General features: G+C 39.7%; 1 protein-coding gene and 1 long non-coding RNA gene across 3 annotated transcripts; one reads left to right on the top strand and one right to left on the bottom strand.

The window, feature by feature from the left end:
- Positions 1-33,505: 33,505 nt before the first annotated feature.
- Positions 33,506-37,673, top strand: LOC131019460 (ubiquitin carboxyl-terminal hydrolase 4-like). Of its 2 annotated transcripts, none has more exons than XM_057948012.1 (6): positions 33,506-34,006; positions 34,761-34,877; positions 35,492-35,590; positions 36,373-36,537; positions 36,757-36,938; positions 37,020-37,673. In XM_057948012.1, exons 1-6 carry the CDS (start codon positions 33,866-33,868, stop codon positions 37,426-37,428), a joined length of 1,113 nt encoding a protein of 370 aa, XP_057803995.1. In that variant the 5' UTR covers positions 33,506-33,865; the 3' UTR covers positions 37,429-37,673. The 2 variants fall into 2 exon arrangements, with proteins under 2 accessions (XP_057803995.1, XP_057803994.1); XM_057948011.1 differs by having other exon boundaries at positions 33,534-34,006; positions 34,761-34,886.
- A 31,591-nt stretch (positions 37,674-69,264) lies between these two features.
- On the bottom strand, positions 69,265-71,801 carry LOC131019464 (uncharacterized). The gene is made up of 3 exons (XR_009100264.1): positions 71,606-71,801; positions 70,119-70,194; positions 69,265-69,525 (listed from the first exon to the last, which is right to left on the bottom strand). It is a non-coding gene; the product is annotated as an uncharacterized LOC131019464 (long non-coding RNA).
- Positions 71,802-72,089: the final 288 nt, after the last annotated feature.

Here is a 72,089-nt window from a genome sequence, read left to right as displayed (position 1 = left end):
TCCTTTTTAGGCAATGGTCCCACCATCCACTTTTAAATTTTATCCTTACAAGCACTCTTTATTTACAGAAAACCCACCCCAAATTCAATCTCAACCACACATCTCATAAAGTGATAGGACCATTTCTCCACTACATCAACACCATCACCAATTTTATTAAATCTCGTGCCCAGCCAAAGTGCCATGCTTTTGGCGGACGGAGGGAGTAGTTTTTTTAATATCTATTTTTTTTTCCAGATTTTACCCATGCGCGGATTTTGTCTTGGAATGCCTTTGTCACAATCTTAGTGCGCCACATAAACAAAATATGTGGTGTGGATTGATACTACATACTATCTAAGGCCTAGGTACTACATGATCTCACTCATATATATATAATTTGCATGTATTTATGTAACATGTTAATGTTATTTGTCGTATAAAAAACTAATATCGAGTCGGATTATCACAACTCAATTTTTACTTGGTCGTCAAGTAGTTGTATCTTCTAAAGCTTAACTGACATGTGTGTCCCCCATGTGTGGGCCTAATTATGGACCTTTTCATATAGAGATTGCATAAGTTGCTTGATTGAGTAGACACGTTAAATTGAATAACTTTAATTATTTAGATTTGTAAGAATTTTGTCTTTTTAAAACATAATTTATTTTTTCAGTAGTTAATAAAACTAAAGTAACCTACTACTGGGTCCTTGAGGGTTGAAAGGACAAGTGTATGGGGGGGGGGGAAATACACTTGTAGGCTATTTTTCAAATATTTACTTAAAACAAACACCTTTGTACTAAAAGGCAGTTTTACTGCTTTGAAAATGTGCGGTTCAGTTGACAAGAGATGGCGACTGATACTGAAACAAAGGTTCAATGGATGACTTCAGTTAATTGAGCTTCAGTCCAAGTAAAGTTTCAGTCGTAAGTAAAACATAGTAGAGTTACTTATTTAACTGACTATCGAAAGATTGATCAGTTAAACCTATAACTCTAGCAGCGGAATATTAAACTTAGTGAAGTAGCCTTGAAAGACTCTTTTCAGTTAGTTAATATGAGAGAAACAGAGATATGTGCAAGTAGTGAATATAAAGGCAAGTAAGAACACAAAGGATTTTTACGTGGGTCGGAAAACAACATTCCTACATCCACGATCAGAGAATAATCTGACAATCACTTGCTTGTTCTTACGGGTGCACAACAAACCTGACTGCAATGTTTACGGGTGCAAAGCAAACCTGAACAACTGAAACAATCGTTCCAGCACCAACACACTGGGTTGAATTTATCTTTCTCCTCTTAGTACGATAACACACACTAAGAACTCTGAGTCAGAACACTGGTCTGAACTCACTCTAACTTCAAATGCTTAACTCTAAACAAAGGGGTTTGAACTTATCTTCCAACTAGGATTACTTGAGAACAAGCTCTCGCGTAATCAACTTCTAGGCTTAGGATATGTATAAGATATATGCCTAGAAAGCTAAGAGAGTTTTGGTGATCAGAAATTCCGATGACTTAAGTTTTGATGACTCTCTTCTTCGATTCAATCTTTTTGTGAAGGTTAATTATGAGTAGCAATTTCTGCAGAGCTTTGGCTATGTAATTGAATCGGTGAAGATTTGTTGTTGATCCTCAGCACTATTTATAGGTGGAGTTCCGTTGGAGAGAATGTCTTCGAAATTCCTGTCGTTGTGAGATGTTGTCACTTCATGGGCTGAGGTGGCAATCTTCGCAAGCTCATTCATACTTGAATTTGAATCGGAGTAGTCTTGGAGCTTGTTACTTCTGCAGCTTTACACGAAAAGTGGAAATTTGGTCCTTGCAAGGACGGTCGTCAAATCCTCTGCATTCAATGCTCCATACATGGCATTTAATGCTGCGTGTCTGATACTCCTTGGTTCAGTCGAGAGTAGAAAGGTTGTAAGTACTTTCATTTTGCTTCAGTTCTACGATGACATGAATCCTTTGAGTAGCTTCTGATTGGTACTCGTATTCAATCTTCAGTCAGGGAATGTCTCATGATGCTTCAGTAAGAATGACTTCAGTTGCGCGGTCTTTGTCTATCAGTCAGCAAGCCAGAAACCTATTCTTAGCATTTTGAACTCTAAACTTGAGTTCAACAAAAAATACTAAAGCTATAAAAAGGATCTAAGGGATTTTGGTATCATCAAAACAAGGGCAAGGATATTTCATTCATTTCCCTATACCTATGCCAAAAGCTAAACTCATCGTCAATGGGGGTAAATATCAGTTTTTGTCCATCGTTTGAGCGTTTTTTTTAAATATCCCACCCTAAGCATAATGACAAAACAATACCCATCGTTTTATTTTTTTCTTATTTATGGCCCGCAAAAATAATCCGGCAATCGATATTTGATGTGTTCCCATCAAGTGCCATGTCAGTAGTACATGCGTAATAAAAAATAAAAGAAAAAAACTCATATGTTGGGAACCTTGTAGAATATCCCAACCCTTGTTTTGATGATACCAAAATTCATAGGACTTATATGTAATAGACTAGAATCGTTTAGAACTCAAGTGTTAGAGTTCGTTTCTAGTTTAGTTGCGGTGTCGAAGACTGAAGACTGAAGACTGAAGAACGAAGACTGAAGACTGAAGACTGCAGATACCAACTGAAGTATCAGTTGAAGAATCAGCTGAAGACTGATTATTTAATGCGCGCAAAGGACTGATACTAAAGTCAAGTATCAGTTGAACATTCCTCCTAGGACTGATCTTCCAAAGTTCAGAGGAAGCCACGTACGCACAAGTACAGCCGCATTAAATGCAGAGATCTCAGAATATCTTATCTCTGCAGAGGTCATTCCTATCTGGTGGTTACTTTTCAGAGATGTCACATCTCCTGTCCATCAAAGAGAGCCGTTTCCACACAGACAAGGAACCTCGAAGATTGAAGCCTCAGCCCAAATTCGAATTGCTCTCCAACGGAAGAAATCTTGAGGACGATTTACGCCAACGGATCTATTCAAGAGTTCTCCTACAAATAGCGCTCGAGGATCACTTCAACCTTCACCGATTCAACGACATAAGCTGAAGCTCTGCCAAAATTGCTACTCAGCCTAAAGCTTAACCGCCCCAAAGCTTGAATCGAAGAAGAGAATTCCAAAGCCAAAATCAGTCACTGCTGATTACATACATTCTCTTAGACCCTAGGCATATATCTGTTTACCCAGAAGCCAAAGGTCAAACTTGCTTCAAAGAACTTGTTCTTTGTAAGTATAGTTGGCACTCGTTCAAATTTCCTCGCCATAAGAGTGTTTGAGTGGTTCGGAGTTCAGGAAGGTACTCTGAACTCTGAGTGAAAAGTCTGAGCACGAGGTGTGCTTAGTAGGGAAATCCTACGCGAGGTATGTGGGTGTTGAAGAAGGGTTTTCTTCAGTTTACGGTTGTGGCACCAGGCAAGCACACGGGTACGGTTTGCAGTGCACCAGTGAAGCACTTGCGGAGTGGATTGTTGGTCTGATCAACCAACCGTGGATGTAGGAAAGGGTTTTTCCGAACTACGTAAAAGTCTTTGTGTTATTTACAGCTTTCAGTTTTACATTCTTACTTGTGCTATTTCAATTGATAAAACTGAACACTGAATAACAGCAAAGAGAAACCTTAATCCAACAACCTGCTCCACCGAGGCTATTACGAAACTAAGTTTAATTTTCGCTGCGTATGATATCAATCTGACTGAACTATCCTCTGACAGTAAGGAAGAGTGATATCATCTAGTAACTTAACTGATAACTCATTACTGAAGCCCTTACTTGGATCAGTTAAGTTCCAGTAACTTAACTGATAACTCATTACTGAAGAGCTTTCAGTATCAGTCGTCAACCCTATTGGTCAAAACTGATTTCAGTAAAACAGGAGTCCTTGTTTGCGTGCAAAGTTTCATTTTGATCTCTGACTGAGATCCCTCTAATTGAGGTCAGTAGATTAAGTCAAAAATAGCCTATAGGTGTATCCCCCCCCATACACCTATTCGAGACCCTCAGGACCTAACAATTGGTATCAGAGCAGGTTGTTCGCAAGAACTATCTGCATCTGACTAGGTTCTATTTGAACTAGATCCTTTTGAGGGTATCGTTGTTTTTGATCAAAAATCTTTTCTCAAGTTTACTCTTGAGATTGCTTGCTCTGTGTTCGTTTCTTGTTTCCTGTGTGCTTCTCCCTGCTTTCTCTAACAATGTACAGGAACAAGAAATATTCCTCCAGCGATTATGTTCATACATATTTTCGAGGAATCAGTGGACTTGAGATGGGATCATTCGATTCTGATGAAGAAGAAAGGTTCATCTTTCCAGAAGAAAACCAGAGTCCAACCCACTCACAATCAGAAGCAACGAGCAGATATTATCAAACACGACTAGAGTATCAACACCTAAGAACGAGATTTGAAAATCTTCTTAGGGAGCACAAACAGATCATCAAAGAGACTGATCTAGTACAAGATGCTCGAAGGATCGTCATGCGCCACTTCATCACAGATGAAGATGAAGCAGATAAAAGAGATGTACAGGAGCGCAGACTGATCAACAGACTGAAACTTCTTCAGTCACAGAAACAAGAACTTCTACAACGTCTCAAGAAAACAGAGACAGAATTCAAATTGACGTCAGAAGTTTTTGAAAGAGTGATCCGTGAGGAATCACTTTAGCACAGAAGAAAGATGGAACGTGAAAGGAGCATGCAGCAACAGCCAACGGACTTGAAATCAAAGGAGAATCAGTCATAAAACTCAGGGGAAACCTACACTTCAAGCAACGTTGTAACTAGTGATAATCACTGTGTAAGCTTCTCTCAACAATATCACTTGTATCTATGACTGTTTTTTTTTTTCATTATTACTCTTCGGCTGTATTGTGCTTAGTCTGACGTGTCTCTTTAATTTCTCTCGTTATTTTATGTATTAGACACGTGCACACTTATTTTAAAACGGTTGTCACACGATCACACGATCCCGCCCTTTTTACTAACAAGCGGAGTGATCCACGTGTCACGACTCTATTTGCACGGATTTCAAACGTTTATTGAAACCGCTTTATGCACGAACTCTCACACCTTCTTCAAAAACGTTTCATCTTCGACTAAAAGATTTACTCAATCTCAGAGAAATCTTTGTGTGCAAAATTCCTTGAGAGTACCTTTTTCTGCAAGACTAACAGTAAGAATCCACAGTTTTACCTCTGTGAGAATCAGCCATCAGACTTTTGCAGAAAACCTCTTAAAGATCCAAATGGGAAAATCAGCATCACAACAAGTTGTTTGTTACGAATCTGTTGTCACATTGGAGTCACTCCAACAGTTTGCTGATTTCAACAAGATCAACGAGATATTAGAACGACATGGATGGATGAAGTTCGTTCAATGTTCGCCTGAGTTTCTTCTCGACGAGTCGATCATTCGAGAATTCTGCGACAACATCAAAACAGATGAATTGACTGGTGAACTCAAAACAGAGATTTCTGTTTTCACGAATGAAGGCTTCTCAGAATCAACAAAGATGTCCATCAACATATCTCAAGAGGCTAGGGAAATGTTCAATCTCCCGACTGATGGACCAGCCCCATTCTTCACCGATGATGAAGCCACAGAGCATATGAGAGAGGCGCTGATGAACAATACATCTGCCGACCGCGCCATCACCAATGTTCTGAGTATTTCAAGAATTTATCCTCATCTCAAACCCATTGACAAAATAATCAAGAAATGCTGGTTTGGCACTCTTGGATCCCCAGGTCATCTCTCTAGACCACACAAATTAGTGTTGATCGCCCTGATGCAGAAAGGCCCATTCAACTGGGAGAAGGCCTACATTCAGATTCTCGCTGAAGAGAAGAAGGAATCCCACTCCACCAGGCATCTGCGTCAAGGAACCAGAGTTTCTGCACTCATTCTTCATAGTGCTAAGGAGACACCTTGTTTCTAGAAGAACACTACTGATAAACACTCATTTTGCATAGTTTTTATGGTTTATATTCTGTAGTTTAAGTCGATTTTACACCCGTTTCATTATTGTTTAGAGTTTATTGACTATTATTTCGTGATTTCACGGTTGGGTGTAGTTTTGACTGTTTGGATGCAGAATTGAGTGATATTGGAGCATGGAGTGTAAGGAACATGTTGAAGAGAAGAGTTTTGAGAGAATCGAGCCCAAAAATCGAGAAAAGACGAAGATTCTGGAGTCGGGACGGAAAAGGAGCAACTCGGCGGTCAAAGGGCGTTGACCGCCGAATTTTGGTGATTTAAAGGGTGAAAACGGCGACCAAGACGGCGATCGCCGACCAGGTCGCCGAATTCCCTGGATGGATTTTGGCCTTCGGTGGAAAAAACGGCGGTCGCCGTTTTCGTGTGTTAAATGGCCGAATTTCGGCGATCAATTCGGCGACCGTCGAACGGGTCGCCGAATTGGTGGCGTGTTTTATTTCCTTCCGCGTTTTTACAATTTTTCAAGTTTTTTTCGATTTAGGACTTGGTTTTTCACCCTAAGACTATAAATAGGTCCTCTTTTGACCTATCTAGGGTTCCCAGCTTTAGTTTTTCAGTTTCCAACATTCATATTTCAGTTTTATAGCTTTAGAATATTTTAGCTTTCCAGTTTTCAAGGCTTGGATCAAGATTGAAGATTCAAATCGCTACAATCGTTTTAATTCGGTTTTTATACAATTTGTTTTTACAATTGCGTTCAATTTAATTATGTTTATGTTTGATTTTATTATGTCTGGCTAGTCTTTTAATATGAACCTAGGGTTTGTACATAGCTGATTGATTATGTGTTTTTGATTTATTGATATCAATTTGCCCTCCAACTTGTAATTCATGATTCCTGGTGCCTGTTCTCTTGTGAATTATCTGATCAATGATTTACATGTCTAGCTGTTCAGTTTGAGTCTTGAATGCGATAATTGTTCAGCCGATTCAGGAATGCATGATATAGTGTTAGCCTTGAGTCTTGAATGCGATAGGTGAAGCTATAGGAAGCTATTCTTTATGTGCTATTTGGAGTTAATTTATTCCTTGGAGTCTTGAATGCGAAAAGGGATTTATTAATCTACGTTCATAGGTGGTCGTTAGAGACGCTTGTGAATAATATAGTGATCTTTCATCAGGGTTGGATTAAAATTGGTAATTGAATCAATAGGTTGAATACATGTAGTTGATTAGTGAAAGTACATCCCTAGGGTCAGAGTTTTCCATATATTTGAGTTAAGTAATCGTTATTTATATGTTCTTTAGTTTTAATTTAGTTAATCTTAGTTCATAATTCACCTTCAATTTCGTTTCACTTGCATACTGTGAGAGTCTGTGTAGGAGATAGATATAGTAATTTCGATTTATAGTCTCTGTGGATACGATACTCTGCTTGCTGTTTTCGTACTACAATTACACTGTTTAGTTGCAGTTATTGTTGCTATAAAAATAGTGATCAACTTTTTGGCGCTGTTGCCGGGGACTGTTTAGATTTTGCTTTAATATTTCCAATAGGACTTAATAGTACTGCAAGTTTTATTTGATTTTATTTTTCTTTTCTAACTTTTATAAGTTGTGTTTCTGTAGGTTGCATATGAACACAAGATCTCACGGGAATCCTCTCGTTGAGTTTGACCCTGAAATCAACAAGACCCTGCGCAATCTAAAGAAGCAGAACGATCAATTTAAGGCAGATACGATGGCTACTCCTGAGCAAATCCAAATTCGAGCTCTGCAAGAGCAGTTGAAAAAGCTGCTTGATGCACAGGAGACGAGAGATGCTCAGAAACAACCAGCAATCAATGAAGCGTTCATTCCACAGTATGTGTACCAGGAGCCCCCACGAGTGAACGTCAACAACTTTGAGCTGAAAACGGGTTTGATCACGATGGTCCAACAGAGCCAATATGGTGGACAGGCGATCGAAGACCCTAATGCGCACCTGGCGCATTTCCTAGAGCTGTGTAGCACAGTGAAGATGAATGGTGTCCCTGATGACATTATCCGTCTTCGTCTTTTTCCCTTTTCACTGCGGGATAAGGCGAAGTCGTGGTATCATACGCTGCAGCTGGGAAATAATATCGTGTGGGAAGATTTAGCTCATGCGTTCCTACGCAAGTTCCATCCACCTGGCCTTACATTGAAGTTGAAGATGGACATCGTGCAGTTTCAACAGTACGATGGAGAAAAGCTAGCGGAAACCTGGGAGCGATATCAGGAGAAGCTCAGAAAGTGCCGAGGCCATGGATTCGATGAGGGCACACTTGTGATAATGTTCTACAATGCCTGCGGGGAGCGTACAAGGATGCACATGGATACAGCTGCAGGTGGCTCTCTACTTCAGAAGAGCAGTTCTGATGCATGGAACATTATTGACAGTATGGCTTCCACAAGCTACCAATGGCCATCTGAGCGAATACAATTGAAGAAGGTTGCAGCTGCTTCCAGTTCTGATCCTATTGCAGCAATGGTTACTCAACAAGCAGCGATGGCTACGCAGCAGACAGCAATGGCTACACAGCTGGCAGAGTTGACTACAAAACTTGGTGAGTTGAATGTTGGACGTCCTGAGCAAGCTGTGATAGATCCGTCAGTTATGGAAGATGTCAATTATGTGAATGGCAGAAATTATGGAAATTTCCAACGAGACAGCCAGGAATGTATGGCAGAAATCAACAATTTCAGCAGGGTCCTCAGCAATTCCAGCCAGGAGCACGCCCACATCCTAACCTTTCTTACGACAATCCGAACAATGCTTTGCAGCCTCCACCTGGATTTTCTGTGTCTAGCGGAGGAGTTATCAATGAGCAAAAGAAAGATTCGATGGAAGATATGATGAAGCAGGTTTTGGAAAAGATAGGTGGTTTGGAAACGAATGTAGGTGCGTGGAAGACCAACATGGAGAACCAAGTGAGTCAAATAGGAAATCATGTTTCATCACTGTCCAAACAAGTGCAGATTTTGGAGACTCAAGTTGGTCAAATTGCCAACCAAGCAGCTGCGCAGCACACACCAGGAAAGTTTCCTAGCAACACTGAGATCAATCCTAAAAATCAGTGTAATGCGATTCATCTAAGGAGCGGGACTAAGTATCAGAATCATCCAGAGCTGCAGGATGGAAAGGAAAAAGGTGTAGAGATCATTGAGGAGGATGATGTGGAGACGATTGTTTGCGATTCGCCGCCTACTTCTAAGGCATCGAGTTCTGCTGCTGTGAAGGAGCCCAATCCTACTCCTACGTTTCCCAGGCCAGAGTACAAGCCTGTAGCGCCTTTCCCGCGTCGCCTGGCAAAGCCAAAGATGGATGAAAAGTTAGCCAAGTTTATGGAGGTATTCTCAAAGCTTCACATCAATATTCCTTTACTTGACGCTTTGAGAGATATGCCAGGCTATGCCAAGTTCCTCAAGGATGCAGTCTCCAACAAGAAGAAGTTGGGGAAATATGAGACGATTAATCTTTCCGAGGAATGCAGTGCTGTGCTACAAAGAAAGCTATCATTGAAGCAGAAGGATCCTGGCAGCTTTACTATAGCTTGTGTGATTGGAGGGCAGAATTTCTCACGTGTTCTGTGTGATTTAGGGGCAAGCATCAATTTGATGCCTCTATCTATTTTCAATCGGTTGGAGATTGGAGAAATCAAGCCTACATCTATTGCTTTGCAGATGGCAGATCGTTCCCTTACTTATCCCATGAGAGTTGTGGAGGATGTCCTAGTGCAGGTGGAGCAGTTTATTTTTCCTGCAGATTTCGTAGTATTGGACATGCCGGAGGACAAGAATACTCCATTGATCTTGGGGCGTCCGTTTCTAGCTACGGGCCGTGCGTTGATAGATGTTCAGGAGGGAGATCTGACTTTCCATGTCAATGATGAAAAGATGACGTTGTCTATCTATGATGCGATGAAGAAGCCAGCTGAGCCACAAGTTGAGGATTGCAACCTAATTGATACTATGGTGGACTTTCCTGCAGCTGTAGATGATCCTTTGGAGGAGTGCATCACACGGTCCTTATATCCTTATTCCGATCTTGATGATGCGTGTGATGAGATCTTAGATTATATTGCAGAGCTGGAGGCCGTAGAGAGCCATCCCATCGATCCTGTGCCTTACATGGATATTCACAAACCTGTTGATGGGGGAAGCAAGTCCACGGAAAAAGGAGCTGAGTTTCCTGCGCCAGCTGCAGCTGCACCCAAACTTGAGCTGAAACCGCTTCCTGAGCACTTGAGGTACCAATTTTTGGGTGAGAATGAAACGTTTCCTGTTATTGTGTCTGCTTATTTATCTCCGTTGGAGTTGGAGAAGTTGATGCGAGTGTTGAGGAAATACAAGTTTGCTATAGGATGGTCTATTTCTAACATCAAAGGAATTAGTCCTTCTATTTGCATGCATCGTATTTTATTAGAGCAGGAATACAAGCCTAAGGTGCAACCGCAGCGACGTTTGAATCCGGCGATGCAAGAAGTTGTGAGAAAGGAGGTGCTCAAGTGGTTGGATGCAGGAATCATATATGCCATCTCTGATAGTGAGTGGGTGAGCCCAACTCAAGTTGTCTCTAAGAAGGGAGGCATGACTGTGGTTAAGGATGAGAGAGATGAGCTTATAGCTACGAGGCTAGTCACAGGATGGCGCATGTGCATTGACTATCGAGCTTTGAATGCAGCCACACGTAAGGATCACTTTCCTTTGCCATTTATTGATCAGATGCTTGACCGCTTGGCAGGATATGAGTACTATTGTTTCTTGGATGGGTACTCGGGCTACAATCAAATTATGATAGCCCCGGAGGATCAGCATAAGACCGCTTTTACTTGTCCCTATGGCGTTTTTGCTTTTAGGAGGATATCTTTTGGTCTCTGCAATGCTCCTGCCACTTTTCAACGCTGCATGATGGCGATTTTCCATGGGTTGATTGAAAACATTATGGAGGTATTCATGGATGACTTTTTCTGTTTTTGGTTCCTCCTTTGATAATTGTTTGGACAATCTTGCTCAAATGTTGCAGCGTTGTGAGGAGACGGCACTAGTACGAAATTGGGAAAAATGCCACTTCATGGTTCGAGAATGCATTGTTTTGGGGCATAAGGTTTCTACCCAAGGTTTGGAGGTGGATCGTGCGAAGATCGTGGCTATAGAGAAGTTGCCTCCTCCTACATCTGTGAAATCGGTGCGGAGCTTTCTTGGGCATGCAGGATTTTATAGGCGCTTCATCAAAGACTTCTCCAAGCTGTCCAAGCCACTTTGTGCTTTGCTAGAGAAGGATGTGAAGTTTGTCTTCACCGATGAGTGCCTCGTCTCCTTTGAGAAGTTGAAAGCTGCATTGACCACTACGCCAGTTTTGATCACACCGGATTGGAGTGCCCCGTTTGAGTTGATGTGCGATGCTAGCGATTGGGCCGTGGGAGCTGTGTTTGGGCAAAAGAGAGATAATTAAGTTGTTCAAGGTAATTTACTACACTAGTAAAACCTTGGATTCTGCGCAGATGAACTACACTACCACGGAGTAGGGCTGGCAAATCGTGCGTGTCGGATCGTTATCGGGTCGACCTGATATCGACCCGACCTGTTAAGGCCAAACCTGAACACGACCTGTTAAGGAATTGCTCGACACGAACCCGAACCCGACACGATTTACTCAAACCCGAACACGACACGAACCCGACACGAACCCGATAGCAACACGATTTAAATCGGGTTGACACGATACGATAACGACACGATATGCTTATAACCTGAATTTGACCTGATTAAACACGAACACAATAATTACACGAATTTGACCTGATTAAAACAACACAATAATAATACAATAATATGTGAATTACATATCAAATTAACCACTGAACAGATTCATGGTTTGAAAAAACAATGAAATTTAAAAGCTCACATAATAAGTCCCATTCATCAACATAAATCATAGGTTGAGTCCAACAAAATAAAAGTCTAGCAACATAAAAATATCGCCATCTAGTGAAGTGTTTCAAGTTCAACAAAATAAAAGTCTAACAACATAAAAATATCGCCATCTAGTGAAGTGTTTCAAGTTCAACAAAATAAAAGTCTAACAACATAAAAATATCGCCATCTAGTGCCCGTTCTTGGAGTCCAATCCACAAATAGTTCTTCATATCAAGACATACTCATCCTGAAAATTTCAAGATGAAAATATAAGAACATATCAGGCTGAAATCAAGTCAATCCAATTAGGAAAAGGCATAAGTTTTATAATTTGTAGACTCAATATAATCTTATCTCAATAATGGATCAATTTGCTCAAACTAACCATCAACAACAATAGTGGAGATCGAGGAGGATTCCGTTTGAGGTTCATCATCGCCATGTAGAAAGTCTTCGGCTAACTCACATGTTGGTACTTCGCTTTTGAAGGCTTTGAAGAAAAAAAAATATGAATTGGTATATATATCAATAATTTAAAATGTCAACATTAATAACACAAAGAAGTTATACCTTTTTCTCCAAACAACCAATCTCTAGTGCAAATAATTGCCTCCACTGTGCTTGCTTTAAGTGAGCTACGATATTGATCAAGTACTCTTCCACCAACACTAAAAACAGCTTCGGAAGCCACCGTAGTTATGGGAATGCTCAAAATATCACGAGCCATGCGAGCTACTTGTGGATACTTGTATTGATTCCCTTTCCAAAAGCCAAGAACATCAAGATTGGATTTGGCATCCAATCTTGCTTCTTGCATATACAACTCTAATTGTGACTTTTGTTCGCTTAATCCAAACTCATCCAAAGCACTAAACTCCTGTAGTTAAAATACAAATGAAAATTTTAATTAACAAGTAAGAAATTTGAATAATATTAATAACATAAGTAAATATAATTTAGTAATTTACCTCAACCACCGCTTTAGATTCTTCGTTTGTGAATTCACAGGTTGAATCATTTAATGTCGAACCCCCACTTCTAGTAAAAGTATTTTCATCACCATCATCATCATTGCTAGACATAATTACCTATAACAACAAAGAACAAATAACTATTAGTACATAAGATTTAAATGAGCAATAAAAGACAATCAAAAATTGAGATCACAAGAACAGCAGCAAAGGGAAAGTGTAACACAGCCTCATTTTCGAAACTAAATCATCTTTTTCCAAATGTAGATTATGTCTACAATTTATTTCCATTAACAGTTTAACACCATCTTATTTCCATTAACAGTTTAACGTGGTCTCTACCAAACAAAACAATAGGAAATAATCTGAATTACTCTTTTCTCATAGAAATCTGAAATCTACGAGTCCTAAATTCTTCACAATCCAAAGTCTTCTCAATCTCGAAAATAAATATCCAGATCATGAGAGAGAGAGAATCAGAGTCGGAAGACTCGGAACCAGCGAAACACATAAAACTCAGCAAAGCATAGTTCCTAATACAAGAGGAGAATCTCTGCAAACCATTAACACAAATTTTGCAAGTGAAACACATAAAACTAAAGGGTTTATCACATCAAGATCCATTAGTGCCTTCTCCCATGCCTCCTGCTCTTACCCTTCTTCCGACGACTCCTCTCCTCCGAATCAGAGTCGGAACCAGAATCCGACTATGAGGACTCAGACGACGAGAAGTAACTCCGATGCCTCCTCTTCCTCTGCTTCTTCTTCTTGCTCCTCCTCTCCTCCGCGCCGACTGGAACTTTGGGAGAGAGGCGGCGAAGAGGGAGCCGTGAGATTCGACAGTGGGATGGGGCGGCGACTCGAAGAAGGGCTGCGCCGGGCCGTCGTCGTCGATGTGGCTGTGACTTGAGAGTCGACGTCGAGTGCGGGCGGCGGGGCGGGGCAGTGCGGCGGCGGGCGGCGGAGTTGGAACTTGGAAGAATGGAAATTGGAAGGGAGTCAAGGGACGAAACGGGTGTGCGGCGGGGAAATTGGAAGGGATGAATGATATGAAACCCTACTAACCTAAAGTAAACTAAGAAAATAAAAATTTAAAATTTAAAATAAATGTTTAATAAAAATAATAATATTATTATCGGGTTACCTGAACCGAACCCGACCCAACCCGAACCCGACACGAAATTATCAGATCCTTATCAGGTCGACCCGATAAGGACCCGAACCTTATCGTGCGTGTTTCTAACCCATTAATTTCGGGCGGTTTCGTGTCGGGTTATCGTGTCGTGTCGAAAATTGCCAGCCCTACCACGGAGAAGGAGCTGCTAGCTGTGGTGTATGCTTTTGATAAGTTCCGTTCTTATTTGATTGGAACTCATTCAATTGTCTACACTGATCATGCCGCCATCCGCTACTTGTTCACAAAGAAGGACTCCAAGCCCCGCTTGATTCGTTGGATCTTATTACTGCAAGAGTTTGATATGGAGATCCGAGATCGCAAGGGATGTGAGAATGTGGTAGCTGACCACTTGTCTCGATTGGAGAATCCGATTGAGGGGGATGATCCGAACATGGCCATCAATGAGTCTTTTCCCGATGAGCAGATTTGGGCGGTGCTATTTAAGGATCCATGGTATGCCGATTATAGCAACTACTTGGTTATTGGAGCTCTTCCCGAGGGGTTGTCGCACTATCAAAAGAAGAAGTTCCTCCATGATGTCAAGTTCTATTATTGGGAGGATCCTTACCTATACCGGAGGTGCGCCGATGGCTTTATTCGGCGATGTGTTAGAGAGCATGAATGGCTGAAGATCATTGAGGAGTGTCATAGCTCACCTAGTGGAGGCCACTTTGCTGCCAACCGCACTGCCATGAAGGTAAATCATAGTGGATTCTATTGGCCTTCAATTTTTGCAGATTGCCATGCTTTCGTGAAGTCTTGTGATCGATGCCAACGCATGGGCAACATTACCAAGCGGGATGAAATGCCACAGAACATCATTGTTGAGGTAGAGCTATTTGATGTTTGGGGAATTGACTTCATGGGTCCTTTCCCTCCTTCATGTGGTTTTTCCTATATATTGCTTGCGGTTGAGTATGTGTCTAGATGGGTGGAGGCAATCCCGACTGTCACCAATGATTCAAAGGTAGTCATTAAATTCTTGCAAAAGAATATTTTGACTCGATTCGGAGCACCGAGAGCGTTGCTTAGTGATGGGGGTTCGCACTTCAACAACAAGCTGCTAGCAAGCATTTTGGCGAAGTATGGAGTAAAGCACAAGGTGACGACTCCATATCATCCTCAAGCTAACGGGCAGGCAGAGTTGGCAAATCGAGAAATCAAGCAGATTTTGGAGAAGAGTGTCGCCAACAAGAAAGATTGGGCCAAACACTTGGATGATGCTCTTTGGGCGTATCGCACCGCCTACAAGACTCCAATTGGTATGTCTCCCTATCAACTTGTTTTTGGCAAATCCTGTCATTTACCTGTTGAAATAGAGCACAAGGCATATTGGGCGACGAGGAGAATCAATTTGGAGTTCAAGGAGGCCGGTCATACAAGAAGAGATTTGTTGACAGAATTGGATGAGTGGAGGAATGAAGCGTATGAGAGTTCCCGTATCTACAAGGAAAGGGCGAAGAAGTTCCATGATTTGAGCATTCGCACAAAGGAATTCAAGCCGGGACATGAGGTACTCTTGTATGATTCTAAGCTTCGACTTTTTCCTGGCAAGCTGTTGTCTAGATGGAGAGGTCCATATGTGGTTCACTAGAGCAATTGGAATGGGACTTATGAGTTGCTTGCATCGAATGGGTCCACTTTCACTGTTAATGGACATCGCCTCAAACCGTACTTCAAAGCTGAGATGGACCACGACGTGGAAGTGGTCAATTTCATTGATCCATGATTAGAGGTATCGTCAAGCTATAGACGTTAATTTTAGCACTTGTTGGGAGGTAACCCAATTTTACTTGCTTTGTTAGTTTTTGCTTGTTTTTCTTTGTTTTCGTTTGTCGTTTCTTTCTTCTCGTTTTTACTTAGTTTCTTTTTGTTAGTTTATGTTCGTTTTTATGTTTTTCCTAGTGTGTTTCGTTTTTGCAGTAAAAAAAATGGAAAAATCGAAAAACGGCGACTCGACTGGAAATTCGGCGACCCAGCCCCGATTTCGGCGACCAAAACGGCGATCGCCGTCCAGGTCGCCGATTTCCCTGGATGAAATTTACACATGGTTCCGAAATTCGGCGATCGCCGAATTCATGACTGTTTTTACCGAAAAACGGCGACCAACTCGGCGATCACCGAGTTGGTCGCCGAACTGCCCAGGTATCTTTTAAGTCACGATTTTTCCCCCTTTCTCCCACTTTTCACCTAAAACACACACTCAGCACACATAGTAATAAGAATTTCGAAATTTCTTCATCCAATTACTCCCAAACGGCTTTGAATCTTCACAATTCCTTCCATACATCCACAACCCACATCATTATCTTCCATTCCATCCGATTACTTCCGGTTTTCATCCACCAAATCGGGAGATTCACGAATTTGGGGTTTTTGCTCAAGAACACTTGAATTTTCGAAAATCACTCCTAAATCCTCAAGGTATGTGCTTCTAACTCTCAATCTAGTGTTATTCCTATGCTACTACTATGTTTCTTTGGTTTGATTGTGAAATTTTTGATGGGTTAGTAGAGCTAGGGTTTATGCTAGAACTTTTTATGAGCTTAATTGTTTAGGGAGTTTGAATCAATTGCTTTGTGTTGGTGTTTGAACTTATTGATAGATCATTGTTGGTGTTGATGAGTGATGGAATCCACAAGAGCATGCTAGTTCTAGAATTGTTAAGTCTCAAGGGGATGTTGTCTTTGCTTTGATTTTGATTGGTCTTTATTTGAAGATTATATGTGATGTTGATTGTGGCATTGATAATATTCATGAGGCTTTGTATCTTTTGAAAGACTTAGCATGATGTGGGGGATTATGATAGACACAAGAAGTTGATTTTTGTCAAGAGAGATGGAAAAGGGGTGCTAGTTGGCTTGTTTTGAAATCTTGTGGATGTTTACATGGTTTCTAACTAGCAATTAATACAGGTACTGTAATGACCCGCATTTTTATTTTTATTTAAAATGGTATCGCGATAATTAATATCGCATCTTTCAGTAAATGAAACCCAGCTGCCAGTTATATATGAATCCAGTTTATGGTCCTGATTTTTTTTATCAGAGACGGAGTTATTATTTAGCTTTATACTTTTATAACGTATGAGAAAAACGTGACGAGAATTATTGAGCCATTCAATAATTTATTATCCAGTTTAATAACTGACTTAGCAAAGTCAAGTTATTAATTTATATGCGATAGAAATATTATTTCTATTATTTACTTGGAAGTCGTGATCTAATTCCGAATCATAAGAACGAGTTAAATTAGATATTTAATTCGTAGAGAGCTATAACGAAGCGTCGTTATTTAGTAGAAACCAATATTAGTTTTACAAATACTTGATTAATTAATATTAATCAAGCTAGATGATTTTTTTTTTATTAGTAACTTCAATACTTTACAATCATCATTATTTTTATTTCTCACTCCCTAATGTTTCCTACACTATACACGCACACTCCACCAACTATCAGCCACCAACCTTTGCACTCTACCAACTCCACCACCCTTTTTCTCCACCAAACTTTCCACTTACTTCCCCACCACACGCAATAATGCAATACTCACTCAGCTCATTCACAGAGTACCAAAGAACAATCCCAGCTTGTTCCTGCCAAGTTCTCAAGGTAAGCTTGCCTTAATGTTCCCATCTTTCTTCCATTTGCAACCTGCATTTATTGAAAGAAACAAGTTTGATCTTTCAGTTCAGTAGTTCCAGTTCATATAACTCAGCAACAACAGCCAACCAACAGTTAGACATCAAGGTATTATACTAAGCTCAGCTTATTCAAATCCAGTGCATGCATCATACCATCAATCACATGTTTGAATAAAGATACAGAGTATACAGATGAGAGTATGCATAAAGAGACTTAGCAATCACAGGAAGTTAGTTTATATACATGTTCTTCATGAGACAAATGCATTAAGAACTCTTATCAAACAGATGCAATCACATGCCTAGTATTGATATCTCGCATTTAGTAATATAGGAGCCAAGAAAGTTGAGTTATGAACTGCCAAAAACTAGAAGTTCTTCTTCACAGTAGAGTATTACTGAACTTAGCATTTGGGGGAAAAATGGGGAGTCTTTGGGTCGAACCTGTTCCATTAAACGAAGAAGGAAAGTGGCGAACTCTCGTCGTCTTGCCGGCATCGGAAAGAAGGGCTGACTCGCCGGATTCGAGACAATGGCGTGACAGCAGCGGCGACTCGCCAGGAATTCAAGGCTCCATGGGATTCTGCGAATGAACCGAAGGAACAGAGAAGACGACGCTGAATTCGAGGCCTACCAGAGCCGACGGCCACTGCACGGCCGGAGCAGAAGGTGAGCGAAGCCGACCGACTCCAGGCCGGAGCAGCACTAGAACGGCGACCAGCCATCAGATTCGTACGAAGAAACAGCGGCAACGATGAATTCCAGATTTTAGGGCTCGATTTTGGGGCTCTGGGGGGAGGAGAGAGAACGGCGCTGGGGTTAGACTCGTCGCCGGTTGAAGCCAACCGAAGCAGATGACAGCTGAACGCCCGGAGGAGGCGCAGCCGGCCAGATTTAGCCGGAGAAGGTGAAGCCTATCAGAGTTTTGAGGATGCCGAGCGTAAGCTTTGAGGAAGAGGGATGAGCGGCTCCTTGAGTTGGGATTAGAGAGAGACAGCAGCAGAAGCTCGGCCGGCGCGGCCTCGCCGGAGCGGTTCGCGGCGGAGCTCGCGTAGAGCGCGAGAGAGAGAGAGAGAGGTCGTGAGCGGCTGTTTGAGATGAAAGAGAGAGAAAGATGAGAATCACGTTTGAGAGTGAAGACCGAGAGTTGGGTGTAGAAGGAAGAGAATTGGGCCTTTTCTTGGGCCATTATTTTATTTTGGAATGGGCTCCTCTTTTGTTTGATATTGGGCTTTCTATTTTAATTGTTGGGCTCTTCTTTTATTTATTTTGGACTTCACAATTTTAATGACTTGGGCCTCACTATTAAATTCAATTGGGCTTTAGTCATTATATTTAAGTTGGGCCTAATTTATTTTATTCTACAATTGGGCCTTCGATTTTTAATTCTTTTGGAGCTTGATTAATTTAAAGAGTTGGGCTGATGCATATTTTATGATGGGCTATTATTCTAGTCCCATTTATATTTCGTTGGGCCAGTTTAATTCATCATTTTGGCCGATTAAATTGCCTTTTTGGGCTAAGATTAATTCTTTTCAGTCCACATTAATTATTATTTGGACCCCTATTTTAATTGTTTTGGGTCGAAGACTTTTTAAGTTGGGCTTTAATTCTTTTAAAGCTTGAGCTGAAGTTACTCCTTTGAGCTAAGCCTAGCAGTATCAATTTTTGATGGAGCCCAATTATTTATCAGTAATGAGCCGCCCAGTTTATTAATTAATGTTTTTGGACTTCCGACTTTAAAGCAAGCCATTATTGTTTATTTCATTTAAGCCACTGGTTTATTTAATTAATTGGCTACTCTCTTTTGAGCCTATTAATTATTTGAGGTTACGCTAGTAATGATGCTTCTATCAAAAAGCCCGATAATTTCTACAAGGTCACACCTCGTTCAAAGTCGAGTTAGTCCTTTTTCAATCAAGTACAAATGCGAGGTTTATTTCACGACTAGAATATTCCGATGAGGAATGAAGAATCACAGTTTTATTCGACCGCGCTAGACGAGAATTAGCTAAATCTATTAACGAGGATTAATAGTAGAATTCCCGATTATCGCTCAGAGTATTAGTTCATGCATACCAGATTCATGCATAGTTAAATTACGCTTTCTCATTAATTAAGAATTTTCCTCGAGGCAATGTCTTATTTTATATTCTCGTTATTAAGGTCAAGCGCGAGAGTAAGAACTACACAAGGAGTTAGAGTACCTTAGCAAAACTTTGCTATCAGGTGGGCAATTTCTTACGCGTAAATAAAATGTTATGCAAGTGTTATGCTTTAAAATGCAAACTGGATCTTCAAGTGTGGTATGCTTTATTACGCTTAAATAAATTAAGCTTTATTATGCTGCACGCTAAATGATTTATGCTATGCTGTTTATACTATTTACGCCTATGTAATTTACGCTTGATTACGCTTATTTACGCTTGAATGCTTTACGCTGATAAGATTATGCTTATGTTTGATGCTTGCGTCTGTTGGGGGAGGCCTCCCTCAACTGTACGATGCCGTGTCCGTTGAGGAGGGCCTTCCTCACGGCGCGATGCCCGTGTCCGCTGAGAGAGGCCTCTCTCGCGGCGCGATGCCAGTATGCCAGTGTTACAGTGTCTATTGGGGGAGGCCTCCCTCAATAGTACGATGCCGTGACCGCTGAGGGAGGCTCCCCTTCACGGTGCGATGCCCGTGTTCGTTGGGGAAGGCCTTCTCCACGACACGATGTTTGTTAATGAAGATTGATGATGAAGAATGCCCTTATGCTATTTATGAATTTGGAAATGTTTAATGAGCAAAGGATATGAAAGAAACTCATGCCTCTTATGCGATATTGTGAAATTGTTAATGATGTTATGTTATATGCTTGGCAACTGCCCACTAAGTACTCTTGTACTTAGCCTTTCGATGTTTATGTTTGTGCAGGTTGAGCTGTGATGGGCGATGAAGTGTTGTTGCTGAGTGGAGCTTTTGTCGAACTTAAAGTAGGCTCAGAAAGGATACATGTCTTCATACATGTATCTCAGTTATGCATTCCGCTGTAAACACTTATTATTTCAGTGACGCCTTCCGTTGCAAACTCTGATAATGTTTTAGCCAAGCCCCTAACGATGCCTTTTTCCTTTTTAAGGAATATTTCACGCGTATTCAAGCTCTTTGAGTATTCTTTTATGCGCCCCTTTCTAATCCCGCTTCTTAATTTCCCTTCCCCAGTCATGGTTTTCCCGGATTAATTATCCTTAATTAAGGCCGGTCGTGACAGGTACCATGGCCCCAAAGAAGCGTAGAACCGCCGGCGCCTCAAGCTCCCGCCAACCGGACGAATACACACGGGAGGACCCCGAGTTTCATTGGGTAGTCCTGATATCCGACGATGATAGGGTCCGGTTTAAGAAGCTTGCTAAGAAGGGGATTGAAATCACACGGTATGCCGATCATGACCTTCTCCGGGAGATGGGCATTTATGACGACGTGAAAGACTTGTTCTACCATGTGGGGTGGGTCCACATCTTTAACGGTGGATGGCCCACCTATGAACGAGCAACACTGGAGATTCTGAGCTCGTTGGATCAGTCGGCCTTCAAGGAAAACAGACCGAGAACCATCTCTTTCCAGCTCAACAATATTTGGGAGGGAGATATCGCGGTGACCGAGATCACCACGGCACTCAACTGCAGAGTAGGGGGCTACACCGTGCACTCTATTGGTGCCGAGTTCAATGATGGAGCTTTCTGGAGAGAAATAGCCCTGTCGAGCGCTGGGTCATTTGTGTCGGGGACGTCGAATGCGACAGACATAAGAAATCCTGTCCTCAGAATGGTACACCGCATCTTAGCTTATACGGTGTTGGCAAGGAAGGACAACACTCATGTGACGAGGCAGGAGCTGTTCATCATGTGGGGGATGCTCACACGCACCCCAATGGATTTGACTTACATCCTCCTCAAGCAGTTGTTTAAGGCATCCAGCGCGACCAGAGGAGTGATTACAATTGGAGGGATGCTCACACCACTTGCCCGACGTATTTGTCCCGCCGTTGCTCAATGGGATGCGTTGGCAGGTGATATGCTACTCAACGGTCGCCGAATGGTCCACATGCGATTCTTGACGAGCGCCCAGCCCCCATTCAAGTTGGTGCAAAGTGATGGAGACCACTTCCCCCTGCCGAACCGGCCTCTCACCCGTGTGACCGGGCGATTCGAGACACAGAACTGGCTCATGAACACTGACGCCCATTTGAGGGTTATTGCAGGACAGCGGGTTGATGAGCAGGTCCTTCAGCAGGAGCAGGTGCATGAGGAGGAAGAGGAGCAGGAGGAGCCCGCGGTAGAAGCAGTAGGAGAACAATGGGGACCGGGAGCCCATTTTGATGTGACTGACCTCACCGACAGGATGCAGCGGTTGCAGGCCGTCGCCGAGCAACAGGAGGCGCAGCTCACGGTGATGCGCACTGACGTCACAGCGGTTCGCCTGCAGCAGCAAGCGATGGACGCATATCAGCGCGAGCAGTTTGCTCATTATGGCGCTTTTGAGACATACGCCCGGGAGGAGTTCAACCGGCAGGCGACCTTTGAGGCGTGGCAGCGGGCTGAGATGGCGAGACAGCAGCAAGAATATGCGAGGCAGATGGCTATGCAGGAGGAACTCCTACGACAGTTTCAGGAGTTCCAGAGGCGACAGGGAGGACCGCCATCTTGAGGATTTGTAAGTATGCGCACCATAACTTTTATCTATTTTTCCCTCCAAACTTATTTTCGAGCATACGCTCCTTAATAAGTTTGGGGGAGGGGGATGGAGATTAGTTATGGTTTGCATTTTTAGCCTAGCATATTTTTGATCTTTTTGATGTTTTTTAGGAGATTTGTTTCTTAGTCTGTTAATTCGTGGGCCTGTAACTAAAATTGATATATTCTCTCACATACACTCCATAGTTTCTTTGCTATTTGAATGTTTGTTGCTCCATTTAGTTGATTGGTAAGGTGCTTATGACGATTTCTGCGAAAAAGAAGGTAATTCCCAATTTTTCTTGATATGTTGACATGATTTGAACCGATGTGTGTGATTGATGAGTAGATTTTGCCTTGACTTTTGACGTTGAACAAGCTAGTGAGGAATTGAGCCTTAACTGCCCATATTTGCAGTTTGTTCTTTGTTTTTGAGTGTTGTCATGCATGTAGTGCGCTTCTAGAACTTGCCATGAGTCTTGGTCGAGGTTGCTTGTTGTGTTCAAGAGTTTGAGATGATCTTAGGCCATTTTTCGTGATCCATGTTATATCCCAAACAATGTCATGAAAATATTATTCCCTTGTTAACCGTGTTTGAGCCTTTTTAAGCTTTGATTCATTAACCGGATGATAGGGGGTGATGGAGTATATGGGGATCGTCGTGTGATATTGACTATGGGTTGATTGAAATAAGGGTGAAACATGATTGTAGTCATTCTTATAAGCTCTAGAAAAGAAAAAGAAAAAAAAAGAGAAAAATAAAGAAATTTTGATGAAAGTTGATTGAGAAAGTCGAGTGATAATTGAAAAATTCATGGATAGTCGACTTTGTTGTTATGAGAAAAACGAGAGCATAAAAGAATGTCTAGTTTGATTTATGATGATTATATCCCTTGGTTTGTGATGATTATGGAGATGTTGTTAGGTGGAAGATGAAATTTATTCCATGCTTGAATGGTGAAGTCATAAGGTTGGTGAGAGCAATTTAATTTGAGTCACTTAGCCAAATTTCCCTACCTAATCCAATGTCCCTACATTAGAACCCAAAATTAAGACCTATTTGATCTTACCCTTGACACACTTTTAGCGATGGAGATTTTGAGACAATTGGCAAGCATATGGTAAGTAATCTGCATTTCATGAGTTTCGATGAGTGATACACGTCCTTTTTCCATCAATTGAGAGTTGAGCGAAACACTTTTATCTTGAGAGTCAATTGTTGGAATGTCAAGGTTGAATTTGCCATTGATTATGCTTGTTGGTGATATTTGTGTTCATGTGTTGAGAATTTGAGGAAATTCGAAAGGTTTTATTTTTCTGAGGCATCGATGATCCAATCATCTTACCCATTCGTGTTTATTGTTTGGTTCTTCTCGTTGTTCGAGGACGAGCAACATCTTAAGTTTGGGGGAGTTGATAAACACTCATTTTGCATAGTTTTTATGGTTTATATTCTGTAGTTTAAGTCGATTTTACACCCGTTTCATTATTGTTTAGAGTTTATTGACTATTATTTCGTGATTTCACGGTTGGGTGTAGTTTTGACTGTTTGGATGCAGAATTGAGTGATATTGGAGCATGGAGTGTAAGGAACATGTCGAAGAGAAGAGTTTTGAGAGAATCGAGCCCAAAAATCGAGAAAAGACGAAGATTCTGGAGTCGGGACAGAAAAGGAGCAACTCAGCGGTCAAAGGGCGTTGACCGCCGAATTTTGGTGATTTAAAGGGTGAAAATGGCGACCAAGACGGCGATCGCCGGCCAGGTCGCCGAATTCCCTGGATGGATTTTGGCCTTCGGTGGAAAAAACGGCGGTCGCCGTTTTCGTGTGTTAAATGGCCGGATTTCGGCGATCAATTCGGCGACCGCCGAACGGGTCGCCGAATTGGTGGCGTGTTTTATTTCCTTCCGCGTTTTTACGATTTTTCAAGTTCTTTTCGGTTTAGGACTTGGTTTTTCACCCTAAGACTATAAATAGGTCCTCTTTTGACCTATCTAGGGTTCCCAGCTTTAGTTTTTCAGTTTCCAACATTCATATTTCAGTTTTATAGCTTTAGAATATTTTAGCTTTCCAGTTTTCAAAGCTTGGATCAAGATTGAAGATTCAAGTCGCTACAATCGTTTTAATTCGGTTTTTATACAATTTGTTTTTACAATTGCGTTCAATTTAATTATGTTTATGTTTGATTTTATTATGTCTGGCTAGTCTTTTAATCTGAACCTAGGGTTTGTACATAGCTGATTGATTATGTGTTTTTGATTTATTGATATCAATTTGCCCTCCAACTTGTAATTCATGATTCCTGGTGCCTGTTCTCTTGTGAATTATCTGATCAATGATTTACATGTCTAGCTGTTCAGTTTGAGTCTTGAATGCGATAATTGTTCAGCCGATTTAGGAATGCATGATATAGTGTTAGCCTTGAGTCTTGAATGCGATATGTGAAGCTATAGGAAGCTATTCTTTATGTGCTATTTGGAGTTAATTTATTCCTTGGAGTCTTGAATGCGAAAAGGGATTTATTAATCTACGTTCATAGGTGGTCGTTAGAGACGCTTGTGAATAATATAGTGATCTTTCATCAGGGTTGGATTAAAATTGATAATTGAATCAATAGGTTGAATACATGTAGTTGATTAGTGAAAGTACATCCCTAGGGTCAGAGTTTTCCATATATTTGAGTTAAGTAATCGTTATTTATATGTTCTTTAGTTTTAATTTAGTTAATCTTAGTTCATAATTCACCTTCAATTTCGTTTCACTTGCATACTGTGAAAGTCTGTGTAGGAGATAGATATAGTAATTTCGATTTACAGTCTCTGTGGATACGATACTCTGCTTGCTGTTTTCGTACTACAATTACACTGTTTAGTTGCAGTTATTGTTGCTATAAAAATATGATCAACTACTCAAGTGTCTTCCACCACTCGTTTGTTTGAAAAATAGAAAAGTTCACTCAGAGGGAATATCAGTATCTCAACTGAAATTCCTCTCCTCACTTCTGAGCCACGATACAAGACTCGAGGTTCAACCAAAAGAAAGTTCGACAGCGTGTCGTCTCCAGTCAAGATCTCACTGGATACTCCTCAGAAATCTCACAATGAGGAATATGAAGAAGATACACCAAAATCTTCTGATGAAGCTCTTTTGCCAAGCACGGAAACTCCTCAACAACAGGCTCCTACTGTCCCTCCACCAGATGAAGGAAAACAACCGACAGAGGAGACATAAGCAACCAATGACAGAGAAACTGATTCTGAAGAACTTCCCCTCAGAGGTTTCTTTCACTACTGTCTTGAAGGGTTCAACAAGAAGGCAAAGTTTGATGAAGTTACTGACGTCAATGCCGCATCCTCATCCTCAACCTTGGTCAATCAAACTACCCTTCTCAAAGACTTCGTGATACAATTGTCAGAACACTGTGTCACAACCCTTTTTCCCGCTGTCTTAGCTTCCTTAAACCCTGAAGAGTTTCAGGCTCTTGTCAGTTACTTCTTCTTTATCTTCATCAAAACCCTACCCAAATCTCAATACAAGGAGATTGATGAAGTTCTCACTGAAGGAGAGATGGAAACATTGGAGAGCAGCATCTTTGACAAATTCAAGGTCACAAATGTCTGGGATGGCATCCACGACTGGGCACCCAACTTCAGACTGTACCTCACTTCCAGAGGTCTTCTCAAAGAAGATAATGCTGAGGACATCAAAGTCCACCATGAATCTCCACTGCATCAGACTGCTCCAGCCAAAGCAACAGAAGAACGAACGCCAGCTGAAGAGCAAGAACCTGCTGAAACTACCACTGAAGAAAGAGTTCAGATGCTGGACGAGAGGCTGCTCATTCAAGAAGAAGCTTCATATGAGCTGAGAGTCAAAATTGCAATTCTTGAATCAACAGTCACTCATCTTCAACAGCAACGGGAAATCCAGAATAAATTCAGCGAGGTCCCTGAGTCTGATGGCAAAGACAAACGAGAAGATGACAGAAAAGGAAAAGGGAAGCTGACTGAAGAACCAAAAAGAAGTCCTCCAAGGAAGCCAAGCAAACAGCTCCGCATCAACTAAGGACTAAAGAAGATCAAGCAATGTCATCTAAACAGAAACTCATTATTTTGAATATGATGTTCTTAGATTGTCTTAGTTCGTTTCTCTTTGTTATGTTCTTCAGCACTTTAGGTTGAAACTTTGTCCTTTACTGAGTATTAAGCTGATTCATGATTATTCAGTCTTTGTTCCCCTTGCCTAATTTACTCTTGATGATTATGGTTTATCTAATTTAGGGGGAACTCTGTTTAAGTTTTTTCAGTACTTGTCTGTTGTCTTCACTGATTGTTGGGAACTTGTTCGTATTTTCTATTACTTGGACTAGTAATGAAAATAAGGCCTATGAGTGTTAATGATTAACTGACGAGATTGCGTTCTACATTAGACTTTCAATTTCCAAAATCTATTTTTGAGCATATCTTTTCGAATCATTGCATGCATTATACGCCGCCTATTTTCAGCAAGAGATTATGACAAATATTCTATATCAGTTCATATCTAATTTTTCTAGACACTTTTCTGACGGGCATTTATTACGGGCGTCAAAATTCATTAAAACTGATTTGGCGCGCAGATTTCAAACCGCCCACGTCTTTTCGATTGCCCTAGGAAACTGTTCATCTCCCACGGTCACACTTTCTTCATTACTGCCATTCCTCTATTCTCCATCAATTTTGCACTCTCTCTCTCTAACTTTCAAAATCCACAGCACTCTACTGTGAGAACACACCCTGCAATTTTCTTTCAGATTTCTTATTCGAGATGGCCAAGACAGACATGAAGAGGACTGATAACAAAAAGGATACTCCAAGAGAGAAAGATGTTAGATACGAGCAGACGGTGCACATGGAATCTTTTGAAAAGAAACCAGAATATGCAAAGGTCTCAGAAATTCTTCACCGGCACGGATGGATGAAGTTTGTCACAAGTGAACCAAAGTACCTACTCGACGACGCTGTTAGAGAATTCTACGAGAATCTCAGATTCAACAACTCCGAAGAACTAATCTCAAAGGTCAGCATCATCGACGGGGCAAAATGCATTGAAAAGACTCTCAACGTCTCCGAAATTGTCAGGGATTTGTTCAATCTACCAAACGATGGGTCTTCCCTCTCCAAACTGACTGATAAAGACGCAAACCAAACTCTCAAGTCTGCAATGAAGGATGAATCCGAATCTACAGAGAGTCAAGTTACTCTATCCCATCTTCATTTGGAGTTTACCACGCTGGGCAAAATTATCCAGAAGTGCTGGATAGGTGCTACAGGGTCGCCCGACAAAGCTTCTCAACCTCAGAAGAATGTCATGGCAGCTCTTATGGAAAAGGAATGCTTCAACTGGGAAGAAGCTTACCTGAAGCTTCTTTACAACGAGGCTCACACCACAAGGCCGGCGACGATGGTTCGACAAGGGAACAGGGTCTCCCAGATCATTATCAAGGGAACAGAAAAGCACAAATTTATGCAATGGCCAAAGATGATCGCATTCACAGATAGCCTTCGTCTTTTCAAACTGGCAAGAAGGGATCCCAAACCTTCTTTGAAGACAAAGGTGATTGATATCTCTTCTCCTCCATCATCTGATTCTGAAGCCCCTGATTCACCTCCATCAAATCCTCCTGCTCGCACAAATGTGCCACGCCGTGTACGTACCTTTCTCCCTAAGAAACCCTCAATACCAACTGAGATGCCTTGGAAACTCTCTCCAAAATCCAAAGGCAGAGCAGTTATGGAAGTTGTCCCAGAACCAGCCTCCACCTCCTTTTTCAAAGGCACTCAGGAAGCTATTGAACTTCAGTCTGAAGCTCAACAAAATGCCACCAATCACCTCCAACGCATAATTGGTGATGTCGATACGTCATTAGGAGTCTACCGGGACCTTCATAGACTCCTCACGTATACTCTACTAAAGACAGCGCCATGCCCAAGAATCAACAGTCTTCTCTGCCCTGAAGCTGAAGACTCGTTCGAGATGGAAGAGGCTTCCCTGATCAGCCTCTTTCAAATTGAAAGTGTTTGGGATGTAATTCATGACTTTGACAGCTTTGTCATGAATTACTTGTACTCCTCCAAACATTTCAGATGTCTCTTGTCACTCAACGACGATGTTGGGACATCAAAGGTGTTTGACGAGCCTCTCATCATAGAGGAAGTTACTGAGGCTCACAGCTCTCCAGTTGATGACACTGCACAATCGGCGGAAGCTGCTGCTTACCCTGCCGCCGATGTACAACCAATGACTGATTCAATCAGTCAACCGGAGTTACCATCTTCTCATCCGACAATTCCTGCTGAAGAAGACCAGGCTAGCATCACTGTAGCTGATACTCCTCTTTCAGTAGAAGAAGAGAGATCAGCAGACAATGCTGATCGTCCAATTTCTGAAGAACGAGCTGACGACATCCTCAAGTCTCATCTGCCTTCGTCAACACTCTTGAGCACTGATGAGACTATTCCACCTGAAGGCCAGGACATCAGTCAAGAGCAAGCAATTTCGCAGTCTTTTGAAGAAAGAACAGATCTCCCTGCTTCAACCAGTCAAGCCGAGGCCTCCACATCCAAAACCAATGAAGAGCGTCAGCAAGAGCAGAATTCTCCTGCCAAATCAGATGTTCCAATAGAACACGTCGAGCTTCCTCGCGCAGAAGGACCTGTTCTGTTTAATTCGGATACGGAAACCGATGTACGTCTCACCATATGGAAACACAATCGGCCGCACAGACATCTATTACGGATCTCTGATGGTGAAGAAAGACCAATGGATATACTGCTGAACCAGCTTGCTGATCAACGGCTTGAAATTGACTCACTCAAGCACGAACTCGAACTACAACAAATCTATGGTAAAAAGTTCGTGAAAAAGCTTAAAGAAGTTGAGAAACAGGCAACCGAAGACATGGTCTATCATGTGGGCTTGATCAATGAGCTCCAACAGCGGATAGAGAAAGAAGAAAAAGCTCTACTCAGATACAAGTATGAAATGCTTGATCCAGAGAAAGGTCTTCCCAAAATTCGGAAGGATCACGCGGAATTGTACACACTCTTCCTCGAATCAGAGATTGAAAGGAAGACACAATACATTGGACTAACTGACAAGATCCGAGAAATGGAACTTGAGTTCCTACAAACGTTCATGCCAAGAACCGAAGTCAAGGAACTAGTTGCAAAGACAGTACAGCCTATCCTAGAACGACTGTCACAGGTGGAAAGGCAACTCCAACGAACCAAGGAATCTCCTGACTCCGCTCTCCTTCAGAAGATGTTCAATGATCTTCAAGAGTTACAAAGCCGACTTCCTCCTGCTGATGCCAAAAAGGGGGAAGAGGATATAATGGAGCGCATGCGAAGAGAAGCGAAAATGCTCCCCTCTGTTTTCAATAGGGTAGAAAACAAGGCTGAGGAAATCACTGCAAGGGTTGCTCCCACTTTTGCCTCAGTAGAAGCCAGCAGAAAGAGAAGCAGAGAAAGCTCCTCAAATGAATCTGAACTGAAGAAGAAGAAAACTGTCGACTTCATTTCAACTCTGGAGGAAGGTCAGAAGCTTGAACATTACCTCAAGAATGGATTGATTGTATCTCATATGGAAAAGTTTGAGCGACCAGATAAATGGATACCGTCAGAATTGAATGACTGGTGGGAGAAAATCAAGGAACACTACACCAAATGGATGGTGTTTGCAAACATCCAAGGTGACAAGGAGCGCAGGAATGAAGCCTGGAAGTACTTCCTGATGCAATTGGAAGAGCGAGATCTTGTTCGTCGAATGCTGGAAGTTCAGATGGAATATGGAAAAGGCATTCCTGACCCTCAGAAGAAAGTAGTGACTCCACCAAGGATCAAGAATGGAGTCGACAGAGAAAGGATCAAGAAAGAAGTCAGAACAGTTTGCAGAATTTGGAGCATTCATCCAGACTCCAGGGAAGGCAGAAAGATATGGGAAGCAGTCTTCAAACTCTACAATCAGAAACCTTGAGTCAGTTGAATGTCCTCTGTAATGTTCTTTTTCTGTTCTCAAGTTGTAATTTAGACTGATGTTTTGTCAGTCTTTCCGTAATGAAAAGAACAACTTCTTATTGATCTCAACCTGAAGACAATGACTCTTTGTCCAGGCTCTGATTATGGTTTTTCTGTCTTCTTTTTGTTCTGTTTTAGAACTGTTTTCGTTCTTACTCTAAGTACAAGTTTTTAGGTTCTATTGTTAAGAGGGAACTGTTTTCACCCCATGTTTAGAACTTGTACTAAGAGTTCAGTCTTTTTGCTGTCTAGAACTGCTGTGTGGTTTCGGCATCATCAAAAATGGGGAAATTGTTGGGAACCTTGTGGAATATCCTAACCCTTGTTTTGATGATACCAAAATTCATAGGACTTATATGTAATAGACTAGAATCGTTTAGAACTCAAGTGTTAGAGTTCGTTTCTAGTTTAGTTGCGGTGTCGAAGACTGAAGACTGAAGACTGAAGAACGAAGACTGAAGACTGAAGACTGCAGATACCAACTGAAGTATCAGTTGAAGAATCAGCTGAAGACTGATTATTTAATGCGCGCAAAGGACTGATACTAAAGTCAAGTATCAGTTGAACATTCCTCCTAGGACTGATCTTCCAAAGTTCAGAGGAAGCCACGTACGCACAAGTACAGCCGCATTAAATGCAGAGATCTCAGAATATCTTATCTCTGCAGAGGTCATTCTTATCTGGTGGTTACTTTTCAGAGATGTCACATCTCCTGTCCATCAAAGAGAGCCGTTTCCACACAGACAAGGAACCTCGAAGATTGAAGCCTCAGCCCAAATTCGAATTGCTCTCCAACGGAAGAAATCTTGAGGACGATTTACGCCAACGGATCTATTCAAGAGTTCTCCTACAAATAGCGCTCGAGGATCACTTCAACCTTCACCGATTCAACGACATAAACTGAAGCTCTGCCAAAATTGCTACTCAGCCTAAAGGTTAACCGCCCCAAAGCTTGAATCGAAGAAGAGAATTCCAAAGCCAAAATCAGTCACTGCTGATTACATACATTCTCTTAGACCCTAGGCATATATCTGTTTACCCAGAAGCCAAAGGTCAAACTTGCTTCAAAGAACTTGTTCTTTGTAAGTATAGTTGGCACTCGTTCAAACCTCCTCCCCATAAGAGTGTTTGAGTGGTTCGGAGTTCAGGAAGGTACTCTGAACTCTGAGTGAAAAGTATGAGCACGAGGTGTGCTTAGCAGGGAAATCCTAAGCGAGGTGTGTGGGTGCTGAAGAAGGGTTTTCTTCAGTTTACAATTATGTGCACCAGGCAAGCACACGGGTACGGTTTGCAGTGCACCAGTGAAGCACTTGCGGAGTGGATTGTTGGTCTGATCAACCAACCGTGGATGTAGGAAAGGGTTTTTCTAAACCACGTAAAAGTCTCTGTGTTATTTACAGCTTTCAGTTTTACATTCTTACTTGTGCTATTTCAATTGATAAAACTGAACACTGAATAACAGCAAAGAGAAACCTTAATCCAACAACCTGCTCCACCGAGGCTATTACGAAACTAAGTTTAATTTCCGCTGCGTATGATATCAATCTGACTGAACTATCCTCTGATAGTAAGGAAGAGTGATATCATCTCTATCTTTGCAAACACGACTGAAGCCCTTACTTGGATCAGTTAAGTTCCAGTAACTTAACTGATAACTCATTACTGAAGAGCTTTCAGTATCAGTCGTCAACCTTGTTGGTCAAAACTGATTTCAGTAAAACAAGAGTCCTTGTTTGCGTGCAAAGTTTCGTTTTGATCTCTGACTGAGATCCCTATGATTGAGGTCAGTAGATTAAGTCAAAAATAGCCTATATGTGTATTCCCCCCCCCCCCAATACACCTATTCGAGACCCTCAGGACCTAACATCATACAATCGACGTATTTTAAAATATCCATGCTCTTATTCAATCTTTCGGAAAAAGATTTCTTCCTCGCGCTTCTTCTTCTTCCCATCTTGCCTCCTCAATTAACCCTACTCATTCAACCCACCGCCGATTCCTCCCTCCACCGCTGATTTGTCTTCCATCAATTCCTCCCCTCTCGATGTATTCCATTGGTAAGTTGCAATGAAAAATTAAGAAAAAGTTTATAAGAATTTCTAGAAATATATATTTCTGATTATTACCTAATGCAAATTTTCGTTCATCCAACCAAAAGCCATCAAAACTTAAATTACAACAAAATTAGCATCTACTAGTCAATTAACATACAAATTGCTAACAAGAATATAAATCATGCTAAATGCGCGTTGGACAATGTATAAAATAATCGCAAAAATTCCTCATAATTTTCATATATTGCACACAAAAAGTAATGGTGAAAACAGAGAAACGGAAAATAAAGGTATTATACAATATTAGTACATTTTGTTTTCATTATTATAAAGTTGAGTAATATCAGTTCACAACTTGCAACGGAAAATAAAGAAGTTGAGTCATATCGTACCATGCGAACCGCTACCTTTGTTACTGGTGGCGCTGCTGAAAGAAGCTTGCGGCTCAATAGGTTGAGCCTTTGAAGAAATGTAGTGAAATGAAATCGTCGGTGTAAATCCTGCTGTTGTTCAGCAGTAGAATACTTCAAAAATTATCGGGGAGGAATCGACGGACGACGAATCAGCGGTGGAGGGAGGAATCGGCGGTGGGTTGAATGAGCTAGGGTTGATTAAGAAGGCAAGATGGGAGGAAGAAGAAGCTCGATGAAGAAATCTTTTTTCGAAAGATTGAAGAAAAGAATAGATATTTTAAAAAACGTGGATTGTGTGAGTTTTTTCTTTTAATTGCACGTGTACTACTGAGTCCTGACATGACATTTGGCCGGAAAACGTCAAATACCATTTGCCGAATTATTTTTAAGGGCCATAAATAAATAAAAAATAAAATAAATATTTTATAATTATGCTTAGGATGAGATATTTTTGAGAAATCAAGGCGATGTGTCAAAAACTGATATTTATCTCGATGAGGCGAAGAAAATGAATTAATTATCAATTAATATATATCCCTTTGTCGTCCTCGTCCAACATATTAATATTAATTTTTTCAATAAAAACAAGTCAATGGCAATATTTGTAACAAATCAACACGATCTCATAATGTCCAAGCACGAGATTCGTCACTCACTTCTTTTCGTCCTTCATTCAAATCTAAATTTTATCGCATTAATTCTTTATTTTCGTTTTAAATTATTAATAAATAAAATCGAGAGTCAATACTCGATGAATGAATAGATACACCTACAACTACAAGGTCGTAGGTGAAGAAAACAACAATCTTGATTTCACAAAATCAGCTCCTCAAAGAAACCCAACTATAAAGGGATTGAAAAGAAAGGCGTCTAATAATCAAACTGTAGCAGAGTTAGAGAGAGATTGGCGAGAGGTGAAGATGCGTGGAGGAGAGAGAAAGCGAGAGGGATAGAGGAGTTCTGGTATATGGTGGATGGTGTCACACTCACAATGGGTGTGGCGGGCTCCAAGTTAGAGAAGGCTTTGGGCGACCATTTTCCCGAAGGTGAAAGATATTTCGGCTTGGAGAATTTCGGCAACACATGCTATTGTAACAGCGTTTTGCAGGTCGATTTTCTCAAGATTATGTTTGATTTGTGGGGATATTTTTGTTTCGAGGGATTCTTCGTTTCTATGCGGGTTTAGGTTTTTGAGTTTGGGCTGTGTTATGATTAATAGGGGCTTGTTCGTTGTTTGAGATTAAAATCGCTGAAGGAAGATATTTCGATAGTTTGATTGCATGAATTCTGTTTGTTGCATTCCCTAAGGGTCGATTATTTGATTCTCTGGGCAAATTCTGATAGATTCCATTGCTGGTTTGACTGGTGGCCGGAAAATAGAGACCAACTCGTGTATTGGTTTTTGTTGGTTTAATTTAGGAAATTTGTTGATGTATCACTTTTAGTTGATTTGTTTTGGGCAGAGGTTATATAGTGTGCTTGGTTTCAAACTGAATAACGGTGGATGGGTACATCGAATAATTATTGGAGACTGAGTTGTCTTGTGCTTCATCTTTTGTATAGATAATAAGCATAGCATCCCGTGCTAGTGGTGTAGGTAGAGGAGGTGGGGTGATTTAAGGTTGTTGCATTTCTCGGAGAGAATTGCATATCTTTGAGAGGTCGTAAATATCTACGATTTTTCTTATGGCAAATGAAGTGATATATAGAAACATAATTTCCGTGCCTGGGATATTCAATGTTAGACCAGTAGATTCAATTATATTAAAGCATGTTGCATGTTATGATACAAGATTCTCTTGTATGTTCTGAGATTCTCGTTTTTTCTTTTTTACTTTTCCCTGATTTGTTTTTTTTCTCAGGCTCTCTACTTTTGTGTACCATTTCGTGAACAATTATTGGAGTATTATTCCAACAACAAAAGCCAAGGCGAAGCAGATGAAAACCTCTTGACTTGTCTTGCGGAACTTTTTTCACAGGTAGTAGATGTAAGATTTGCAACAATTCATATTTGGTATGTTTTGAACCTTGGTAGCACCTCTAGAACTATTACCTTTTGTGCTAACGTAGTTCTATATTGTATGAGGGTAGAATTTGTGTTTGTTAGAATAATCCATCGAGGGGACGTTTACTTTGGAGGATTAGCCTTGATAGATAAACATAGTAAGGCTAATCCCTTGTTTACTTAGATGGATTGGAACTTTGGGATATCCGAAGGCCCTTGATAATTTTTATCATTTGAACTAATATTGCTTGATTCATATCTCATTCAAAGAGTGGGATTGGAAAAATCCTTGTAACGAGGATAAAAATAGTCAATCATGTATCTTATCAATCATAAAGTAAATGCCTCCCACATAGAATATATGTAACATGGTTCCTAGTGAAATTAAGAAACCTTCTCCTACTTCATGGTATTTTTGAGAATCCTGTTGCATCTGTTAATGATAATCATAACACTGTCATAATAACCTTCAAAATTATAGTAATATGACCATGGCTTGCCTGTCGGGTTATTTCGGGGGGGGGGGGGGGGGGGGGGGTTATACTATTGAGTTGAGACTGACAAATTTTCTTGACATTTTCTGCACAGATTAACTCTCAGAAGAAGAAAACAGGTGTGATAGCTCCAAAACGCTTTGTGCAAAGGCTTAGAAAAGAAAATGATGTTTTCAGGGGATACATGCACCAGGTATGTACTTGTATATTGGGGTTTTCCTAGTAATATAGCTAGTCTTAGTGAACACCAACAAAGAGGCCACATATTTATGTAGGATATCAGAATATGTTTTCTTCCTAATAGGTAAAGTTCTGTATGTAGTCAATAATTGATTTGATCAATGATGCTTTTCTCGTTTTTAATATATATATTTTCAGTAGTTAGCGATTGCCCTCATGCACTTTGAGTTCACTAAATTGTGAAATTATGGTTAGGGATTTAATTTAAGTCATTTGGAGAATCATTATCTCTCTCACTTGTCTCTTTATCCCAGACAAAGATTTCTTCAAGTTCTTCAATTTTTATTTTTAATTATTATCACCAGTATGGTCAGGGATTTAAGTCATTTGGAGAATCATTTGTCTCTCTCACTTGTTCTCTTTATCCAAGACAAGGATTTTATTATTTGTTTATCAGCTTATGTGGATTTCTTCAAGTTCAATTTTTATTTTTTATTCTTATCACCAGTGTGGATGTGCTTTGTCAATAAGTTGCTTGTTCTGATGACTGGGCTAATTCTTTTTATGTCGATCAGATTGTTTTTACATAAATGCTTACGTTTTTAAGAGCCTTGGCTTATTGAAAACATCTTTTAGGACTTTCTGGTTATTACAGCTTGAGATGAGTGAGATGGTTGTAGCTTATCATGCATTATATGGTATGACTTGGCAAAAAGGATTCTTGTTTATGCATCTTTTATCATGAATACTGTTTGGAAATTTCATAAACTGATATTCAACTGTCCTGTCATGCAGGATGCTCATGAATTTCTGAACTTCTTGCTAAACCAACTTGTTGACATACTGGAGAAAGAGTGTCTCAAAGCAACAAGTGAGAATGTCTCAAATGGGCCGAGCAACGGTCATGTCAATGGTGTTAAGCAGGAACTTGCGGTTACCTGGGTCCACAAAAATTTTCAGGTAAAGCTAATGGTTATCCTATGACTTTAGGAATTTGACAGGCACTTTGTTAATGCTTCAGAAGCATAATAATGTACATATCTGGATACTTATAACATGGTCCTTCTCTTTTTCTTTTGCTAAACTTAATTTGTTGCTCACATGTCTGTGCGACTGTGTTGTTGCCTAATATTTGTTTTTCTTATCTTTGTTTTGATCTTGACTTTGAATGAGATGCAGGGTATTCTCACAAATGAGACGAGGTGTTTAAGGTGTGAGACAGTTACTGCAAGGGACGAGACATTCTTAGATTTAAGCCTTGATATTGAACAAAACAGCTCAATTACTAGCTGCCTCAAGAATTTCAGCTCTACGGAAACCCTGAATGCTGAAGATAAATTCTTCTGTGACAAATGCTGCAGGTGGTTGGCCTAGTTTATGTTATAAGTATGTATTCATGATCATGATGAAGAAAGTTAATTTGTTTTGGTATCTAAATACAGTTTGCAAGAAGCCCAGAAGAGGATGAAGATAAAGAAATCACCTCGTATCTTGGTGATTCATCTCAAGCGATTCAAGTACATGGAACAACTAAACAGACACAAGAAGTTATCCTACCGGGTTGTGTTCCCCCTGGAACTGAAACTCAGCACCACGTTGGATGCTGGCGACTCCGAGTACTCGTTGTTTGCTGTGGTTGTTCATGTGGGGACGGGGCCAAACCACGGGCATTACGTAAGTCTTGTGAAAAGTCATAATCACTGGCTGTTTTTTGATGATGAGAATGCGGAGATGATTGATGAGTCGGCCATCCAGACGTTTTTCGGATCTGCCCAAGAATACTCGAGCAACACAGACCATGGATACATTCTGTTTTATGAGAGCCTCAGTGGTGATAACAAGTCACTCTAACTTTACTTTGAGGAGGAAACTTGTCTGGCTACCCTCTATTTTCCATAGCATGTGGCACCTGCAAGGCTTGGTCTTTGTACAGGAATAACTCAGCCCCACAAGTCTAGAATAGAGATATACTTTGTAACTTCACCTAAATATTTTGCTACCAACTGTGATGTTTTTGGCAATCCTCTCTCTGTCTCTGTCGCATCTATTTTGTACAATATTCTTAAGGTTATAATGGGCTTATTTATCAGGATTTAGTATCTTTTTTTACTCTTGGACGTTTTTTTTTTCTTAGAAAGGGGATCAACGACAATTCTTCGGTACTTTTTTTCTTGATGACTCGAATTTTAATTTTTTTTTTGGGTTAATTGCATCAAAATACCTGACCTTTTTCCCAAAATTTGGTTTTTTGATAAACTTTTAAATTGTAGTAAAAATTTTAGCTACATTTTAATTTATTGCAATGTTCTTCCTGCGTATATTTTCGGCCAAATCCATTCATTTCCGGCCAATTTATTTTAACTACGTTTCAATTTATTGTAATGGATTTGAGACGACAATGTTTCATTACCCGGCACGACATGCCACCTAAGCTTTACGGAGGTCCACCTCAGCATGGATTTGGCCGGAAATATACGCGGAACGGACATTGCAATAAATTGAAACGTAGCTAAAATTTTTGCTACAATTAAAAAGTTTGTCAAAAAATCAAATTTTAGAAAAAGGTCAGGTATTTTGATGCAATTAACCCTTTTTTTATATATAAATTAACAGTATTAAATAAAGAAATTTAAAGACCGTGTCACAAGGGACTCGAACCCAAGACCTTTGGCTTTAAGCATTAAAGCCTTATTGCTTGGCTAACACATGCACACATTTTGCCTCAATTATTATTATTATTTTTTGATAAATTTACAATATTAGATAAAGAAATTAAATGGCCGCGCCACAGGGGGCTCGAACCCAAGACCTTTGGCCTTAGGCATTAACCCCTTACTGCTTGGCCAACACACGCACACTTGCCTCAATTATTTACTTTATAAATAAATGGCTTGAGAGGCAATATTCTACTATATTTCTTCACTTTAAATCTTTTGTTGAACTCAAATATTTGTAGCATATACACATACTTTGAATCTTATGTCCAATGTCTTGTGCATTTTTGTTTTCAAATAATCATAAAATTCATCAATTTGCTTTATGCTAGTGTGCATGTCATATGTCATATAACGCATGAGATATTTGACATTGTTGCACTTCTTAAAAGCACGTTAGACTTTGGTTTATGATATTGACGTACTTTTTTTCTTTTGCTTTTCTTTTGTAGGAATTGGAGACTTTGATTGCATCAATTGAGAAGTTTTGCTTGGAGCCCTTTTCTCATTTACTCCTCGGAATACTCCAACAAGGTTTACTTCAAGGATGTTTATGTCTCCCAATAGGAGTACTTGGTGGTTTTAGACAACAAGGAGCAACCAACTAACAAAGGAACACGCATCAAAGTGCATAAACCATTTATTGGTCATTATGCTAGAAGATGGCCCAAATTTGTAAATCCTTTGCATAGAGAGATGTAGACCCGAGAGACTACGCTGACCAAAACAACTGTGGCTTGGACATTGGAGTCGTCTCATCATCAACCAGTTCACGAAGTGACTCCATTATTGACTTTGGGTCGACGGATCGCCGAAGAAAGCGCCAAGCGGGGAGATGATATGCGATTTTATGGAGAATTTCGTCACTTCAAAGGATATTGGGAATGGAGTAAAGACGTTCTTAGCCGCTTCGGACATGATCTTCAGACCATCTAAATTTATGACCCTGTTTATGCTTCTCTTTTCACGTATGATAGAAATAAAAGTGATGAAGGCGTTTTGTAAAGATTGGTTCCCAACAAAAATATTTTGCTAACGTCAAGCGTCGAGCTATCTATTTCATTATGAGACTTGCAATTCTTGTACGGCATTCCAGCAATTGGCAGACTTTATGACGAGGTGATAGAGCTTATTGGTGTCAATTGGGATGGAAAAGGATTTGTCATGTGAACTGCAGCTATCTGTTTCATGCTTATCATGCTATTGGGAATGACAATGGAAAGGCTCTGACATGTTCAGTCACGATTGGGGAGCGGATCAAGTTTCGGTCCAAAAAGAAGCCAAGGTTTCAATCACCTCCCCCATGTAAGGAGAAAAAGTCGGTACGCTTCAAATTTACACACAATCCTACTGGCGAGTTCTATGCTCATGAACCATGGTCTTCTGTCGAGAAGGGCTTATTTTTAAAGCTTTACATCAATGAGAGGTATTGGGAAGAGACTTATTTGGGTGCCTATCTTGCTTGTTGGTTGTGCTATTTTGTTCTTCCCGAAGGTGATGCCACATTGATTAGGCTGAGCATATTCAAAATGGCTTGCATAATGGTGACCTAACAAAATGTGGCTCTCACTGTTCCCGTTTTGGCTAGCATTTTTCGAGGCTTAAACAAGATTTCAAATTCCGTGGAGCCTTTTTTTCTTCGAGCAACTTTTCCGGTCCATTTTATCTACGCTTGGATGACATACTATTTCAAAACTCATTTTCCAATTGAGCGAGACTCTTGCATCCCAAGATGGTTCAATACACGAGAGAAGGTTGCGAGAATTTATGACGATTTGAAAGCTTGTAAATAGATTCATAAAGGAGATCAAGTCGTATGGAGTTGCACAATGTATAGTAGGGATGAAGACAACTTTTTCATCGATGGTGAAGATGCAAATGAGTTCGAGCTTTGCTTCTTTCTCAAAATATCCGAGAAGTTTTTGCTTCTTTCTCAAAATATTCGCTCCAACTATTTAGCTTGGAGATTAGAAGATGGTTTTATTGTTGAGCCTTATAGTCCACATCGCTTCAGTCGCCAGTTTAGGTTCTACCAAGTGACGCCAGGTGTTCTTTCTCAAAATATCCGAGAAGTTTCTTTGGAAGATGGCGTTAAGTATCGGTATGCGTGTGTGCTACGTAGGCTTGCGTCCAAAGCTCTTCTCCTATGCTTGCCTTCATCAGCAAAGAAGCTCTTAAGTGGAGATTACAAAGATTGGTGGAGTCAAGTGTATAGAAGCTCATTTGAAGAAAACATAACATCAACTCCGCCAAAAACAAATGGTGTCTGAAAGGATCAATACAAAGCTCAACAAGTTGGCCCTTCCAAGGAAAAAAACATAAAGTAGTTATGGTTCCTTTAGATGGTGTCAGTGGCAGCAGTGATGAGCGTCATTAGAAGAAGAAACATGTCAAGTCTCCGGAACCTATTGATGAACATTCTCAAAGCGATCATCACGATTCGAGTGTCACTGTGACAGAGGTATTATTTGATTATCCCTTTGTTCACATGTTACTACATTTTTTTATCTTGTCTTGACATATTTTACTTTTAAACACGTGAGGAGGTTTTTGAGGTCGAGGAACAAGTCCAAGGCGATCATCGCGATCCAACTTTCGTTGTGGATGAGGTATTATCCATTATTTCCTTGCTCATACGTTGATGTTCATTTCCTTTTTTTTTCTTTGACATATTTTTTGTTCTCTTACAGGAACATGAAAAGGCTTTTGATGTTGATGTCAAGGAAAGCTCGCAAGATAACTTTAGTCTGTTGAGGGTGATCATTTGAGTGTAGTTCCCGTCCTTAATGAGAAAGCAAGTGCTACGCCTACAACTAAAGTTGGAACTAAGATTAAAGCTATCTCTGAATTTAAAAACATTTGGGGTGCTCTCCGTAGTAAGATAACAAGGACGCCGATACAACACATATTATCTATCGATGAGGAGATACGAGTTGACATTTCTCGTATAAAGGGTTTTCCACAATACTTTGATCTTTCTCATCTTGAAGCTAGTATCAACACACTTTTTACCCGAGCTGCTACATATAACAAGGCAAGATTGGCATCTCATGAGTTTGGGGAGAATTCGGGGTAACAATTTTGCAATATCAAAGCTTGCCTTCGTGATGTTCGGGATAAAGAAAAGGAAGAGATTGCTCAAGTCAACAATCTCAAGAAGAAGCTTGCCAAGCTAGAGGAGCAGAAGGATGAGTTGACCAAGTCTTTGAGGGGTCACAGTGGAGTGCTTCAAATGACTCAAAATGATATCATAGGTAAGGACTCAAAGGAGAGATTGACAAGTATAAAAGTTCCCTTCTTATTGATGGTGAGATACTGGAGAACGTGAAGAATTCGGAGCATCTCTTGGTGGCTACTAAAAAATAATTGGAAGATCAAGACCTATTTGCTTAGCCTTGTTTGATTTATTGCATTTTTTTTTTTTTTGCATTTTCATTTTGTTGTTTTGTCATAGTAAACAATAATGCAATAGAGTATTTGACACATTTTCTTTCTTCATGATCTTCTCAAAATTTATGCATACTTCTTCTTGTATCTTTCCGTTCTCTAAACACATTGATTCAAATAATGAATCATAATAACTGAATCTTAAAGTAAGCACCAAATTTGAATGATAATAATTCAACTTGAAAAAACAACTCTACATCATGACTGAACTTAAAAATATCTAAGCTGCCTACGTACCCTTTTGATAGTGATCAAGTCAAAACGTAGTTCAAAGATCAACTTGTATTTTAAAGGGGGCGTCATACACAATTTATACTCTTGCGGGCCAGGAGTGACTATTTCTTTTAACCACTATATAGACAAAGTGGAGTATATAATAGTTAAACCATATATTTTACCTTTTGGTAGGAAAAGTTTAGCAGTTCAACAACATACACTTTTTTCGGCGGATGTCGTGCATAGTTTATACTCATATGTGCCTGGAGTAATTTGCAGTTTAGGCTCGTGCGTCATGGAGCTATCTTTTAGTCTTTCTTGTAGTATTTTTCAGGAATACTAGTTGTTCAAGAATTTTTATTTATGGGCTCAACTCTCACGTTGTCTTCTGAGAGCAGCTTATATGTCCCATTAGTGTAAACTTCTTTGATGATATATGAGTCATCACATCTTGATACAAATTTATTTCCAACACGATGAGTGGTAATAATTGGCCTTCTCACCGGAAGTATCGAATCTCCAATTGAGAAGAGCGTGGTCGTACCTTCTTGTTGAAAGCCTTTGACAATCGAGCTTGATAGCACTCCAATGTTCAGCTTCCAATCTCTTTTCATCCTATGCTTCTAACTCTTCCAAGGGCAGGCAAACATTTTCTTCTTCGGTCAAGCGTTCTTGTATATCAATTCTTAGTGACGGGATCTCCTGCTCAAGAGCAATGACAACCTCTACACCAGACACCAATGAATAAAGGATAGCTTGCGTTGGAATATTATGAGTTGTTCTGTATGCTCATAATGTTTCTCCAATCCCATGTCAATCTCGCTTTGTCTTCACAACTACTTTATTCAACAAGTTGCACAAGGTTTTATTTAAAGCTTCGGCAAATCATTGACGACTTTCGTTGCTTGAATCCAAATTTCTCATAAAGTTTATTTATTAACATATTGCTGAAAGGTGTTCCATTATCAACAATAATATATCATGGAACTCCATAGCGATAGATGATGTGGGTCTTGATGAAATTAGCAACAATTTCTATCTTTACTTCTTTTAGGGTAGTGCTTCGGCTGAAAACAGATCAGTTTTCATGGTTTTTAGTGTTCATATGATGTCAATTTTATAGGAAAGTGAGTGTTAGATGATTGTTTTGTGCTTATATTGCTTTATCTTGTGTAATATGATACTTGCTCGAACTTTGATGGAATTTATAGGAATTTTGAGATCAAATTTGAAAGAATGGTTTGAAATAGAAGTTGTAGTACGTCTCGAAAGGAGTTCGTGAGCGTAAACGGATTGCAAATCGGAGTTTGAATGAGGAAAATATGGCCGAAACAAAAACATCGTGCGTAGTAGTCCAGAAACGTAGGTCGCCCAATTTGGCTCTTTCTGTGAAGGAAAACGGCGACCAAAATGGCGCCCGTCGTTCGGGTCGCCGTTTTGTCTGTGTTTTTTAGGTTTTTGCATTTTTCTTAGTTATTGTACTGGGTTTTTCCCTGATACTATAAATAGGGCTCATTATTGACCTATTTAGGGGTCCAGACTTTATTTCTTAGTTTCATAGCTTTAAACTTTCATTGTTTTCTAGGTTTTAGATTGGCTTTATTTTTCCTACAAGATTTCAGCTGTCATTCAACTTTCATTCCAAGTTTTATATAATTCAGTTTTTATTATTTCTTTCTTATTTATTATGCTTTTGATTTATTTTCTGGGACTAAGATGACCTACTGGCGCCTTCGCTCTCTCGCTGTTGCTTCTCCGCGCTCGCCCGCTCGTCGTTGGCTTGGCTCCCGACGACCATGGCTTCACCTCTGTCGCTGTTTCCTCCAATCTCAAGTAATTTTGATCGTCCGCCTTCTCACCAACAATCAGCGACTCCTCCATCGGCTCTGTTCCCTTCCGCTGCGGATGTTTATTGTTCTGATGCTGTGGTTTTATTTCCGAAACTTCCTGATGATGCGCCGCCACCTAAGGTTTCTACGGTTATGAACGAGTTTGTGCAGCACCCGCCTCACGCAGATGCTAGGGTTTCCGAGCATGTTCTTTCTACAACCGTTCGCTGTCAGTCTGATCCGATAGGCGGTGGTCTCTCCTTCCAAGGCTTGCCCATGATTGATTCTGTTAAGGGCATGCACTCTGTTTCTCATTCGTGCTCTTTTGTCACAGCCCAGCAGTCGCTGATTGCGGATAACCCTACGTCTTCTACGGTTATGTTTGATGCAAGTTTTTTGGCCAATCAACATGCCGTTGTTCACATCGATTCTCTTGCCACCGGAATTACCAATGATCTGATTTCTATTGTGCTTAATGGCTTGGCGGAACAGCCGGGTGTTGGGTCTCGCTAGCAGCAGCCTGCTGCTCCGACTGATTTGAGCAGGCTTTAGGGACCGAACTCCTCGTAATTTCATGCAGCCGCCTCTTTGTCTATGGCTGATGTGCCTCACGGCAGCCCTACCGGTATCCTCTTTTCGAAAACCTCGTTGCTTCCGCCGCCGGGGTTTGTTAGAGCTGGGCAGTCGTCCCACTCCGGGAATGCTTCTACTGTTCTCTTCCTGGAGACAACTACTGTTCTCTTCCTGGAGACAAGAGTTCGTCTGCCACCTATTTTGACCAATAGGCGTGTCCCCCCTCATGCTAAATCCTTCGCCGAGACGCTCAAGTTGCAGTCGGGATGGCCTGCCGATGTTCTGGCTCACGACTTTGCGATCCTCAAGCCCTCGATGGAGGGCGATCGCCCGTGCCTCACCCTCTCTTTGGCTTTCCATCAGAGGCAAATCCGCTCATTCCAATATGTGGTGAATGGCCGGTTGTTTCTTCGCAAAAATGATGCTCCCCGTTATGCTGCTAATATTTACAATGAGCTAACTTTGTTGTGGAAGCCGTCGCACCCTTGGGAGGTCATTCCTCTTGGAAAAGGTTATTTCACCTTGAAATTCTCTTCACATGCAGGATGATTATTCTAATGCCTTCTCTAAGGCTTCTTGGCGCTTGCGTACTGAAATTATCTATCTCCAAGTTTAGGTTCCCAAGTTTAATCCCAATAAGGTCGCGTCGACTCTTGCTCAAGTTTAGATTCGTATTTTCAATCTTCCTCGTGAGTATTGGTATCCTGAGGTGCTTACTGGTATTGCTAGGCAGGTGGGTACTCCTATTATTATTGATGGTTGTTCTGCTAGAGCTTCTGTTGGTTATTTTGCTCGGCTGCTTGTTGAAATGAATGTTGCTGTTGAGGTTCCTGATTATTTGGATGTGAAATGTAGTGATGATGTCTATGAAATTGAATTTGCATATGAAAATTCCATATTTTTGTTCGATTTTCTCTGTTGTTGGCCATGCTACTAACGATTGCAAGAAGAATCGTACTGATATGGAGCCTTCTTCTCCGGCCGCCGATCAGGGCAAGTAGAATCACAAAAGGAAGAACAGAGGGGGCATGAAGCCTAGGGGCCGCTCGATTTCCTCGGAACCTACGCACATTCTTTCAAGAATGTCCCACATCTCCTTTGCAGTTCCGCACTTGATGATCTTCATGACATGCTTGTCGGGAACGGTGCCGGAGATGATACTTTTGGCGAGGTTGTCTAGCTCATCTTGCTTCCTTTCTTCGGTGGTGAAGTCTGCCTTTTGCTTTGGTCAGACCTCTTCGTAAGGATCCTGATGTGGATCAATAGGGATCCGTTTGACGGTTTCGGTGATGATGATTGGTCCTTTGGTGATGACTTCCCACATTCGGCAATATTGGGCGGTGAGGAAGCTTTCAAGCCTAAACTTCCATATGTCGTAATTTTCAATACTAAACATAGGTAGAGAAGATAATCTGCTGTGGTTAGTCTCTATCAAAAAAGAGAGAACAGATAACAACAGATAGAACAAACAGCAAGCACAGAAAGAAAGAGAAAACTTTTTCGAGACTCTTGAGAAAAAGAATCTAGTTCAATCAGAACCTAATCAGACACAGAGTGTTCTTGCGAACAACCTGCTCTGATACCAATTGTTAGGTCCCGGGGGGTCTCGAATAGGTGTATGGGGGGGGAATACACCTATGGGCTATTTTTATAAAATCCTCTATCAGAGGGATCTCAAGATAGAGATCTAAACGAAACTTTGCACGCAAACAAAGACACCTGTTGACTGAAAATAGTTTTGACCAAATAGGTTGACGACTGATACTGAACGCTCTTCAGTAAGGAGTTATCAGTTAAGTTACTGGAACTTAACTGATGCACTTATGGGCTTCAGTCGAGTTTGCTAAAACAGAGATGATAACACTCTTCCTGACTATCAAAAGATAGATCAGTCAGACTGATATCATACGCAGCGGAAATTACACTTAGTTTCGCAATAGCCTCGGTTGAGCACGTTGTTGGTCTTAGGTTTCTCTTTGCAGTTAGTCAGTATTCAGTTTATCAATTGAAACAACACAAGTAAGAATGTAAAACTGAAAGCTGTAAACAACACAGACACTTTTACGTGGTTCGGAAAAACCCTTTCCTACATCCACGGTTGGTTGATCAGACCAACAATCCACTCCGCAAGTGCTTAACAGGTGCACTGCAAACCAAACCGTGTGCTTGCCGGGTGCACACAACCGTACCACTGAAGAAAACCCTTCTTCAGTACCCACGCTTCACTCGCGTCGGATTTCTCTTGCTTAGCACAACCCGCGCTAAGACTCTCAGAGACAGAAAACCCTTCTGACCTCCGAATCACTCAAAACACTCAAATCTTTCTTTTGGAAAGGAGGTTTGAACGAGTGCCAACTATACTGCAAAGAACAAGTTCTTTGTAGCAAGTTTGACCTTGGCTTCTGGGTAAACAAAGGTTTGCCTAAGGTCTAAGATAATGTATGTAATCAGCAGTGACTGATTTTGGCTTTGGAATTCTCTTCTTCGATTCAAGCTTTGGGGAGATTAAGCTTAAGGCTGAGTAGTAATTTCGGCAGAGCTTCAGCTTATGTCGTTGAATCGGTGAAGATTGAAGTTGATCCTCGAGCGCTATTTGTAGGAGAACTCTTGAATAGATCCGTTGGCGTAGAACGTCCTCAAGATTTTTTCCGTTGGAGAGCAATTCGAATTTGGGCTGAGGCTTCAATCTTCGAAGTTCCTTGTCTGGTGGAAACGGCTCTCTTGAAGGACAGGAGATGTGACGTCTCTGATAAAGTAACCACCAAATAGGAATGACCTCTGCAGAGATAAGATCCTGAGATCTCTGCATTTAATGCGGCTGTACTATAGTGAGTACGTGGCTTCCTTTGAACGTTGGAAGATCAGTCCGAGGAAGACTGATCAACTGATACTTGACTTTAGTATCAGTCTGTGGCACGCATTAAGTAATCAGTTCCAAACTGATTCTTCAACTGATACTTCAGTTGGTATCTTCAGTCTTCAGTCTTTAGTCCTTCGTCCTTCAGTCTTCAGTCCTTCAGTCTTCCGAACCGCATACTAAACTAGAAACGAACTCTAACACTTGAGTTCAAAAACTGTTCTAGTCTATTACAATTAAGACCTATGAATTTTGGTATCATCAAAACAAGGACTAGGATATTCCACAAGGTTCCCAACATTTCATTTTCTTCACAATCATCATCTTCGAAAATAGGTGGTATCACCTAACTTTCGCAAATTAGTATAGTAACTTTTTATCCAACCATGGCTATTGTAGAGGCAAGTTTTGCTAATGCGTCAGCTTGTTTATTATCTTTTCTTGGAACATGCTCAAGTTCTATATCTCCCAATCGTCCTATGAGTTTTTGGGCATATTTGACATATGGGAGCAAATCAAGCTTCTTGACTTCATATACTCTAAGTATTTTATTCACCATCAATTTGGAATCTCCATATACCTTCAAGTGTAGCCGTTTTGCATCCATTGTAATTTCCAAACCGAGGATGAGCGCTTCATACTCCGCTACATTGTTTGAATAATTTTCGGTCAAAGGGAAATAATATGGCAATACTTGTCTTTCCGGTGACACAAACACAATTCTTGCACCAGCTCTCTCTTTACGAGATGCTCAATCGAAGTACATTGTCCAAGGTTGGGAGATTTCAATTGCAAGTACATCTTGATCTGGAAGATCGTCAGTTAATTTCCATTCGGCGGGGATTGAATGATCTGCCCAAAAGTCAGCCATCACTTGCCCCTTTACTGTCTTTTGAGGGATATAGATAATATCAAATTGTTGCGGCTAGAGATACCATCGTTCAAGTCTATTAGATAAAACTGGTTTCAATATAACATACTTCGAAGGGTTTGCCTTGGAGATGAGTTGCATCGTATGAGCTTGTAAGTAGTGCTTAAGTTTTTGGAAGGAAAATATCAAAGGCAAACATAACTTCTCAATTGGCGAATAGTTCAACTCATTTGGCATCATCATCCGACTTAGGTAGTACAAAGCATATTCTTTCCCGCTTTCATTGTCTTGTGCGAGTACTGCACCCATTGAACATTCTTGAGCAGCAATATACATGATTAAAGGACGACCAGATACGGGTGTGGCCAAGACAAAAGGTTTCATCAAATTAGAGATGGCCATCCAAACCGGAACCGTGAACCGGACCGAACCGCACGGTTCAGGAATCGGAACCGTTAGAGACGGTTCCAATCGGGAACCGAAACCGGTTCAATACGGTTCGGTTACGGTTCTATTTTTCAGAACCGCCGGTTCCCGGTTCCAAACCGGAACCGTGGAACCGTGAACCGTGAACCGTGCGATTTTGAAGGGATTCTTCGATGGGCTATATTAGAGCTGTATAATTTGGGCCTAAGTTCTTAGGCCCGTATTTGAAAAGGCACAGTAGCCCTTCTAGAGTTGAAATCAAATAGCAGTATTCAAATTTTAGAAAGTATAATTATTTTTACTTTATTTTACTTTTAAAAGTTAAAACTCATAACTTTTAATTGTTGATATTCAGTGATTCCACATTATTTGGGTAGTGCCACTTTTTCTCTTTATGCTTTCTTTAATTTGTTTTTCTTTTCACGTGTATATGTTTAATGATTTACATATATACGAAATTTATCAATAAATTGAATTACAAAAGTTTAAAATATATAAAAATAAATATTATTGTATACTGAGTTAATATAAAATTATCCGAGCACCTTGACCCCAAACATAAATAATATAATCTGAGCACCTTGAGTTAATAAAAATAAATATTATTGTATACTGAGTTTATCAATATTTATTTTTTCTTTGCTTTTCCAAGTACCTTGACCCCAAACATTTAATTTATTTCCTAAAAGGGTGGTGATTCTTGGGTGATAGTAGAGGTGGCCATCCGAACCGGAACCGTGAACCGGACCGAACCGCACAGTTTAGGAACCGGAACCGTTAGAGACGGTTCCGAACCGGGAACCGAAATCGGCTCAATACGGTTCGGTTACGGTTCTATTTTTCGGAACCGCCGGTTCCCGATTCCGAATCAGAACCGAAATCGTGGAACCGTGGAATCGTGAACCGCTGTACTTGAACCGTGAACCGTGCGAGTTTGAAGGGATTCTTTGATGGGCTATATTAGAGCTGTATAATTTGGGCCTAAGTTCTCAGGCCCGTATTTGAAAAGGCACAGTAGCCCTTCTAGAGTTGAAATCAAATAACAGTATTCAAATTTTAGAAAGTATAATTAATTTTACTTTATTTTACTTTTAAAAGTTAATACTCATAACTTTTAATTGTTGATATTCAGTGATTCCACATTATTTGGGTAGCGTCACTTTTTCTCTTTCTGCTTTCTTTAATTTGTCTTTCTTTTCACGTGTATATGTTTAATGATTTACATATATATGAAATTTATCAATAAATTGAATTACAAAAGTTTAAAATATATAAAAATAAATATTATTGTATACTGAGTTAATACAAAATTATCCGAGCACCTTGACCCCAAACATAAATAATATAATCTGAGCACCTTGAGTTAATAAAAATAAATATTATTGTATACTGAGTTTATCAATATTTATTTTTTGTTTGCTTTTCCAAGCACCTTGACCCCAAACATTTAATTTATTTCCTAAAAGGGTGGTGATTCTTGGGTGATAGCAGAAGCAAAGCAGAGTATTAAAAATATTTTAGTGTATAGGTGAGGTGCTCAACTTGAGCTGTTCTCTCTTTCTCTCTCACTAAATTTGAAAAAATATGTATAGGTGCAAGCTGTAAAAGCATGTAGCGTATGAATGTATAGGTCCAGTGCCTCCAAAGTCTTGAGAAGCGTGCCTTGTCATTGATAGCTTTGCAGGCTAAGGGGGAGCGTCTGCTACTCTGCTTGCAGTGAATTTGAATTTCAAATTCACCTCAAATTCATCTCAAATTCACCATAACATCTTCCTATAAATACACCCTTAATTCCCTTCATTTTCCTCACACCAATTATCATCTCTTCACTCTTTCTCTGCAATTCTCTCTACAAAAACTCTCTCTATATTACTCCCTTGCTCTCTATATTACTCTCTGCATTCTTTTTCTCTCCATATTACTCACTTGCTCTCTACAAATAATCTCTTTACTACTCTCTCTGCACTCTCTCTACTACTCTTCTTCCTTCTTTCATTTATCATCCTCACTACAAAAATGGCTGCTTCCGGTTCCGGCTCTGGTCGTATTGGTGGAAAGGGAAAAACACTCGTTGACTACACTGCTACCATTGGAAATAAACCCCGTGCCCCTTGTCGTGTTATTCGAGATCTCGACGAAGCAACCTATCTTGGGAGTGAGGATCCTACTTCTCAATTCCAAAGGGTGCCCAATCGCCGTGAACGGGAAGAAATAGAGGAGGAACAAATCCGTGCTGATGCGGAAATGGCGGAGCGCCCTGCTCAACAACAATCTGATGAAGAAATTCCATCCACATACCAAACTGAACAAGCCGATGCCGATGCCATCGATTTGGAGGACGAGATGGATGTTGGAAATTGGTTGTGAGTAACCAATGTTTGATAATTTTCGAGTACCGAAAACATTTAATTTAGCAGAATTAAATGGCACAGGATCGATCTACGTTCCGAGTAGATGATCATAGTATATTTATTTACTCAAAACCGATTTCGGTGAGTGAGAAATAATTATTTAAAGTTGGGTACTTGAAATATGGAGTTGTGGAAAGAGATAAGCATTAAAAAGATGTTAATGCCTATGCCACATTATTTTGTGGATGATAATTAAGACATTATATAAGTTATTGCATCAGTGCATGTAATAAAAGAGATGTGCACAAGTAATGGGTTGCAAAGCCCACACACGCGCGCCGCTGCCGCTCGCTCGGCCCCGATCCCCGACCTTAGCCGTGAACTTGGATCTTGGCAATTGGTTCTTGGGTTGGTCTTTGGGCCTACCCTTAGCTCCCAAAGGACCAACGATTTCTCGGTCTAAAGAACGAGGCCCAATCGTTTGGGCCTACACGTGCACAAGGGGCTCGACCCGACGGGAGGACCCGTTGGTCTCCCAACTAGAACCTTCCACACCTCCATAACTCCCGTCATTATTGGACAGGAGGGAGTTACAACGTAACTGCCGTCATTATTGGATGGGTGGGGGTCACTTGGTAACTGCCGTCATTATTAGACGGGATCCTCCATAAGTGGACTGTGCCTATAAATAGGACTGTCACTCCATGCATCCAAACACACAGAAATCTGCATTCTAGGATCCACATACTCTCTGCACTCATATAGTCCAGAAGCACTGTTCTCGCCTCGTTTAAGTTCGCTGGAGCTCGTTGGTCTGCGGTGCTGCTACCTACGAGACGAAGCCGTTTTATCTTTGGGGACGACACGCCAAACCGAGAGCACTATCGGGGCGTATCTCATCTTGCGAAAAGAGGATCCTCCTCGACTCGGCTGTATTACTGGTTTCGTTACTATTGTAATTTTAATACAGTTTCTTTTGTAATCTCATCTCCTACTTTTCTGTTTCATTGTAACTACGCCCGCAAGCTTGTATTCCAACAATCGCAAGACGAGATAAAGCTTGCAACGTGGGAGCTTTTGACTTATAATTGAACTTAAGAATTTCGTAACCTAAATACGTTTGCTGGAGATGTCGACCGGTCCTACAAACTCCACCAAGGCTGCCAACACCGTCGCCGCTGCCTCTGCCACAGCCGCTTCAACCGTGGCGTCTGCCACCACTGTTGCTGCTACCTCCACCTTTAATGGTGGTCATTTTGGTGGTCCAACACCACTTCCTTTCATGTTTGGTGCTAAGCAAACAACTCTTGGAGAAGAAAGTTCCACGCAATGAACGGTTGGCCAAACTCCGTTTGGGTCAACGTTTGGTTCCACTTCAAGTGTTTCCATTGGGTCCATGCTTGTACACACCGTTGGAGCCTTCGGGTCCAACATGATGGGCTATGGTAACATAGCGGGATCGGTGCCAACGCTGCCCCCGAGGGCGAATGCAATGGCCGAAAAGCTACCTAAGTTTGGTGGGTCACACTTCAAAATGTGACAGCACAAGATGATGTTTTACATCAGACTTTGGGCCTGGTCGATTTCCTGTGGAAAGACGAGCTTCTTGTGCCGGCGGAAACCGAGACCAATTTTTTGGTGTATGTTGGTTATGACGATTGGCGCTATGGCGACTACCTTTGTAAACATTTCATTTTGGAAGGTTTAGAGGATAGTCTATATCATATATACGCCAATGTAAAGACCTCCAAACCACATTGGGAGGCACTAGAGAATAAGTATCGTAGTGATGATGTAGCAGCTAAGTTATTAGACTTTAAGATGGTCGATGGTAGATCAATCATGGATCAAGTGCAAGAGTTCCAACTCATTTTGCACGAGTTGGGGTCCGACGGGATGAATATGCCCGAAGCTTTCACCATGGCGGCTGTCATCGAAAAGCTCCCGTCGAGCTGGGCTGACTTCAAGAGCTACCTCATGCACAAACGAGAGGAGATGACTTTTGAAGATCTCATTGTCAAGCTGCGCCTTGAATTTGACGTGAGGGAACGTATGAACAAGGTCAAAAACCCAACTCAAACTAAAGGCAACTTGTTGGAGAAAGGTGGTCCCTTCAACAACAAGCGTGCTCGCCCAAATGCCAAGGACAAGGGCAAAGCGAAGATGAAGGATTGCTACAACTGTGGTAAACCGGATCACTGGGCAAAGGATTGCTACAAGCTCAAAAAGAAGAAGGCGAAGCAAGACGCCATTATCATTGAGTAGAAGTCGATCAAGACAACTTGGCGGCTTAGACTAGAGTTTGAGTCCAAGTTGTTGTAATCGTTGTTTAGATAGCACTTTGGTAGAGCATAACCAATGAGCTTATCTAACTTAATAATAAATAAGAATGAGTTTATTTTCTTATTTGTTTGAGTGTTGTGATTTATGGCATTGTAGACATGTGAATCCAAATGCTATAAAAAGATTAGTAAATATGGATTTACTAAAAATAAACGAATTTAACACTCAAAACAAATGTCAAGTTTGTGTTGAAGCAAAAATGACGAAGTCTCCATTTCATTCTGTTGAAAGGAGCACTAAACCTTTAGAACTAATCCACACCGACGTGTGTGATCTAAAGTTTGTGCAAACTCGAGGTAGTAAAAAGTACTTTATCACTTTTATTGATGACTGCACAAGGTATTGCTATCTTTATCTTCTAAGAAGTAAAGATGAGGCTATTGAAGCTTTCAAGAACTTCAAAACAAAAGCCGAGAATCAACTTGGTAGTCGAATTGGGATGATTCGAAGCGATAGAGGAGGAGAATAGGTTGCTCCGTTTGAGAAATTATGCAACGCTAGTGGTATAATACATCAAACAACTGCCCCATATTCACCTCAATCTATTGGTGTTGTTGAACGCAAGAATCGAACTCTTAAGGAGATGATGAATGCCATGTTGATTAGTTCTGGGTTACCCCAAAACATGTGGGGGGAGGCTGTTATACCAGCCAACTATATCCTCAATAAAATACCACTCAAGGGAAGGGATGTCACTCCCTATTAGTTGTGGAAAGGTAGAAAGCCCTCATACAAATACATTAAAGTGTGGGGTGTTTAGCCAAGGTGCAAGTGCCTCCACCCAAACAAGTAACAATTGGTCCTAAAACAATCGATTGTATTTTTGTTGGGTACGCACTAAACAGCAATGCACATTGATTTTTGGTTCACAAGTCAGACATTCCAACAATGACTGTGGGAATGACAATTGAATCAAATAACGTTGTTTACTTTGAGAATATCTTTCCTTGTAAAGACAAGGAAAAGGAAGAAGCTAGTACAAGTAGCAGTACTAGAGAAGAAGCTACTAGTTCTGATCCTGTTGAGACAGTGCCCGAATCGCGAAAGCGACCGGGCTCAGACCTTGAAGTGTCAGAACCAAGACGTAGTAAGAGAGGCATGATAACCAAGGATTTTGGTCCAGAATATATTGCCTTCATGCTAGATGAAGAACCTTCGTCTATCAAAGTGGCGTTCCCTAGACCAGACGGACTACTCTGGAGGGAAGCAGTCCAGAGTGAAATTGATTCAATCATGCAAAACCACACTTGGGTGTTGGTTGATTTACCTGAAAGTTACAAACCTTTAGGATGCAAATGGATCCTAAAAAGAAAATATAAAGCTGATGGATCAATAGACAAGTATAAAGCGCGTTTAGTCGTTAAAGGATTTAAGCAGCGTGAGGGGTACGATTTTTTCGATACCTATTCACCAGTGACGAGGATTACATCCATTCGAGCGCTTCTCGCGATTGCTGCTCTGCACAATCTTGAGATTCATCAAATGGATGTTAAAACTGCGTTCTTAAACGGTGATCTGGAAGAAGAAGTCTATATGGAGCAACCTGAAGGGTTTGTAGTACCTGGACAAGAGAAAAATGTATGCAAACTAGTAAAGTCTCTTTATGGATTAAAACAAGCGCCACTGCAATGACACTTGAAATTTGACAATGTCATATTGTCAAATGGCTTCAAAATCAACGAATGTGACAAATGTGTCTACATCAAAAGTACCAATAACGGGTACGTTATGGTCTGCCTCTATGTAGACGACATGTTGATTATGGGAAGCAACAATCGTATTATTATTGATACGAAGAACATGTTAAAAAGGAATTTTGACATGAAAGACATGGGGTTAGCTGACGTGATCCTTGGAATGAAAATTCTCAGGACCACTGATGGAATAATTTTGACACAATTTCATTACATTGAGAAAGTGCTCAAAAGGTTTAATGCATTTGATAAATCGCCTGTAAAAACTCCATTGGAACTCAATGTTCACATGAAGAAGAACATAGGTGAACCTATTGCACAGGAAGAATATGCAAGGATCATTGGGTGTCTTATGTATATTACAAATTGCACTCGACCTGATCTTGCATGCCCGGTGAACAAATTGAGTCGTTGTACAAGTAATCCAAGTAGAGAACATTGGAAAACACTTGAGAGAGTTTTGAGATACTTAAAGTATACTCTAAACTTTGGAATACACTACACGAGATATCCCCCGGTACTTGAAGGGTACTGTGATGCTAACTGGATATCCGACGTGAAAGACTCGTTATCAACGAGTGGTTACGTGTTCACTATAGGGGGAGGAGCAATCTCGTGGAGATCTACAAAACAGACATGTATTGCTAGATCCACCATGGAATCAGAATTCATCGCTTTAGACAAAGCAGGTGAAGAAGCCGAGTGGCTACGAAACTTTCTGGAAGATATTCCATGTTAGTCAAAACCTGTGCTGCCTGTTATGATAAATTGCGATAACCAAGCAGCTATTGGGAGTGCGAAAAGTGGGTTGTATAATGGTAAATCTAGACACATACGTCGACGACATAATACCATATGACATTTGATCGAAAGTGGAGTTATCTCAATTAACTATTTAAAGTCAATGGATAATCTGGTCGATCCGCTCACTAAAGCTTTGAATCGAGATCAAATGTATAAATTGCTAGAGGGAATGGGTGTCAAATCCACAAAATAAGGATGATTATTGTGGTAACCCAACCATGATGACTGGAGATCCTAAGAACGTGGTTCAATGGGAAAACTAAGCTATAAGATTCTAAGTAGAACACTCAACTACTTGCATTCCCTAGAGAGCAACTGAGTGTTAAAGCCTGCTTAGTGATAAGGTTAAGTCTTTGAGTTTTAATGATTTCTAAACACCTCGGGGAGGTTGAGTATAGTAGGATACTCGGGAAAGAATCACCCATATAAGTGAGATGTGAGGGCCGCATCGACCTAACACTTATGAATCTAAAGAGCTGTCCAAGGCCCGCAAAGGATAAAAATGTGAGAACAAAATGAGGTTGAGGCGTTAGTGTGTTAATACTGTTGTCTCGGTATACACGAAGGAGAAATGGTTCAAAGACATCAAGTTCTACCAATTCACCAGTATATCCGATAGTATTAACTAAGGATGGTTCAAGGCCGCAAACCACCTATTCTAATGCACTAAGGTCTCTTGAGAATAGAGCTTGTGTCTGCATATGCATTTTGGCTATTTCCACTAATGTGGGGGATTGTTGGAAATTGGTTGTGAGTAACCAATGTTTGATAATTTTCGAGTACCGAAAACATTTAATTTAGCAGAATTAAATGGCATAGGATCGATCTACGTTCCGAGTAGATGATCGTAGTATATTTATTTACTCAAAACCAATTTCCGGTGAGTGAGAAATAATTATTTAAAGTTGGGTACTTGAAATATGGAGTTGTGGAAATAGATAAGTGAAAAGCCCACACGTGCGCGCCGCTGCCGCTCGCTCGGCCCCGATCCCCGACCTCGGCCGTGAACTTGGATCTTGGCAATTGGTTCTTGGGTTGGTCTTTGGGCCTACCCTTAGCTCCCAAAGGACCAACGATTTCTCGGTCCAAAGAACGAGGCCCAATCGTTTGGGCCTACACGTGCACAAGGGGCTCGACCCGACGGGAGGACCCGTTGGTCTCCCAACTAGAAGCTTCCACACCTCCATAACTCCCGTCATTATTGGACGGGAGGGAGTTACAACGTAACTGCCGTTATTACTACCGTCATTATTGGACGGGAGAGAGTTACAACGTAACTACCGTCATTATTGGACGGGTGGGGGTTACTTGGTAACTGCCGTCATTATTAGACGGGATCCTCCATAAGTGGACTGTGCCTATAAATATGACTGTCACTCCATGCATCCAAACACACAGAAATCTGCATTCTAGCATCCACATACTCTCTGCACTCATATAGTCCAGAAGTACTGTTCTCGCCTCGTTTAAGTTCGCTGGAGCTCGTTGGTCTGCGGTGCTGCTACCAAGGAGACGAAGCCGTTTTATCTTTGGGGACGACACGCCAAACCGAGAGCACTACCGGGGCGTATCTCGTCTTGCAGAAAGAGGATCCTCCTCGACTCGGCTGTATTACTGGTTTCGTTACTATTGTAATTTCAATACAGTTTCTTTTGTAATCTCATCTCCTACTTTTCTGTTTCATTGTAACTACGCCCGCAAGCTTGTATTCCAACAATGGACGAGATGGGACCGCTCCGACCTAAACGATCGACAACGAGCAAGAAGAAACGAGCTCCGCGGTGCAACGTCTTCACGGTGTACTTCAAAAAAGTACAAGTGAAAGACCCTAGAACCGGCAAAACTGTCACGAAGGCCGTGTGCAACCTTTGTGGCAAATCTTATGTTTTCAACGCGGGGAATGGTTATGGCACCTACAACAAGCATATAAAAAAGGTGCATCCTCCCACCAAAAGCAAAGGTAAACAAACGCAACTCACCTCTACCCTCGGCGAGCAAGGTGCGCCCGAAATCTCTCTTTATAAGTTTAACGATATTGTTGCTAGGGAAGTTATGGCTAGATTTGTTAGTACCGAATCTCTTGCTTTTCGATTTGCCGATAGCATGAATTTTGAAAATGCCATAAAATTAGCATATAATCCCTTAGCTAAAAGAATCCCACGTACAACTATGACTAGAACCATAGTTAAATTAGCTAGAAGATATAAAATTCAATTGCGTAATATTTTGACTACTTTACCACATAGAGTTTCTGTGTGCTCCGATATTTGGACATGTGCATTTAAACATAATTCTTACATGGGTATGATTGTTCATTGGGTCGATTTGCAATAGAATTTGAACAAACGTGTTATTGCTTTCAAAAAATTCAATTGTGCTCATACCGCTGAAAATATTGCTCTTATTATCTTGAAAATTTTGCAACAATTCAAGATTACTGAAAAAATATTTTCAATTGGTTTTGACAATGCAAGCGCCAATACCGCTAGTGTGCCTTCTTTAATTTGTGCATGTAATCCTTCGCTACAAGGTAAGTATTTTCATACTCGTTGCATTGCTCATATCTTAAATTTGTGTGTTCAAGATGGCCTTAAGGCTTTGGATAAATCAATAAAACCAACTAGGCAAGCTGTTGAAATGTTACGTGATAAGCAAAAATTACATAGGTCATGGCTTAAATTTTGTAAAGCTCAAACTAAACGTAGCAAGTGTTTTAACATAGACGTGTGCACTAGGTGGAATTCAACATATGATATGTTGAATTCAACATACGAATTTAAGGATTTATTAGTAAAATTTTTTACAAGTGAAGTGAGCTCTATGATTTTATTGCCATCTTATTGGGATGATTGTTATGATCTTGTGCAATTACTTAAAGTTTTTGAGGCCCTACTAAAGATTTATCGGGTGTTTATTATCCTACTTGCTCACGTGTTCTTGTTCATTGTACAGTGATTATGGCTCAATTAAGTGTTTGTAGTAGTAAACAAAAGTTACAAAGATCCATTACTTTCATGGTTTTGAAATGGTTAAAATATTTCAAATATATTCCTAACGTTTTTTTAATTGCAAAATGTTTAGACCCGTCTTTCAAATACGAAGGTGTTTGTGGCCTTTTAGAAATTTATTATCAAATTTTTCGAGATATAACCTATAGCGAGGGTGTTACTTATGATGCTTTGGATATGCCGAACTTTACGGAAATCAAAACTAGTCTTTATTGTGATTTACAAATTCTTTTTCAAGATTTTACTTCAAAATATGGTCCAAATATTTCTCGAAAACAAACTGTTAGGAGTACCGGGTCTTCCTCTTATGGATTTGACACTAGTACTCAAGCGGGTCAAATGCTTCAAAAAAAATTCGCCAACAAAGGTCATAGTAGTAGTCAAACACAATTTTTCGAATTAGAAGAATACCTTAGGGAGCCAAAGGGAGGAGAATTGCTTAATGCAGGGCCAAATGACGTGGACGTGTTGAATTGGTGGTCAATTAAGCAAGGCCAATACCCCATCCTTTCAATCATGGCGAAAGAAGTCTTCTCTGTCCCCGCATCAACTGTAGCAGTCGAGCAAGCTTTTAGCGAAACGGGATACATGCTCGATGAACAAAGATCCCAAATGGCACCGCATAATCTTGAAGCCCAACTATTTCTCAAAGATCATACATTAGCCAAAGCAAGAGAGCAAGAAAATAAATGGGAAGATTTGTTCGTAGAGTACCCCATATCCACAACCGAAGGGGACACCACCGATGCGAGCGAGTCATCTCAATGCACCGAAGGTGAAGACTTTGACGATGACTTCGACTTCGACATGTAGAAGTCTTCATGATTATGCGGTGTCACCAAAGGTAAGACGAAGGTAAGAGAACTACGTGGACTTTGATTCCTTCGGGATACGTAGGCAACTTAATTATAACTTAAATGTTATAATTAAGCTAAAGTCCTATTTCCTTTATTTATTTTTCCCCCCAAATTACAAGTTGTAAATTAAGAGTTGTAATTTTATTTTAGCATCCAAAAGTTGTAATTTGTAAATTATACTAATAAGAGTTGTTATGTGCAACTTTGTAACTTAAATTATATTTGTAAGAATTGTAATTTATAAGTTCAATATTCAAATAAAGTTATTATGCAATTTATAAGAATATTTGTAAGAATTGCAACTTTTATTTTATATTTGTAAGAATTGCAATTGCAATTTTTAAGTTAAATATACTTGCTAGAATATTTGTAAGAATATATATTTGTAAGAATATATTCTTTGTAAGAATATATAAGTTAATTATATAAGAATATAAGTTCATTATATAAGTTAAGAATATATAAGAATATATATAAGAATATATAAGAATATATTCTTTGTAAGAATATATAAGTTAATTATTTTATATTTGTAAGAATATTTGTAAGAATTGCAATTTATAAGTTAAATTATATTTGTAAGAATTGCAACTTTTATTTTATTTAATTAAAGCATATTTCATTTAATTAAAGCATATTTTATTTGAATACAATTAAAAAAAAATTCACGGTTCGGAACCGGAACCGGAACCGCCGGTTCACGGTTCGGAACCGGAACCGTGGAAGTTCTAAATCGGTTCGGTTCCGGTTCCCGTGTTCGGAACCGTGGAACCGCCGGTTCCGGTTCGGTTCGAACCGGGAACCGGACCGTGGCCACCTCTACATCAAATACACTTTGATGATCTTGAAAGCATTGCTGCACGACTTATTTCACTCAAAAGGTATGCATTTCTTCATGATTTGACTGAATGGTTGACAACGCCCGGTTAGGTTTGAGATGAACCTTACTTTCCTTGAAGACATTTCAGGTAGTGGATATTTCGAGGTTCAGGCATCTCAATATTGCATCGACATTTTCTTGCTCAATCTCTATGCCCTGGTGGTAGACGATGAACCCAAAGATTTTTTCAAACTTCACCCAAAATGCACACTTTAAGATTCATTTTGAGTTGATACTTTCTCAATCGTTCAAAAACCATTCTCAAATCTTGCAAATGGTCGCCTTGTATTCTCGACTTCACCACCACATCATCCACATAACACTCAATATTTTTATGAAGTATATCATCAAATATTTTTTGCATGGCTCTTAGGCATGTGGCACCGACAATTTCAATTCAAACTGCGTTACTTTGTAGCAATAAATTGCTTTAGGAGTGCATAATGCCGTTAACTCTTGATCTTCTGGCGGCATGCGAATTTTGTTATAGCCTGACGTTCCATTCATAAAAAATAGTGCCACATGTCATGTGGTTGCATCAATCATTAACTCAAAAATCGTTAGTGGAAAATCGTCTTTAGGACATGCTTCATTCAAGTCTCTAAAGTCAACACATACTCGAATTTGCTTATTCTTCTTTCTTATTGTGACAATGCTAGATATCCATGTTGGATACTTGACTTCTCTAATAAATCTAACATCAATGAATTTATTCACTTCAGCTTCAATTAATGGAACCAACTCGGGTCGAAATCGACGTTGAGTTTGCTTGACGGGGACATGAATCCCTTTTGACAGTCAAATGATGTACAAACTATCTTTGGATTTAATCCTGACATTTCCTTGTGTGACCATGCGAATATGTCTTTAAACTCCTTAAGTAATTCGACATATGCACCTTCTTCATCCTTTGTCAATAATGCACTAATGAAGGTGGGTCGTGGGTCATTGATGGTACCCAGGTTGATTTCTTTTAGCTCATCGATCGTGGACTTGACACATTCTTCAAACTATTGAGGAGCTATCTCAAGATTCTCAACATCTTCTTCTTCCATGGTCACTTCTTCACTTAGGGTGATACGATTTGACAAGGCAACCTCTACACTTCTTTGCTCGGAGTCTTCAAATACTATGCATATCTTTATCGTTCCATCTCTTCATCTTAGATGGATTATTTTTTCACATCTTTCACCCTGATGTTCCATTTCCAACTAGACGATAAATTTCTTGGTGCAATTGGCTTCGATCCACATAAAGAGTTTGACAAAGAGTGACATTGGTGATATAGTTTGAGGAAACCACAGTTTCCCTATCTTCATCATTTTCGGGAATCTTTGTATCAGAAAAAGCCATACTTTTTTTGATATTCTTCATCTTCGACTGTCTTTGTAAGGATAACAATCTTTATCCTGGATTTCAATTCTCTTCCACATGAGACCGACAATGTGGTGCATCTTTTCATACGAGGAGGAATGGAACTTGCCATTTTTTTTTTGTCATTTGAAATTCATCATTCTCTGTTGATAAAACTTGCTTCATCTTCTTACCTTTCCCTAGCCTTTTGAAGATCGATGTTCGCAGAGTCTCTTCATAACGAAGCCTTTTGAAGGCAGATACTCGTTGAATCTTTCTCTTATTGGGAAGACTTTCTGTTGACATTCTGTTGACAATACTTTTGCCTCGAAAATATGGTGTGTAGTCACCCTTTTGATGGCAATACGAACAGGGTTTTGGGGAATGAACCCCAATATTCCTGTCTTGGTATTTTGACCTACATGACCATCCTTCTTCAATATCATTTGGCTAGTGTTAGCATCATGTTTAATCTCACTTGTGAACTTTGTAGGAGATTCTGGCTTGTGACCTTTCTGTAGGTCATATCCAGCTTTAACAATGAGCTCATATGCTTTTGGACCGATATAGTTAGTAATTTCGCGGTTGAAGAGTTCTCTATGCTCAATTGCATTGCTTTTCTTTGCCCGAACAAATCCTTCAAGTGGTGGAGACATTGGCTTTCCAATATCAATCTTTGTTAAAGGCATGGTAAGTCGTCCCAAAGATTTGGTGATTCTGGCTTGTTCTCATAACTATCTTCCGACTTTTTCAAACTCAATTTGGACGTCATTCACAACTTTTGATTTTTTCATATAGTACTTTGCATCGGCCAAGTATGATTTAACTTCTGTAAAGGGTTCATGATCACCAATTATTTTCTTCACTATGCTGTCTCGACAGTACTTGAACCATTGATGCCATGTTGAAGGGATTACGCCGTTTTTGTGCAACCATGGTCGACCAAGGAGCATGTTGTAAGACGTCTTGGCATCAATTACTTGGAATAATGTGGTTGAGTTCATATCTTCAATTAGTAAATCCAACCTTATGGTGCCAATGGCTCTTTGTCCTTCGTGGTTAAATCCTTGAATCATCAACCGGCTACTTGAAATCTCACTCACTTGAATTCTGAACTTATTAAGTGTTCTTAAGGGCAAGATATTGACCGCATACCCTCCATTGACGAGTATCATGTTTACCTTTTGCTCATAAGTGTAACAACTCACAAATAATGGCCTATTGTGAGGTTCGGACCCAAGTTCCAAATCTTCATCGAAAAATGTTATTGTAAAGACATTTTCTTATCGACAATATTTGACTCATCTTGATCTTCTACTTGGTACACTGAGTCATGCAAGACTTTAACATATTCCACCATATTGTTGGACTCAACAAGGACGAGATTTGTGGTGGTAAGTGGTATATTCCCTTGTCGATCTAGTTGCATGACTTTATCCTTGAATATGAAGCAATCATATATGGAATGTCCAACCAATCGATGGTATTTGCAGTACTTTGGATCATCGATTTGTCTAGCTTCTTTTGGTCACTTCATTTCTAGCAATTCAATAAGTCATTCTCTAAGTAGATAATCAAATATCCCAGAGACGTCAAAATCTAAGAAATGATATTGTTTTTGCTGCATTTCTTTCAAAGCAAGCTTTCCTTGCCCCATGTCTTGAGGAGTTTTCTTCTTATGGCTCTTGTTGTCACCATTTCTCAAGAATTTGACAAATGTTGCTTTCACTGTCATTGATTCTTTCTTCGGTGTCTTGTCAAAAAAATATGGCTATTTTCTTGAATTCTTGTTTATCTTTAAATCTACGAGATTCTTGGAGTGGTGGCCCTTCAATTCCGTTTGTCGTTATACTCAATTCCATGTCGTGAGCTCTAGTGGCTAGTTCTTTAAATTTTCTGGGCTGAATTCCTCACAAGATGTATTGTAAGCCCCAATGCATCCCTTGAATACACATTACAATAGATAATCGATCCTTGCAGTTAAGGCAAATGTTTCTCCACCTATTGATGTAGTCAATCACTAGCTCTTCTTTGAAATGACAAGAACTTTTGAGTTCCACTACGTTGATAGTTCTTCTAGTGCTATAAACACGGTTGAGGAATTCATGCTCCAACTGTTCCCAACTATCGATCGAATTCAATTCTAAGCATTTTCCCTTGAGTGAGCGAACAAACTGTTTGACCAAATGATCTCCATAGGTGCTAGCATTATTGCACGTTTAACAAAATAAGTCACATGGTGTCTAGGATTGCCCTTTCCATCGAACTGTTGAAATTTAGGAGGTTGATAGCCAAAAGGCATCTTTAAGTGATCAATCCTTTGAGTATAAGTCTTAGAGTATATCAGGGATGACTTGGATCTACCACTAGCCTTCATTGTTCATTCGATAAAATTCCTTGAGTTGGTTGATATGAATGAAACCATCGGAAGAGACTTTGATGTTCTTATGAGGTGTCTTTTCTTCATGGTGCATCTCAAATGACTCTGAATTATCGCTCTATTCATCTTTTTATTATTCACTCAACTTTCTTTTCCTTTTTCTAGGATGAGCTCTAAAATTTTAGCGTCATGCTCCATTATATGCTTGTTCATATTTTTAAGTAGCTTAGCTATGCTAGCAACTTCTTCCTCTAGAGTAGAAACATTTGTCACCATGACGGGAGCTTCAGAAGAGTTGCTTGTGGTTGAATGATCTTCCATTGCGAAAGCAGACTTGGAAATCTTTTCCAATTGCCTAGCTTTGCTTCGCGTGATAACACCAATATTTTTCAAAGTAACGTCTAGGGCAACACTTGGAGCTTTGTTATCCATTTGAATTTGCTTGAGTTGTCTTTGGTGAAGAGTAGAGATGAGTGGTAGAGAGGTCCCACCGAGCGTGCCAAAATTTGTAAACACAAATTTTAATTGTATTCAATTTAATGAAATACAAAAAATGTGTACAAATCCAAAATATATGGATTGAGATGTATTTGTGTGCGGGTTGCGATTCTCTATTTGATCATCTGATTATCCTCTTCAAAAGTTTCTTAAAAATCTTTGGAGGGAAGTACACCTTTTTAATCTCCATGGATTTGTATTTGATTTTAAAACTTGAATTTGGATTTGATGACGTCAATCCAGAGAGCTTTCAACTTATTTCTGAATTAAACATTGCCTTTGATGAATTTGATGAAGAACACGTTGACTTCCTTGTAGAATGTCTTGGTTGTTGGAGATGACTTCGTAGTAGTAAATTATTTATGCAATGTTTGAGCTCATCAAATGATTTGTGTGTCTCCTTATGAGCTTCCTACATCACATATTTATTGTTGTAGAAAAATATAATTAAGGAAGTTTAGGGTTGGGCTTCTAGACGTGAGCCTGTAAATATTGGGCCTACGGCTGAGGTGGCATGATCTTATTGGATCATCTCAATTTACTTCTTTTATATAGATTCTAACATATGGCAGCTTTTGATTGGCCAATAAATCCACATATTTAAATATTAATTATATATCTATTTAATCTTGGAATTATATTTAATTTAATTTTAAAATATAAATAAAGTATATAATTTAATATTTAATTTATAATACTCGATTATTTGTGTGACGCCCGGGGACGAAGTGTGGAGTGATCGCCGGTGCAAAGAGGCACAGACAATGATCGGCTCCGATTATGACTTCCAAGCGAGGGGCGCAGGGATGAACCGGAACACACCCGAGCGAGAGGGATTCTGAGAATATGCAGGTATGAGACTGCATATTCGAGGAGATCTTAAAAGATTTGATTGAGCCACTCATACCAACATGATGCATCTTAATTTTTGGTGCCCATGTGGAAGAAACTCCAAGATTAAGCGTGCTTGGCTTGGAGCAATTCCAAGATGGGTGACCCCCTAGGAAGTTTCTTGGGAGCGTGTGAGTGAGGACAAAGCACACTAGAAAAGACTCGTGTTGGTTTGTGGGGACAGTCGTCATGTCTGGAGTCGGGCTGTTATAATTTAATTACGCTGCCACCACTTAGTAACATATTGTGCTTGTAGACCACCTTGTCAGCATTGGTGAATTATGTGGTACAGAAACCCATGCACTAAAAGTCGATCCAAAAATATAAATTTTACTCAATTTTTGAACCCTTGACCTGTGATTGAAAGCCATAGACCCAGAAAAGCAAATGGGCCGGATAAAGAAAACTATAAATCTAAAAACAATAACTCTAGATCATAATTACAGAAAAACCCAAAACCATTACCATCAAGAATACTATAATACCATAATATAATGTACTAATTGTTCGAGAGATCATGTTACTATAGTACCAAGGATAGTAAGCATAAGTTATGGTACTATCAATAAGACAATCATAATACCATATGTACCAAAACAATGACGACCAAGATACGATACTCATACCGATCTCATTTGATTTGGTGTGGAGACAAAACACCTTTGCACTTGGGATGGTTAGTTATAAGATGCACAGCCGAAGTTCTACTCTGAACTTCTCGAACTCTCTGCTATGATCACTTTGAAGCGTTTGAGAATGATTTACTTATCTCTTTCCAGCTTGAGGCATAACTTCTTGAATTTTTCGAAAGTCTCTGACTTCTTAGACTTGAGTGGGTCTGCTTCCCCATTTGACAAACTTCGCAGACATCTTCGACGTTAATTACCAAGTTGGATAATCCCCTAATAGCCTCACTCAGGATATACTTCTTCATGTTCACTACTCACTAGAATAGTATGTCCTATTCAAAGGTGCTAGGTCCGTGTAAGATTGGAGTTCACTTTGAGACATGTAGCTTTAAGTGTCACTTGTAAGACATGTGTTTACGTTTATTGGAGTCGGTTAGAAAATTTATTGTTATCGTTGAAAATTGTAGCACTTTGTTGTCGTCTTGAGTATTCGAACCACAAAAATCTAAACATTTATTTAAATCGATGGATATTTAATGGTTCAATTCGATTTTACTCCCCCCTATTTTATCTCTTTTCGAGTATGGGCAAAGTACCCAAGAGAAACGACTAATTATATATCCAAATAGGAACTTTTTAGTTATTGAGCTTAACTAATACATAGGGAACTTAATAATAATAACCTAAACTCCCACCAAATACTAAGCTCCGAATATAATAATACTTCATTCATCTCCAAAGAGTATATTTAGGGGGTGTATTCGTTCAGGATTTTAATAGATTTCTGCAGACTTTTAAAATTTGGGTGTATTCGTTCAAGACTTTTAAAAGTCTATGAAAATCTAGAGGTATTCGTTCAAGACTTTTAAAATTCTATAAAAATTCAGAGGTATTCGTTTCAGAGTTTTAAAAATCTATGAAAATCTAGAGGTATTTAAAAATCTATGAATTTTAAAATTGGACTGATTTTCATTGATTGCATTCAAAAATTACACATGAACAAATCCGACCTCAGACCACGAGATTTCGGAAATCTTCAAATTCCAGCACCGGCTGGGTTCCAGCGGCCGCGGCTCGAAGAAGCCAGCGGTCGCTGGAACCTAGCGATCGCTGGGAGCTACAATATTCATTACTATACGAAAAAAATTAGGTTTCATTACTATACTCATTTTAATGAACTTACTGTAATATTTTTATGAACATATATTATTATTTTTTGAATAGACTCTTTTTTGTGACATATGGAATATAATTTCATTGAAAACTGTTCCAAATTCTACATATGCATTAATAAATTAATAAAGATTCTATTATTATACGAATTAGTGTTTTTCCTTATTTGTACATTGAAATTATCACACAACCACTTAAATATTTACTTTTTAGTGCAATAGAATCAATGATAGTAATAGGAATTGTGAACGTCACTTGCTCTTATGAAGCTAGCGATCGCTGGAACCCAGTGATCGCTGGGAGCTGTTCCAGCGCTCAATTAACTCCAACGAGGGCTGGGATGGTCGATTTCAAATCCGTAAAAATCAAGTCAAATTCTTGTTAAAATCCCTACAAAATCCGTTCAAAATCTGTTTAGAATTCCAAAATATATGAAGAATCTGTGTGAAATCTGTAGATTTGGATTTTAAAAATCTATTAAAATCCTGAACGAATACACCCCCCTAGTTTGTTGAGTACAAATTTAATAAATGTTAGATGAGTGTCTTGTGAGTGGAAAAATAAATTTATTTATATTGTACAGTAATGATAAAAAATAAAAGGTTAATGATACGATTATGTTTAGAAATAGATTTTGCATATTCTTGTAGAATAAATAAAAAAGAAAATAAGCATATTTTTATAGAACAAAAAGAGTATATGTATTAGTACTTCTAGTTTCTACCGTAAACAAACAAAATCCTTAATAGACTGTTTCACGAGAACAGATTTTGTGACAATCATGTGCTGTATATAATAGATTATTAATTAATTAATGTAAATGAAATTAATCAAGTTTAAACTTCTATATTCACCTACCACCATACTATTTTTTTATACAACTATTCGGTGCTCACGATGATCTTCTTTATAATAGGATTAAGCCTTAACCTATGTGCATACTTAGAATTGTTTCATTTCAATAATTTACAATATATAATCTTCATCATTTATTAATTAATTAACTATTACATTCCATATAAAGATTCATTAATCTTAATAAATATAATTAATAATAAATGTATATATATATATATATAATATTAACTTACATATAATCTAAATTAATAAATTTTATTATTTATTTTACCTCGATAAAAATTAATCTTAATAAATATAATTAATAATAAATATATGTAATAATAATAATAATATTTACTTACATATAATCTAAATTAATAAATTTTATTATTTATTTTATCTCGATAAAAAATAGATTTACATGGCTGACAAGAAAAAATTATAATTTATATACAATAAATGATTTTAATTGAATGTTAGTGATTAGATGTATATTTGTTATTAATTTTATATTTCTCATAAGCGTATATGTTATATGTATATGTTGCAATATATTATACTGTATGAATTTATATATATATATATATATATATATATATATATATATGTATAATATTTATCTTCTTAATTTTCAATAAAATCAATTTTAAATTAAGTTTGAATTGAGACATGCACGTGTATGTAAATTATAAACGGGTTCGGTCATTGATTTACATGTTTGAATAATAAGGCACAAATTCTATAACCTGATTACTTTAAAACAAAATCTTATTTTATGTCTATCAAAATAATTAAAATTTATTTTTATTTTTTATAAAATATATCCATACATTTTATTTGTATAGGGAAGAAAAATATATTTTTCATATATAAAAACTTTATTTGTTTTAGTTTTGTCAATAATAATAATAATAATGTCACACCCCAATTCTTGAAGGAATAAACTATAACTGGGGTACGACTAAAATCATATAAATGAACAAGGGAAGAACCTTGTGAAATTCAGATAATAGAATAAAATGTTGGGCAATGCCCTTTGAATGAAGAAAGATAGAAATCAAGTGATACTAATCAATCAACAACATTCAAAGCCTTAGGATCACAAGTTCGGTTTCATGCTTCCGATAACCAACGTTAAATAACATAGAGCTAGAAGTTGAGAGTTTAAGCTCGATAAAAACATAATTCAGAATTTAACATAAAAGTCTTAAGTTGGAGAAACAAAAGACAAATAAATGCTAGTGCAATAGCGGAAGACAAAATACGGAGTTGAACCCTAGCCTCAGCTCTGCCCCGTCATCACCAGCCATTAACCTGAAAACATTTGAAAGAAATTTTGGGCTAAGTACTAATGTACTTAGTGGGCTGCAACTTTTAAAGTATTTCATAATCTGAAGAACAGTTTATCCAATCTTACTGACATGACATAGAAGGTTTTAAAGAGAAATAACTTCTATGCATGTTAAAACATTTTCATATATATATACTTAATTATTTTGCGCGCGTTTGCACACTCCATTCTGTTACTCGCTGTGATCCCGGACCTCTAGCCACCGACGGATCTCTGTCTCCCGCTGACTTGAACTGAGGGCGTAACCCAGCCAAGTATAATAAACCTCGGAAATTAATCCAGACAGGCCTATCATTTCTATGCTCCGGAACACATCCCGTCAAGCACCCTTATAACGCCTCTGGTTAGTGCCCGATGGAGATCAACCCACCGAGTCAGCTAACAAGTGTACACAATTCTCAAACAACGTGTTAGGTCATAAGAGAACCTCAATTGATTAACTGTACGAGCCTTAAACATGGTAGAGTGCACAAAAATATTTTATTGGATAAACAGTTTATATTACACGAATATTTAAGCTCAATAGCTAAATCATACATTTGAAAAATAAGCCCACCTGTATAGGCAAAGCCTGTCGTTTAACCTTATCTCTGAATCGGAATAGCAGTGCTAGTCCTCCTGATGCTCAAAGCCTACAAGAAATCTATTCTCAATAGGTCTCCTTGAATTCTAATCTTAAATCATGGTATAGTGCTTAATATTCTATGATTCACTTAGCCGGGTTTTCAAAATTCAATGAATAAATAATTGAAAATATTTTTCTTGAGTTAAGAACACCAACAATATTCTTACTCATCTTTCTTTAATAATTGGAATTATAAATAAAACCAATTAGATCATAAATATTTCTATTGCAAAATATAATGCAAATCATATCATGCTTAGCATATAATAAGTAATTTACTTAAAATATGCACATAATAATAATATAATATTATTATGAAAACTAGTCTTTGAAAATAATTAATCAAACTAATTAATAGTTCAATTAATTATAATAGGGTAGCCCAATTAATTAATTAAATTAATCAAGACAGCCCAAAGTTTAAAATAATAACTGACCCAAATGATATTTAAAATAAGATCCAGCTGAATTAAACTAATCAGCCCAACTGATAAATAAAATAAAGGCCCAATTGTTAATAAAATAAAAACCGGCCCAACTGATAATAAAATTTCGCAGCCCAAAACTTAATTAAACCCCGGCCCAACACCCAAGCCCACTCCCCAACCAAGCCCAACCCCAAAGCCCAACCCTCACCCTAGCCCAACACCTCCATCCTCTTATCTCCCTCATCAGCCGCACACACACACTATCACATATCTCAACCTCTCTCTCCCAAGGCTCTGTCCCCCTCTCTCTCTCGCGGTTCACGCCACCACCCCCTTCTCCCTCATCCTCACTCATCAAACCGGCGAGGCAGCCGCTCCTCCTTCCGGCGAGGCAGCCGCTTCTCTCTCCTGGAACTCCGGCGTCCGCTTGGACTTCCCCCCCCCCTTCACTCAAACTGGCTGACAACGGCAGCAAATGAGACGGGCTGCCGCCGTGCCTTGCCATCTCCCTCGAGTCTCTCTCTCTCCTCGGCCCGACAGCAGCGGGGAGAGCCGCCGTGCCGTAGCTCCTCCTCTCACAGACAGCGTGCCAGCAGCAGGGGAGCCACCGCCGCCGACCACAGTCGTCTCTCCTCGACAACGGTGAAGACCACCGCCGCCGCCTGAGTTTTCCCGACTCAAGCTCTCCAAGCACTCAGATTCGACAGCAACAAATAAAGTTCAAGACTTCTTTCTTTTCTTTGAAAACAGAAATCCATGTACAAATGAATAGATCGTGTATAACGAAATGAAATCTGTACAATTAGATTTTGTTCGAAAACCTTGGCTTAATTCACATGAGTATGAGTGATGTATATACGTATATGTGTACATGAATGTTGGTGTTCTTTTGGTCTGTTGCTCATTACAGAATTGATAAGGGTGATGAATTGAAATTCATGATGCTAACCGTGAATAAGAAAAAAAATGGGTAGAGGTTAGCGGCCTGACCTGCTGTTGAATGAATCGAGCTATGTTGCTGCTCACTTGAATTTTTTGCTGTGGAGAAAAGAAGTATGAAAATTCTGGATATTGAGAATGCCAACTGAAATTGGCTTGAACGTGCTTAAGAATTGAAATTTGACAGCCTGCCTGGAAAGTGAAATTTGGGGCTGGTAGGGTGGCTGGAAAGAGTGTAGACAGCCTGCTAAATTTGGGGCTGGAAAGAGTGTAGACAGCTTGCCTTTAGGCATGGCTTAAAGCTTAAAGCTTAAAGCTGATTTTGGGGGTTGTTTAAAAAGATAAGGTATGGTGTAGGGTGTAGTGTTGATTGGACTAATAAAATCCCTCAGGATAAAATATCGGGATTGTAATAATACTTCAGGGTTTGCTAAATAAATAGCTCGTGAAAATACTTGAATGCTAAATTAAATAAGTATGCAATGCATATAAATTCAATAACTAAATTTACAAATATTTTTGTAAATCATTTTTG

The sequence above is a fragment of the Salvia miltiorrhiza genome, chromosome 4, assembly GCF_028751815.1.
Source record: "Salvia miltiorrhiza cultivar Shanhuang (shh) chromosome 4, IMPLAD_Smil_shh, whole genome shotgun sequence".
NCBI lineage: Eukaryota > Viridiplantae > Streptophyta > Magnoliopsida > Lamiales > Lamiaceae > Salvia > Salvia miltiorrhiza.
Note: the sequence above shows the minus strand (reverse complement) of the source record. Positions and strands in the feature narration are given on the sequence as shown.

Bases quoted from the DNA above. Each gene is read 5' to 3' on its own strand.
- LOC131019460 (XM_057948011.1), top strand. From the start codon at position 33,866: ATGGTGGATGGTGTCACACTCACAATGGGTGTGGCGGGCTCCAAGTTA. The intron at 34,007-34,760 runs GTCGATTTTCTC...TTTTTTTCTCAG, and splicing joins ATTGTAACAGCGTTTTGCAG to GCTCTCTACTTTTGTGTACC. The intron at 34,887-35,491 runs GTAAGATTTGCA...TTTTCTGCACAG, and splicing joins TTTTTTCACAGGTAGTAGAT to ATTAACTCTCAGAAGAAGAA.